This window comes from Eriocheir sinensis, chromosome 21, assembly GCF_024679095.1.
Source record: "Eriocheir sinensis breed Jianghai 21 chromosome 21, ASM2467909v1, whole genome shotgun sequence".
Classification (NCBI taxonomy): Eukaryota; Metazoa; Arthropoda; class Malacostraca; order Decapoda; family Varunidae; genus Eriocheir; species Eriocheir sinensis.
The window spans coordinates 8,548,831-8,620,919 of record NC_066529.1 but is presented as its reverse complement, the minus strand read 5'-3'; the positions used below and the strand labels follow the sequence as shown (position 1 = coordinate 8,620,919).

The window sequence follows — 72,089 nt, the reverse complement described above, 5'->3', positions numbered from 1 at the left end:
TTTTGGGTATTGCTCTCCAGGCTTCACCTTTCCTGTAGACACTTTTCAAACTCTTGGAGTGAACATTTAATCAGGTCAATTTTTTACTTTCTAATTTAGACATCAACCTTGAGAAGCATTGCCTTGTTGGTTCTCTTAAATTATTGTATAAAATATTTAATGATCATTGACACTAGAGAGTCCACCTCATCTTGAGGGCCCAGGTTAGAATCCCAAACAGGTTGTTGGGAAAAAGATTTGTTTCGAAGGAAATCAATTTCTCATGTCTTTGAGAAGTGGCAATCTCTTCAGCTGAATGGTCAAACTGGTGCCTAGAAAACAATTTCACTCTCAGGCTCTTCTCACACAAATGTACTTAAACAGTAAATACCATGTGACTTCATATGTGGGTTAGAATACTTTGATTTCAATGGACCATTCACAAGAAGCATGAGTGTAAAATTCATGTGATAGTAGCCATCACTGCATGTTTGGCCCTCCAGTCTGCACATATGAAAAAATACACACCAGGCATGCTTGCAGTTATGTTGCAACACTCAGATGTGTTTTCATGCGTGTCAGTTGTGGTTTCACTCACAGAGAACAACAAACAGGTGCATTTCATAATTATTAATTAGTCTATTGCAACATTTGTTGACATTTTGCATGTATAGTATTCTTATTAATGCAGCAGTGATTACCTAAAATCATGTGTTGTACCTGCGTTTTAAGAAAAAAATATTACAACAGTCAGTTACTGGGTTTTGAAAGTTTATTGTTGTTTTAAGAAAATTCTCTCAGTACTGTACAGGCTAGCTTCCTGCAATTAACATCCAGTATTTCCAGGAGCAGTTGGAGGTCACTATGACGTACCTTCAACGCTACAGCGGCAAGCCCGTGTGAAAGCCCGAGAAGCAGATGCTACAAACCCAAACCTTAATATTTACCACTCCATTGAAAGCTTAAAAGACAATCGCCTAGTGGAACATGTATACGACGAGATAAAACAGCGGCCACCTCCACCAAAAGATCCAGGTTTGTTAAATTTTGTTGCATTTTATTGTGTTGGTTTTGATCATTAGAAAGCTGATCTTAATGTTATGGCTATCATGCTTTGTTCCCTTCAAAAGTCCCATGTAGGATGGCAAAATAGGACATACTAAAATTATTATCTAACGTTCAATTGAATGTTTATTCACTAGATCTTGGAGACCTTTCAAAGACCCACAAAACTTTATATTTAATATTGGAGCATATATATCAGGAAGATTTGTATTTCTCTTAAATTAAAGAACATTTGATAAGTATAATTAGCTTTAGCAATGGTGACTTCTGTGCATAAGAATATTCATAGTGCCATCACTGATTTATGTGATACAAAACTATATCATTAGACAGCAGAATATATTGCTGAAACAGAAAATTAAAAGTAAAATTAATAGGAGTTTATTACTCATATTTAGCCAGGATAAGCTGGAATCACCCCTACAGCTGTCACTGTAGTAGCAGCAGGTATAGGTAAACAAATGCAGAGGCAAATGAACTCTTTCATAGCACAACTTATGTTCCAGGGCAATTTTGACCCTCTACATATTTTCACACTGGAACATATATACCAACATAATCAGAAAAGCATTTCGATTCAGGAACCATGCTTTAAAAAATTACTTTATGTGATGAAAAAATAGCTGAGCACTAAGGAGTTAAAAGGAAATAAGTGTGATATAATATTAATGCCCTATTTTATTTAGCCTTCAGCTATGTATATTTTTTTATACACCTTTGTTGCAGATTTAGCCTAATGTCATGCAGAATTTCATAGAAAGATGATGGCGACCAGTTTTAATTTAAATCAAATGATGGTGTCAGGAAACCAGGTAGCAGTGATGTGTGTGAAGTTGCCGGCTTTGGATGAACTGGGCACAGTATCATGACTGCCACGCTAGGCTGTGGTACCACTCATCTCAATACAACAGGGTATTGGACACCCTCTCTAGGTAGATAACTCTGCATCCTAGATACTGGATTCTGTTGTATGTGAATTTTGCATTCATCATTGCTGAAAATTTTCTAGTCAGTTCAAAAAGAATGCTGGCACACACAGAATGAATAAATAGTAAAGTAAGAAGAAGCAACTTCACATAAAGCTCAGTGACAACAAAGATCTTGCTTGACAATCTGAAGAATCATCACAATGATATCCAATCTAAAGTCACCTTGAAAGTGACATTGTGCCACAATTATATAAGAAACTTCCCTTATTATGAACATGAAGTTACTACAAACTCATAACTAAAGCTGTGCAAACTTTACTACAAACTACATTAAAAATTCAAATTCATGAAAATAACTAAATTGAAGATTAGGAAGTTGTTCATTGATGAAAATATATTTGTGGGTCTTCTGACTAGACTCCACTGATCTGCTCTTTGCATGCTAAATACTAAACTGCATTTAGGCAAATTAATTATGTTGAAACCACTAATAAATTTTCTTTCAGCCCGAGATTATTTCTCAGATAATTACATTCCGCACCATATACATAGGGGTTAAAATATCTTTATCCCTACAGGATCTCTAATGTTCATACTTTTATGCATGTTTCAGTTTATTTAATTACCCACAGATTTCAACAAAACTGCTGTAACTGGAAATCTCTACTACTTATAGGTATCTTGATTAATATGCATATATATATAAATATATATTGATAGACTGTTAGTGAAATGTTGCTGTGGTGTACTTGCAGTTTTATTTGAACCATTAGACATGCCTTATCTAACATTTTTCAGTGAAAACTCATTAGAACACAATCACATTTGTGGAAAAAAGTAGTTCTTAAATAAACAATTAAAAAGTTTTGCAGGTGCATGATTTAGTAAAGGCAAGTAGTGTCCAGTGAAATATGTTTCACCTCAGTTTTATTTCTTTGAAAGGCTTTTCTTTTCTTCATTATTATTTTTGCAAGTGTATGTGTGTGTGTGTGTGTGTGTGTGTGTGTGTGCATTCATGCGGGGATGGGTGGGTGGGCGTATGTATGCTGGCTTAGTATCTGCATCTATAAGCTTGGGATAAAAGTATTTACATCCAAACGCTCGGGATGATAATAGTTTCTGAAAAATAAACATTTCTCTGTGCTACTATCCACATCCAACATTGGATGGCAAAACAGCTCATAAATTGTCAGTAATTATGGCAATGCCAAACACTCATTACTTATCCATATGGGTGGTTCAGGTAGTGATAACTTAATTTTTCTACAGTTCATTGTATGCAGACTTGGTTCCATGCACAAAAGTATTAATCCCATCGCAAAGCTACCTCTATGATCCATGAAAAATTTGAAATGTATAACACTTTGACACCCAGGGATTTTGAGTACAGGATACTCTACCTGTGTGTGTGTGTGTGTGTGTGTGTGCACATGCACGTGTGTGAGTGTGTGTGAGAGTGTGTGTGTGTGTGTGTGTGTGTGTGTGTGTGGAGAGAGAGAGAGAGAGAGAGAGAGAATTAGTTTGATTAAAAACAAATTAGAACCACCTAATCTGAGATGGTCAAATTTTCACAATAGGAAAATTACAATAAATATCCTATTAACCTGTATGACTACAAGAATTAAAGGAGTTCTGTCAGCTGTATTGTGAATGCAGATTTAAAGACAAACCGTTCTTAATGCAGTAGCACACTGATGTAATATAAAGAGGATTAACATTATTGATTCAGTGTAGTAGCTACCTATGATTGTGGCAATCACAAATTTATTGTCTTTTCCTATTTTATATGAACTGAATTGGGAACCAATACAGTTTCTGTAGCTCTTGGTACCACTGCAGTATTCTAGTGTAAGGCCTTCTCTTGTTAAGCAAAAAAAAGTTCCACTGGCGGCTGGCCATTTTTCAAGCTGCCGTCAAGTGGCGGAATATCCACATGCTGCTATGAATTCTGTCTCTGATAGCGAGTGCATCAGAGAGCACCAGAAGGTGGCATGAATGTCACTCATAAAATCCTGCCTGCCTCACCAACAGGCTAAGGGACATTCCCCAACAGCCCCCTAAAACTGATCTAAAGAGGCAACAATAATCTCAGCCCAAAAGAAATATAATGATAAATAATTAAAAAACTAAAGGCATCATAAGCAAATGTAATTTTTTTATAATTTTTCAAAGTTCCCGAAAATTTCCCAAATTCACATGGAAGTTTCCCAGTTCAAAATATCCGGGAATTTTGCAACACTACACAGCACCCAAAGCATAACCATATATATTTTTAGTAACTATCATTAAAGACTGTGTTCCATTGATTCTTATAAGTACAGGTTGAGAATCCCTTATCCGAAATTCCTGGGACCGAAAGTGTTGCGGATTTCAGATTTTTTCAGATTTCAGAATATTTTATCTACCTGTAAGCCCTTTTGACTTCTTCAACAATATCTTTACACCACAGAGCACACAACACGTGGTAATCACAATGAGTAATGAGTGAAAGTGTTGCTGTGATGACTGCTGACAACAAACTAACGCATAGCAGCACACCAGGGGCGAGATTCTCGAAGGTTACGTTGTCATAAACCTACATGGTCTTAACTTAAGTGGTCCTTACGATAACATACAGAGGCTAATTCTCAAAGGAGATCACAGCCCTGCAAGCCCCAGCTGATTGGTGGAAGACTTGGGGAGCTGCAACGTGACGTCATTAGAGCAGCCAGTGAATCACAGTCGCTTCTTGAGGTGAGCCAGCCAGTCATGAGCCACGCCTCACACCCCGCCGCAGCAATGAGTCATCCTCTCCCTCTCGCCACTGACTGCCTCGATGAGACATTTGCCAAGTACTCATTAAATAACATTCACATGTGACAATAATCTATGTAATGCAAATAAAAAGCCTTTTTGAAGAAATAGAGAGGCAACGGGACATAAGTATATACGCAATAAATCACTTAGGGTGACACATGTGCAGCCGCCTCCTCTGTAATACTCTGATAGCTTGTTGCTTCACATGTCACTGAATGACCGTTTTTCATCTGTCACCATTCTCTCACCCTTTACTTAGGCTTCTCGGAGCACAATCATTTAGCCTCAGAAAGCAGTGTCAGCAATCTGGCCAGCTCTGTGACTACAGTATATTGAGGGAAGTTTTGCCTTTGTAATGGCACCACACACAAAAGTTGTTAAACAAATACCTCTGCTGTTGATTGCTAACTCTAATAGATAGATTTACTTATTAAACACATTTTCTTCCTATTTTCATGTTGGCAAACACTAATTATAATGCATTTCGTGTAAATCAGGGAGGCCTCGTAAGGCTTACGACTACACCCAATCCACCATTAACTTACTTTCACAGTTACGATCACGTAGCTCTCTGAGATTGGCAGTGAAGGCACTGCGAGGTCATAGGTGTGGCTTACGAGGTTGTAAGAGTTTCGAGAATATCGCCCCAGAGTTGTTAAGTTGTGGACTGTGTTCCCGCCCAATCCCATCCCCAAAACTGCCCAAAACCCGCAACCTTGATCTCAAAAAACTTTCGGATTTTGGAACTTCAGATAAAGGATTCTCAACCTGTATAATAGACACATATAATTGTCACCAAAATGAACAACACCTTCATTCAACTTAAAAAAGACTTTGCTGTACAATATATGATCTGTTAGTGCAGAATATCAGAGGGTATTTCAGTAAATATTAAAACTTAAAAAAAAAAACATACAACACTACAGTCTACAGGAAAATTATTTAGTCACTCCATGCCTTTTCTTTTGTCTCAATGATTTTTACATTACTAAATATTGCATATTTTAGTTTTACTGCTGAGTCATACATACAGTCTAATAGGGATATCAAATACTTCACACTACCCGGGTAATGTTTACGAGCAAGTAGCCACCATGTTTGATTTGAATGCTTCAGCACTTGTAGATGAGGTAATTATGCAGTCACTTTTGGAACTACTTAACCCTGCCTACTTAACCTTTCTAAGGATAGTAACCTATCACTACTAAATTAATAGCCCAGCACCACCAACTGTGATTTAACCAGCCAGTACAGAGGCAATCAATTCAAACAAAGCACTCCCTTGCCTGTAAACTAAGTCAGTTTCTGCTTATCCAAATGGATGAATGACACTTTGTTTTTAATACCATAATCTTCATATAATCTGGCCACTGACACTCCAGATACCACCTTCATCATTAATTTTATATCAACAGTTTCATTCACATGCTTTCTTTTTGCACTTTAACTTCCTTTGGATGCCATAATTTATCACTTAATGCACTTGACATTCAAGAATAAATAGATCCTCCCAGTAAATCTAGCAAAATGCAAGGAAGCACACCTCATTACACCTAGGATGCATGCCAAAACAATAGCTGCAGTAGCACTTACAAGTTAACAGCCAATTAACAGCCCATTGGAAAAAACATATTCTAGACCAGACCAACATCGGAGTCCATGGATTTATTAGATTTGGTTCTGGTATCCATTGGTACTGAGTCTATCAAGTCATTTGTAAACACAAGTGCACTAACAACCTCACACACAGCGCTTTGGTTATGATAATCTTTTTAAATGATGCCTGAACAATACTGACGGGAGGGTTTAAACTCTAGGCACCTGACCAGATACTCATCACTAGCTGCTAACATTGCTATTTTTACACAGCATGGAGCAATTTTGCAACCAGTCCAGTTGATCTATTTTACTCCAAACAATACCCATTGAGGCAAAACTTTCAATAAATAGGTGCCACATGCTAAAAAAAAAAATCCTTACATCATAGTCCTATGAACTGGCTATGAACAATGAACTTCATCAGCTACTTTCTTAGTTCAAAGACATTTGTTAATTCCATAAGGATTTTATAAACAAATTACAATTTGTTGCTCCGACTGATATTTCTGAATGGGATAATTTTGCTACCCAAACTTTCAAAATTCAACTGTTTCATTATGCAAGGCCTTATTGTACTTAATTTGTTTTAAAAAAAAAAGAACATCCCATTGTTTTGTATCCTGTTAATGGTTCTATTTCAATCATTACATAGTCACTTTCCCATAGGACACTTGAATTTCATATTCGTACATTACTGTATAATACTTAACTGTTACATTTGTCATTAAGTTACCCATTTCAACATCAAAATAATTACTACTTTTGACTGCACTGCTGCCTGTGTGTGTGTGTGTGTGTGTGTGTGTGTGTGTGTGTGTGTGTGTGTGTGTGTGTGTGTGTGTGTTATACATGTTTATGATTGACAATGTTCAATATGTTATTTGGTAGCAGTATCCACATACTAAAGCATGATATGTAATGTTCACATTTTCCAAAAGGCTTGGGAGCTCAGAGGATCAGACCAAAGGTATGAGAATACTTGACCTCATGCCAAAACCCATCTCTTTTTACTTTCTTTGTATTGTGGCACAAAGTTACTCGTGTGTACACAGGCATGTAATTTCACATTATCATACAACTCATTCTTGGGCTAACAGCATAAGAATTGTTTGGTAATTGCTACATAATTGCATTAACAACTGCATGCTTTTTTATCATTTGCTTCCTGGAATTTTTAAAAGATGCCTTTTCTTTCAACTGTGTAAACTTCATTATCACATTCAATTAATTTTATCATAGAAGTGTACAGACATGATTATTGGAGAGCAGAAACTACACATGCCATGTCATATACAACAATGAGCATATCATACATTTACCAGTGTATGTAATCTACTGTCCCATAGGCTGTTTAAGCCTGGGAAAATAATTGAGATCATAACAAATTAAATCCTATACTGTACTGGCAATTTGTTTACTTGTCTCAATATGTATCATAGAGTAGATGATGGCCTACAATGTCTACATTACATAAACCTATAGCACACAATTCATTATTATAACTCTCTGAAGGTTTTTTTTTTTTTTTTTTTTTTTCACAACTGATAGAACTTAATGTAGTATGTACATGTATTTGTGGATATTAATTTAGTTTCTCTTATCCAACCATATAGGTATAGGAAAAGACTAATATAAAAAGAGTAGTGTTCTGGTCTTCTCTGATTACTTGGTAGAAAACCTACTGTTGGTAAATTAAATAAAAAATACTGCATATGCAATAAAGCTGGGTTGGTCTTAAAGAAATGCTGTATAGACCATAAAAATCTGTACACTTTTATCTATGCCTTTCAGTATGAAATGGTTCTTTTGAATACAGTTTGATGTCAATGTATGTAAGAACCCAATGTGTGTGATGTCAGTGTAAATGAAAATTTAACATTTAAAAAAAAAGAAAAATGAGATTTGCCACTGCTGCCTTGTAATTTAGTGACTTACTGCTACCCCTTGTTAGCCCTTGTATATTCATGGGATTTTCCATACATCATTTAATTGTGAAACTATTACTGGCCAAATCAAATAACAGTTGACCCTCAAATTACCAAAGTAATTTTTCTGGATTACTTGTCTCTATTTGTTGAAAATCCAATTTCTAACAGGTGTGTAATAATAGCCAAAATGTGAAAAGAAATCAATGAAAATAAAACTAAGTGCAAATAATACAATGACAAATTAAAATATTAAATGGAAGTAAGAGTAGATTTGTAGCACTGTACCTTAGTGGTCGATAGTAATAGGGTAGTACTGCACTGAGGCTGGTAAAGGTGGAAGCAATCACATAGGTAGGGTACATAGCTTTCACAGCAGGCAGAGCATGATGTAAAAAGCACCAAGGGTTTCAAGCATTTGTTCAACAGTAGACAGGCAATTCACTTTCCCCACCAATCTTACTTGCCCTTGAAGTCACTAGAAATTCAATTTCAGCCAAGATTAAAGACCATCACCACATTTTTCAGTTGAATAAATTAATCAGCAGATAGTTCACTGATAGTTTCATAATTCAATTTTAAAATTTTAAGTTAGGGTTTGTACAAGAATTTGGATATGGGTATAACAACAACAACAGTAGGGATTGGATTGTGGAGTGGATGAATAGGTGAAACATGGTCCTCTGAGAGGGTGGACATGTGACAAGAATGATTTTGTGAGGAGAGTATAAGGGTAGGATGGAGGGATAGGGTATCAGGGGGAGACCAACAATGAAATGTATGGAGTATTGGAGACAGGGTTGGCATGTGAATGTGCAGAGAGGGAATGCTGAAAAGAGGAAAATAGATACTTCATGCTGTGGCCACCCCCAGAGGAAGTTTCTGTAAGAGGACTGGATGTCAGAAATATAGAAAGATAGAATCTAAAACCTAAAGAGCCAGGTTTTGCAAATGCAAGGGTCAACTGTATTTGGAGCTTTCTTGCTAATTTTTTAAGTCTTAATTGATAATTAAAACAAAGTGAAGCCCAAAAATATTACCCCAAAACATATTCAAGTTTTGACATCCTATTGTAATATGTTCAGAATTTGTCAACATTATGCCATTTAATATACATTTGCTAAAAGTTACTTGATTATTTACTGATGTTAATTTTCTCGATTATAGCTGAACAATATGTGACACTGAACAGCATATGACATAGTACTGTCGTATTTAGACATGCATTAGCCATGAAAACTTAAACAAATTATCTTTGCCATCTGAAAGAAGTCACAATAATCAATTTCAATTCAATATACTTGCTATTCCTGACAAGAATATTTACTATAATTATTTCTACAACTGTTACTTTCTTTTGCCCTCTCTTTCCTGCTGCCACTCAGTGTTCACAGTATTCAGAAGGAGCGGCTCATGTAAGTTTGGCGCATATTAGTTGACGCCAAAGAGCATCCAAGAGTTGTGCAATACTTCGTTCCTGTTAAAGGGTAACTTTTATTCCATATTATGAATGGATGTATTCATACATTTTTACCCCCTTTTCAACTCATAAGGTGTTATGAGCATGTGTATTTAAACATATTGGTTGAGAACTAGTTGTTTACATGTATGTATGTATACAGAAAAAATATATGCCTAAGCCTGAGAGATTTATCTTTCAGACTGTTAATATGTGTGCTACTCAATTGAAGTGTTGTATTAGACATTTGATGCTTGCCATTTACACTTCATAATTAGAATATTGAAACTTAGCATAAGCATGACATTTTTATACTTTTTATATCCTATTAGTGTAGTATTTATGGAAGAACTTTGTTTTATTATTATATGTGTCAATGTGTCGCTTACATCACTGAGTTGGAAGAAGTTTGTTGAAGGTATTTACTAATGAGCTGCTGGAAATGCATACGTGGGAGGAGAAGTTGTGGTGATAATATAGCCAGTACATAACAGTGGGCCACTTATTCGACGAGGTGACAGGCCTATGACAGGAATGTACTTTTATCTGTTCTTTTAAATCATAAACCAGATACACACCACAAAGTTCAACTCACAAATGCTAACTATAATGTGAGGCCTCCCCCCCCCCCCCCTTACAATTATTAAAGTTTATAATAATTGCCTGACATTGGATCTAAAAGGGTATTATATTCAACTTAACCCTTTTGTTTAACTTGATCCAATGTGATTCCATTTTCTTTTATCAACAGGGCTATGAAAAATTGTGCTATGTAAATGCATTGTAAAACAAGGTTGACGATGACTCTTTGGAACCTTAAGTGGATTAGGTTGTTGATGATGCTTAGGAACCTGAGGATCCAGAGAGACAATGCTGTAAACTAATTATCTTTCATTATTTTTGAGCCTCCCATTGAGGGGATCACAATCAAGGTGTAACTACCAAGGAACTGTGATACGCTCAACAGATGAACCATGCCTTTTCGGTGGAATGGGTAAACATTTAATTTTCCATCTAAAGAGCATTCTCGACATGTACATCACAACCATGTTCGTTCGTTCTAGCCCGAGTGCACCGGTAGGCATTATCTGCCTTTTGATGTTGTTCAGTCCGACCCCCCGCTCACCACCTTATCCACTCGGCCACCGCCAACACCCACTTTTTCACTCAGTACGTATGGGGAAAATACAATTTGGTACTGGCTAGCCGCCATTTTATCCCACCTGGGCTCACATACGTGGGCGAATCTTGCCCGTGGGTTTCCCAGCAGGCTTGCAAGCCATTATGCAGCACGTGCGTGGTAAGCGAGCCGACTCCTTGCCGTGACGTGTACTCGTCAGGTCGGGACTGGGAACCCGCCGCGCCGCAGCCACATTCCACCCAAGAACCGCCCAATCCCGCCCAATGATTTACTTTCCCCGCCAACCCAAAATCGACAAAAATATTATTTGGCACGCATATCAGTGCAATAATTAGTGGTGACCAACCACTTTCAAAGATCTCTCTCTCTCTCTCTCTCTCTCTCTCTCTCGTTAGTTTCTTTATACACCGTGTCTCTGATTTCTTCCCTTTTGGACTGGGCAGCAAGAAAGACAAAAGAAGGGAAAGGCTCTGGGAACACCAATTTAGATTTATAAAAGCCAGTTTGCCAGCAGGCTGATGTGCAGAAGCAGCCTCCTGTAGATTTTAGTAGGCTACTAGTGGTTAGCCAGATCGCTTTCTTTTTTGCCTGCCAGAATACAGTTGAGCCAGGTCCACTTTACATGAAAAAAGGAGCAAATGAGGGGGAAAAGATTGACGGGAAGAGATGCGGAGCGGTCGGGGCGTGCATGACTGTGACTTGGAATTCGAGTGAGGGCCGCGGCAGCCAACTGCGAACGTTCTTTTTGTCTACATTTATAAATTTTGCCTATATGATCATTCTCATAGTGAGGATAATTTGTAACTTATTGAATACAAAAATGCGCAGAGAGAGAGAGAGAGAGAGAGAGAGAGAGAGGGGGGATAGAAATCCTCCCAAAAACCAACCCAACCGCCACCATGAGATTTTTCCCCCTCGGAAAAGAAATCCAACCTGGCAATTCTGCGCTCATTTGGCCAGGGAGACCACGAACCGCGTCATAGATGGTTTTACCTGCACGATCTGAACATACGGTTCTGAAACCACACCGCGTCATAGGAAACCACACCTTACGAATCCACGTCATATGCGACCTGACTGTAATTACATGACTGTATGGAATCCAACAAAAAGTTTCAAATCAGGCTCCTTTTATGTATAAGGCAATTTTTATATTTATCCTGAAGGTATGTATATACAGCAAACCCTCACTTTAACAAACCAATTGGGAGGGAGGGGGTGAAGTTATATCCAATATCCGACAATCTGTTATACAGTACTGTCTCCAGGATTGCGAGTTTCAAGATTGCAATTCACCGAGTTTGCAATAGGGACCCCAAAAATTTGATTTTTATTGAAAACTGAAATTGCGATATGACCCGAAAGGAAAAGGAAAAGGCTGCTAAAACCGGTTTTTTTCACACCTTGTTGTGGTCCTTGACTCCCATTCTCGCTCTAACCCACCTCCTGGGCCTTTCCATTGGCCGCGGGAAGCATGGTGAGTGGGATCCGGGCAGCCAGGCGCATGTGTGCGAGCAGCCCCGACCACGCGCTGGGCTTGAACAGCTGACGGGCGGCTGGTGATGGTGATGGTGATGGTGTCGGCGGCATGGCCTTTGCATCGGTGCCACCCAAACTGTATTTTCATTGGGGCCTGTGTGTGTGTGGCTGTGTTTATTGTGGGCCCAGGCTCCTCAATTTGCTCATTCTTATTTTCCACATGTTGCGCAGGACTTCTTTCTTTTCTTCCATCTCTTCTTTTTGAAAAAGAAGAGATGGAAGAAAAGAAAGGGGTCCCATGCAACATGTGGAAAATATGAATTGGCAGATTGAGAAGTCCAAACCCATAATAAACACGGCCACACACACACGGGCCCCGATAAAAATACCGTTCAGGTGGCGCCGATGCAAAGGCCACACCGCCGACACTCATCATGACCATCACCATCATCAGTCGCCCATCAGCTGTTCGGGCCTAGCGCGCGGCCTGGGCTGTCTGCACACATGCGCTTGGCCACCCAAATGGGTGGCCAAGCACAAGATGTTGACGGTTTTCAATTTTCCCCATAAGAATAATGGTTCAAAATTTGCAATTTCAACGTTTGCGACCCGCAATGTTGACCTATTTATCACAAACTTGGAGACAGTACTGTATCTGAAGGATTTGAACGTTTTGTATATAACTAATTTGTTCATTTCTCACCATCTCCGTCTATAACAAAGTTTGTTACTTATATTAGATGAAAGAAAAGGCACGCAAGGACAAGAGCAGAGGTGTTTACAGTCTAGCAGATAAAGCTAGTCTAACTAGATGTACACCGAACAGTTGACCACTGCCAACTGACGTGCATGTACATGTTTGGACAGCCCAGCACCAAACTGAACCCCGCACTTACCGAACTTGTTTGACAAGTCCCCACATATACCGGACTGGCCCAAATAGTCTTAGCCAAAATATGTTATATTGAGATCCATAAAAGCAAGGGTTTGCTGTGTGTGTGTAGCACTGTGTACTAGGAAGTGTACATATAAACTGTCACATTCTCAGTGGGTAACTTTTCTCTAGAATCAATGGATGACTTGGGTGTGCATGCATTTTGTAATATTAAAAATTGTGTTTGTCTGCTTGTATTCTAGGTGAATGTTTAGATGTTTCCAACTGTTTTCCACTTGAGCTGTATGTAATAAAATTTGTAACCATAATTTTACATATGTGCCTTGCTTTGTCCAGTAATTACTGCTATTTTGTTATATGCCTTGCTTTGTCCAGTAACTACTACTTTTCTCAACAGAGTGTGAATATGACCACCTGACATATTCACGTCCACTAGGTGAAGTGAAACCACACTACTACACTATGGCATCACAGCTGCATAGGTCCGCAGACCAGCTGGCTGATGAGGTGCTCCCCAATGGAAGACCAGCTGCTGGGACAAGTAAAAAGGGCCATTCTCCACACTCATCATCATCTTCATCCAATGAACTAAACATTTCCAGACCTGAAGTCAATATGAATGGCAATGAATGTCAGTCGCAGAGTACCAGTGATGAAGTGCCAAAAGTGAGTAATCTCAATGTTGGTGCCAGTGATGATGAATATGCAAGACTGAAAGTCAACAACCTTGATGTTTCAGTGGATGCTGGAAAGCGTGGTGCTTATGCAAAGTTTGAGGATGACTTCAATATGACCCTATCAACAGGGATTGAAGCCTCTGGTAACAATAGTGTTGAAGAAAGTGAGGCTCTTTCACCAGATGAAGACAATTAACTTTTATTGTAAATGCTTCATCTGTCAAGTGCATTATTGAAGAGGTAAAAATATAGAGAAAAAGTTATACATCTTTTGAAAGTATAGACGTTACTGATCACAAATGTTTGAAAGATATTTGTGACAATCTTGGTGTGGTAATGCTGTGTGATTGACTAATACTGCCCTTACCACTGACTATATATATATATATATATATATATATATATATATATCTATATATATATATGTATATATATATATATATATATATATATATATATATATATATATATATACCACTTTTGTGGTGTTGATCTTGTACAGATGAAGAGATTTTAGTGTACATATGAAAGTGATACCTTTACTACACTAGATAAACAGTAGTGGTCCATCCATAGTGATAACTGGTTGTGTTAAGGAACTTTTTAATGGGGTGAAAAGGGAAAGTCCCACATCATGGCCTTCATTTATGTGGGTAATGAAAAATTATCCAGTGATGGGATAACTTTTGATACATAAACAATGGGCATTGAAAACTGTCCCTGTATAGCTATCAAGTGATGAGTCAATGGGTCAATGGGATTGTCACAAACAACTTTTTTATTGTATTCAATAATTTCCATGTCTTTTTTTAATTCATCTTATTGTGTAAAGCTTAGAAAGTTTTCATTGATCTTGTCTAAAAGCTCATGAAAGGCAAACTCTAAACCTTATAAGAGAAGGGAGTGACTTTTAGTATGTGAAAACTGAAATTGATTTTCACTCATCATTTATATTTTTAGCCAGACATCTTTGAGAAACATAATGTTACAGCTGCTGTGTTGTTTTTGTTAAATAATCCATACTGACTGAGATGCCTTTGACCACTATTAAAATGGCATCCTATGTAATCTGCTGTTGATCACTTCACTAAATAAGTAACATTCACTTTATGTACTTTTAATGATTTTAATTGTTTAGATCTTCTGTCTTTTACTGTAACTTTTAACTTATTAAAATCAGTGATGCAAAAATATATGAATATATATGTTTTGTATTTTATGATATTGCACATTTTGAAAAGTAATAACTTTTTATACCCAAAACCTTATTTTATATATCTTGTATGCTGTTTTCTGTAACCGACTAAATGAGTTGAGTATGAGTACATGACCATCACATCACCTTAACCTTCAAATTGCCAAGGCAACAATTATTTCTGTTCAAAAATAAAACAGTACACATACACAATCCCTCATATTTTGAGTGATTACATCTTGAAAATTATAGAAAATGCAGCATGAGTATTTTTTGATTAATATAAATTATATAAATTTATATTTCTTTGCCTTGTATTCCTAATTTGGCATCAATAATGCTTCATTAGTTTTGTAAGTGTATAATCAGAAACGATATATTTATCTGAATAGTAAAACCCTACAACCTATGCATATAATCAGCAGCTATCAGGCCAAAGAAATCAATATAAGATTAGAAATTTCTCCGAACATTGCTGCTAGTTTGGACTGTGATCACTAACTCCTACTTTAAAATGACCAACTGCAAACCTCCAGCACAATCTCTACAACCTCTAGATCTCTACATGATGCCCAAGGTAATTGGTAAGGTAAAGGAAAAAGACATGGTGATGTATTGAAGAATATATGATATGGTACTAGGGAAAGGAGAGCTCTGAGCAATGGTAAGTCTACCACACCAAAAGGAGAGAGTGTATTCATCAAAGAAATTAAATTTTACTAAGGAGGTGTAGTGATTCTGGAGGAAGACTCAATAGGATGTGGTGATGATGGAAGAAGAGGAACCAGACAGAAGGGGTAGGAGAACCTATTAGGTAGGAGGGTAGAGGTTGTGATTTACAGGAATGGAGCTATGCTCGTGCTGTCCAGTCTTTCCAACTACCTACGTCTAATTTGGCCTTAAATGCGCTTATTGACTTAGTCTGTACCACTTCCCTCTCCAGCCCATTCCAGATCCCCACACATCTCTGCAGGAAGCTGTTCTTGATGTCTCTTCTACATATTCCTTTACTCAACAGTTTTCCATTTCCTCTTAAGTTTCTCTCTTCTCTTATCAAACGGTCATCTCTATCCAATTTCTCTAGACCATTCATCACCCTATACACCGCTATTAAATCTCCTCTTTCTCTTCTAATTTCCAATGTAGGGAGGTTCAGCCTCAGCAATCTTTCTTCATAAGGCAGGTCGCTCAGACTAGGTGCCATTTTTGTTGCCGCTCTCTGTATCCTCTCCAGTTTTCTAACGTGTTTCTTAAGTGATGGCAACCAAGCCACTGATGCATATTCTAGTCTAGGGCGTATCAAGGTCACAATTAATTTCCTTACCATGTCCTCATCAAGGTATGTGAACGCTGCTCTGATGTTCCTCAGCAGGTTGTATGTCTCAGCTGATATTTTATTCACATGTCTTTCTGGAGACAAGTTTTCTGTGATCATCACTCCAAGGTCTTTTTCTTCTTTCTTCTTGTCTAACTTATCTATCCTTACCCAACTTATAATGTCCCTCTACTCTCATTCCACTCTTTCCAAATTCAATAACACTGCACTTTTTGGTATTAAATTCCATTTCCCACTTCCTGCTCCACTGTGTGTGTGTGTGTATGTGTGTTTTCAGGTCACCCTTAGAGAAGGTGAAGAACTAATTTATATGCCCTTTGTATAATCTTAAGTGTATTACAGCAGTCCCTCCATATGTGCATTTTGTGTGGTGACCAGACAACTGCCACATACTCTAGCCTTGGTCTAATCAATGTTGTTACTATTTTCTTCATCATGTCCCCATCCAAGTAGTGAAACGCCACTGTAATATTTTGCAGCAGACTGTATGTTTCTCCAAATATCTTGCTTATGTGCTTCTCAGGTGTCAGTGTATCTTGTTTTATAATTCCTAAGTCTTTTTCTTCCTTCACTGTGTTGATGATTGTCCCTCCCATCTTATACACTCAACTTGGTCTATTTTTACTCTTGCCCATTTTCATTGTGTGATACTTCTTTTCATTGGACTCCATTTCCCATTTTTTACTCCATTTATGTATCTTCCTGCAGTTTGTTACAATCATCCTCATCTCTTATTTTTCTAAGCAGCTTGGCATCATCCGCAAATATACTCATGTAACTTTACTTTTTCTGCCATATCATTTATATATATTAAAAACATTATAGCCGCTAACACTGATCCCTGTGGAACTCCACTTGTGACCATTTTCCATTTTGATATCTCCTCTTTCAACACAGTTCTCATTTCTCTGTTTGCTAGGTAATTTTTCATCCATTCTGTCATTTTTATCCCCAATCCTCCTCATTTTCTAATTTCCACAGCAGTCTCTTATGTGGAACTTTATCAAATGCCTTTTTAGGTCCAAAAATATAGTCCACCCATCTGTCTCTCTCCTTCACTATATATATATATATATATATATATATATATATATATATATATATATATATATATATATATATATATATATATATATATATATATATATTACTCAAGTAAAAACATATTAGATTTGTGACAAGATTTACCTTGTCTGAATCCAAATTGACTTTCATGTATTTACACACTCCTTACTCTTAACCTACAATGGATGAGCAAATGAAAAGGACTTTGTACTCACTATTAAGTCTTCTTCTTTCTAATGATCATGATGCCATCCAGAAGTCTCTACATGCCGTGGTTAAGGAGAGAGAGCAAGTTGTAGAGGAGAGAATTTTGGCAGGAACGGCCATTTGCATTCCAAGAGTCCGTTTTGGCTGCTTGGCCATGGCTAGGTTGTAATGAAAACGGGTGCCCCGAGCTCTATTTACACAAGCTAGACTATAATATAAACTCCCTCAACGCAATACAACTCCTATTGTGTGTGTACTAAGTGGTCGAGTGAAGGCGGGTAATACGGTGTTCCAGGGTCCGAGGGCGGTAGGGTGTGGGTCTAGACCTGCATTCTCTCACAGTACTTCATCTAAACCACCCTTTTTAATTTCCTTTTAACTCCTTTAAAACCCTCAATTCAATCCCCTCACAGTCTATGTCTTTCCAAATAATGTAAGTTTTTTTATTTTTTTATTTTTTTCCCACATGGTAAGGTCCTAAGCCCTTAGCTCATGATGCATGCAGTCTTGACTGCTGTATGGAAATTGGGCATGTACCATCCCTTCTGACTGAAAGAAAGGGCTCATCACCCCAATCTTTATAAGGAAAAGGGAACAACAAAATTTTAATTCCCCATCCTATAGCACTAATAGGGTTTCTTGGTGGGGACTCTTTGTTGGCCCCAGCTCAGCAGCAGAGGCATGGGAAAATATTTAAAATGGTGCCATTCTTGCTTGGCTTATGCTGTTCCATGGGGCTCCACTTGATCCTCTTGAGAGTTTCACTTGAGTCCAGAGTGATAAGTGGACATCACAGCATTTTTTTTTTTTTTTTTTTTTTTTTACGTTGTTGCCTATTGCGCTGGTAGGCATCTTCCCGGTGGGGCCTGATGGTCGGCCCAAGGCTTCTTCCAGGTGGGGCCTGATGGTCAGCTTGTAGCAGTACACGTGGGTCTTTCAGGACACTATGCCCCCATGCTGACCACTCAGCCACCACTTCCCTAACTACTTTAGTATCATGTTGCTCAGTGTGTCAATAAGCTTAATTGCCCATCTGTTCATGAAGATTCACAACCAACTTTTTTTTTCTTTTTTTTTTACAGAAAGGGAGTCAGCTCAAGGGCAAAAAACAAAGTCTGCTAGAAACTGCTCTGATAAAAGTAAATAGAATAAGAGGTCAGAGGAGAGGTCAGCTTCGAGAGAAGATTTGACTTGATACTCTCTTCTTAAAAGAGTTCAAGTCATAGGCAGGGGGAAATACAGACAAAGGAAGGCTGTTCCAGAGTTTGCCAGCAGAAGGGATAAAAGAATAAAATTGCTGGTTAACAACTCTTGCATTAGGAATATGGATAGAATAGGGATAAGCAAGAGTAGAAAGTCGGTCGGGGCTGCGGGAGGGGGGGAGGCATGCATGCAGTTGGCAAGTTCAGAAGAGCAGTCAATGAAAATATCAAGAAAATAGAAAGAGCTCTATGCAACACTGCAGAAGAATTCAAGAGGTATAGAAGACTGATAGTGAGAGGAGGGAAGTTGATGAGACAGAGAGCTTTTGACTCCACTGTGTCTAACAGAGCTGTGTGTGTGTGTACAGCCCCCACACGAGATGCATACTCCATATGACTGCAGACAATGCCCCCAGATATGGACAGCATCTGTGAGGGGGAAAGAACTGGCGGAGATGATTCAGAATGCCCAACCTTTAGGAGGCTGATTTAGCTTTCTTATAGTAGAAGGAGACAGCTGTGTGTTGTCGAAGGATAGGGATAGGTGTTTGAAAGATTGTGTTGAGTTGACAGGTGGAGAAATTGAGTTTTTGAGGCACTGAAGGTCTGAGGTTAAGCATTCTGCAGCAACCAGTCTAGAGTCTTGTAATTCCTGAAGGGAGGGTCTTCTGTTAAAAGATTTTATGTAGGCTACAGCAGAGTATATATCGAGTCATCAGCATATGAGTGAAACTGCTGAAGTTGCAGAGACCTGAGTAGACCAGGTAATTCCTGTGAAGTCAACTACTGGTCTAGTGCTTTGTATTCTGATGGACCTGTGAGTTTGGACAGGGGATGCTTCCAGCCTCTGTTGATCTTAAGAAGGAATTGGATTTGATGCTTGCATCCTACATATCAACCTTATAGAGGGTGTTTGATTCAGTGCATCATAGAACACTCTGGGCTCTCCTGCAACTCTGAGATTTTTGCAAAGATTGTTGCTGACTGGCCTGTATTCTGGGACAGAATTTGCTATGAAGTGTGGAGGGGGAAACATCCCCATCTTCTTTTCCTGTGAACATGGTTGTGAACCACGGTTAATTTGTGTCATTGCCCCTTCCCTTTTCAACTCTTGTATTGACTAGGGCACTAGGCATTAGGCAGAGTTGTGGACCCAAGTCATTGTAGACTGTAGAGCATCTACTGGCAACACCATTGCCACTGATCTTGTTTTTGTCAATGATTCAGTAGTCCTTGCCGAGCCATTGGAGGTTATTTTAATGGCACTCGAGCCACTGTTGGAGGTGGTTTTGGAGATCGTGATGTGCAAATTGAAGTGGTTGGTGGTTGGAGAGTGGTTTGATGGTATTAATTGTGGGTGAGGTATAGTTAGTATACTGACGTCCAGAACCGGCAATTTTGGTAAGGAGGGGTCCACGTAAGGGATGGGTGGTAATGAGATGGGTGTTGGATGGTGGCCAGGATGGTGGTAGTGGGGTCAGAGAGAAGTTGGAAGACAGCTACTTGAGGTGCTGACGGTCACACACAGCAATTTTACACCGGCAATTTCTGTACAAAACGGGCCGCGGGCTAGGTGTGAGGTCCTGAATGGGTGGGTGTGAGGAGACGGTTGTTGGGGGGTGCAGGAGTGCGAGTGCGGGTAAAAGACACAAATAATGTTTGAAAATATTCACAATAACAATACGAAACAAAAACATCATACAGACAAACCTCACCATTTGCGCACATATGGGTAGTCTGAAGGTGCGCAAATGGCGAATGCGCAAATGGCGAACTTAATAACCTATGGGGAAAAAATACATATGGGCGGTCACGGCCCAAAACCCCCCTACCAGCAAAAAATAAATAAAATAGTCTGCTGGCAGGAAACACGTCATACTCACAGCCAATCCCTTGCTCTTTTCGGTTAAGATTCGTTTTAGGTCCGTGCCAGTATCTCATTACCTACCTTATGAAACATCAGTATCTCTTCATATATCTTTTCTACAAACCTTCAACAGTCATGGAAACGCTTTGAAAATCCAATTGTAATACGAATCTTTACCTTCGGTTAAGATTCGTTTTAGGTCCGTGCCAGTATCTCATTACCTACCTTATGAAACATCAGTATCTCTTCATATATCTTTTCTATAAACCTTCAACAGTCATGGAAACGCTTTGAAAATCCAATTCATGGACTTTTTTTTACTCTTGAAAATATGGGATAATGTTTACGAAAGCGCGTCGCCTCCTCTGCTGGCCGCGGCGACGCTGCAGCGGGTGTTGCGAGAAATACCTCCTCGCTGAAATAAGTCACATATACATGAGGGGGGGGTTCGAGGGGGGCGCAGCCCCCCCGTTAGTAGGTCGTAAAGTTCGGTTGGAGTAGTTTAAATATACTCCCCGACCCTAAGCCCTCTGCGAGCTATTTTGCGGCTGCGGCGGCTGCAGCGTCGCCGCGGCCAGCAAAGGAGGCGACGCGCTTTCGTAAACATTATCCCATATTTGCGAGTAAAAAAAATAAAAAAAAAGTCCTTGAATTGGATTTTCAAAGCGTTTCCATGACTGTTGAAGGTTTGTAGAAAAGATATATGAAGAGATAGTGATGTTTCATAAGGTAGATTATGAGATACTGGCACGGACCTAATACGAATCTTTACCCTCTTTTCTTCCACTGTCCACCTTCTTAATCACTTCCACCTGTGCTATGGTCATCATCGGGTTCTTCCTGGGTTTAGGCTTCGATGACGCTGCGTGCAGCATGGTGGTGGTGCACAGATGGGGCAGAAAACATCGAATAATCGCAGTCACCACGAGACGAGGAGAGGCGATCGGGTTATGGCGGGAAACGACATGTTGTGTACGTTGGCACTTGGCAGTGTTCTTTACTGGCGGCAGAGGGCGCGCGGGTGTTAGGCAGCTGTAGCTCGCCAGCGGACGCCATTTTGCTGCCAGACAGGGGCGGATCCAGAAAATCAATTTGGGGGGGGCCCGATGGTAAAACTTCATAAGTTAGCGACAGCCTCAAAACAGTGAAGACCCATGAATAGTGATGGCGGTTCTTTGCTTAAAATCCGCAGCTCCCGAGCAATCAACGCATATGTAACAAATGATTTTTTCTTGTATATATGAATATATATATATATATATATATATATATATATATATATATATATATATATATATATATATATATATATATATGAAGTGCAATTAATATTTAAGCATCCGACCAGTGAAAATTAAGGCAGATCTGAACAGGTAGAAATCATCACCATACGATCATTCGAAGAAAATTAAACGTTTATTTTGATATGTAAGCAGCAAGGGTGATCATAATACAGGTCATATATAAATTACAAACCTAACTTTTACAAAAAAAGTTAATATGTAAAATTAGACACAGCTGAAGATAAAATGGAATTCTTATAGGGCTTCTTTAACATGTGATTGAGGTAACTCATTTGCAAAGATTGGCTGATTTAAAGAAATATATTTACAAATTCCCAAGTATTCAACAAGTGCCTCACTAACCAAAGAGTAGTCGGCGTTTTTTTTCGCCGAATTTGCCGAACTCTCGACTGAAATGAGGATATCATAGTGGACACAGGGGAGGGCAAGTCCGTTCAGGCGCTCTTGGCCGACGGTATTCCTCAGATAGGTTTGCAGCCTTTTCAATGCTGAGAAAGACCTCTCGGCTTCCGCGTTGGAAAATGGAAGCGTCAACAGAGTTTTCAAGAGAATGGCGAGATTGGGGAACATGCTGGTGCTGGCGTGTGCCTGGGCTTCTTTGATAGTTTGGAAGACCGGAACAGATAGTGCCCAGCGCCTTAACACGAGTGTCAGGGATTCGATGTCGAGCTCGTAGAGCTTCGCCGCTTGAAGCACAGCCGCAACATCCGTTTCGTGGCCTTTGAGGAGTTGCTTGAGCTGAAGTGCGACAGGCACTGTGTCGCCGCCGAACCGACTCTTCAACTCAGCCAAGACGTGGTCCACGAACGGAATGTACACCGCCCGGCGGTAGTAGGTACTCCTCAGCATTCTCGCACGGAACATTTGATCGCTGGGTCTGTCGTCCACAGAGTCGTGGCACAGGGATGGTATCATGCGATGACCCCACCTCGACCAAAAGCTCTTCCGCTTTCATGAACACGTCGTGGAAATGATTCTCCGCTTGGCAAAAATGGTCTCGATGCCACGAATCGTGGCATAGGCTGACATCAGATCGACATCTTTTCTCTGAGAGTTCATCTCGGCTCGAGAGTATGCGCCAATATACACTGTGAGGTCATGGGTGTGCACAAAGGCAAGGAAGTCTTCCCTTATTTCCTCTTCGAAGTGCCGAATGATGATAGTGGCCTGCACTAAAATTCACTTTCTACTTGCATGTGAGGAATGAGGTCACAAAGATTTTTTCCTAGGCCTTTAAGTCTTGCTCTATAATATTCAATATACGATTCCGTAACTTAAATACTGAAAATAAATAAAGAAAATCCTGAGTTCTCCATAAATGCAACAGAAAGGTACCAGTTTTCGTTTGACTCTCTCAGAAAGTGGACATTTTAGCAGATGGGGGGGGGGGGTCGTCCGACACCCCCGGCCCCTTCCCCCCCTGGGTACGGCGTACTACGGCCCTGTACGAGTATATAGCTTGTTAGATGAGTGCGGGGCCCATAAGAGCGCGGGGCCCTGGGCACGTGCCCGTTGTGCCCTGGCCCTGCAGGAGTGAAAAATTACATCAGACACCGAAAAAAAAAATCTTGCCTGAGCATCCCGTCCACCATGCATAGTAAAGCCCAAAGAACCTCCAGAGGAGGGATTTTTTAAAGTTTGGAGGACAGCGTCTGGAGAGGAAACGGTGGCATACTCAAGCTAGGTTAGGTAAACCAATCTGAAATGACTTACCACAAGTGTTATACGATGCTAAAGCTATGTGTCGTGATGTATTTCATGTACAACACACCCAAGTTTGGATGGGGTGCTTGCTGCTTGTGGTTTTGTTTACAGCTGTACACTGGCAGGGCACTTGGCAAGTTGTCCCAGATCTGGCGCCTTCCAAGCCACCTGTTCCAACACGACGCTGGTTTTGTATACACACAAGTCGCCCGTTCCTCACTTGAACAGGAAGGAAGGGTACTGTGAGTACCTCTGCACCACGTGCGGCCGCTGTGGCGTATGTCTCTGTGCGCACTGCGCATGACCGTGTGCGCCGATCCCCCAGTGCGCCGAGTCGCCTACCGATTCGGACTCTCGGACTCGGGCCCATTACCCCTTGAAAGTGTTCCGATAGTGTGCAAAATCCCCCTATGATGCAAGAGACTTTTAAGTAAGTCTGAGTGCTTCTTTTTGAGGGCTGTTGCTGTAATGGATCGATTACCACTAATACAACTTGCTGTAAAACATTAATGCTGGCCCTCAACGGTGTCATTGCATGGGAGCGGAAAGGTGGGCTCTCTCCGTCACCCCAGCCCCGTTGGGCCTCCACATGTAGGATTGGGCATCTCATTACCCGCTAGGGATGGGCAGGTACCGTTAATTTGAGTACCGGTAGTACTGGCACCGAAAAAACAGGTACCGTTAGTACCGGTAGTTTAATAACAATAACAATATTTATTAGCAACCTAAAAAAAAAAGAATCGGCCATGAAGAATTATCAATAAATCCAATAAATAAATCCGAGCAATCTGTTACCGGTACCGAGCAACCTGGTACCGGTACCGTACCGTTTAGCTGGTACCGTTAGTACCGGTACTGGTACCGGTACCTGCCCACCCCTACAGTACCCGCCGTCTGGGTGGTTGCGCGGCATGCACCGCGCGCCTTTTCCTCCCTTGGGGTATATCCCCAACGAAAATGATTGATTGATTGATAGTTTATTGTTGCAGGTAAACAACAAGGGAAAAGAGAGGAACATGCCATCCCAACCCCCAGGCAGGACTGAGTGTAATTATACAACTAGTAATGTACATGTGTAGGTATAGCACCATGAAACTAAAAAGATACAATGGTAGGATGAATGCACACCAAGGGAGGGGGGGCGGTACATGCCGGCCTCCCTCAAGACAATAAGAAAATAAAATGTGGGGACGGAGAAGGATCGACAATGCCCAAGCACTAGATGGGAATGAATACAGAGATAGAGTAAATAATCCTTAAAGTAGAATACTGCATGAAATAGTATGAACAATAAAAAACAGCCTGATTCCCTGCAACAATTTTCATCAACCACTGTATAGCTACTATCTATAAAACATAAGTGAATTAAAAAAAACGAGTAGGAAATAACAAATTAGAAGATTTTATAAGTCATTATTATAAAATGGGATTGAAAATATACGACTCACGTTACCTTTTCTTGTACCCTCCGGAAATCGAAAAAATAAGTTAATTACCCGGTTACATGCATATAGGCTTTTAGTCTTTTACCCATGCATGGTTTTGATCGCGAGTGTCCCCCTTTTTATTTCTCTACTGTGTCGTTTTCTCTATATAGATCAGAGGATTCAAGCAACTCGAGTAGATTCTAATGATTCTACCGGTATAAAAATAAGATGAAAATGAATATGAAAAAAAAAGATAAATCAATTAACCGTGAACGATTGATTGATTGATTGATAGTTTATTGTTGCAAGTAAAAACAACAAAGGAGAAGGGAGGAGCATGCCATCCCAACCCCCAGGCAGTACAGAGTGTGATTATACAACTAATTAAGGATACATGTGGAAGTAGCACCAAGAAACTAAAAAGATACAATGGTAGGGGACAAGTGCTAAAAAAATAAAGGCCTTGATTAGCCTATGAAAATCCATAAAAAATAGGTCAAACAATTATAGCTATACAGTGCAAATCAACCCAGCCCATGAAAATTAATATATCAATGAATTAACCTAGCTGCCACTCTCCCTGAAGATAAAGGTGAAGAAATAATTAGAAAAAAAGCAAAGCATACAACGACGAATGAAGAGAAAAAATAATTTAAAATATATAGGACATGGAAATAATTTAAAATATATAGGACATGGAAAGGCAGGAAGCGATAGAGCATATCAAAGATTAGAGAACAGGCAAAAGGGATGCTATTTACTTTGTTTTTCTTTCCTCTCTCTCTCTCTCTCTCTCTCTCTCTCTCTCTGACTTGAAAATAGGAAATGGGCATGGGCATGGTGTTATAAATTATGAGACAGAGCAGCAGACAACAATTAGCCTAATAGGATATATATTAATTAAGGTGGAGAGATGAAATTTGAACATTTGTGAAGCAGGATGAAGCAGCCAAGTACAAAATAATGGTGATAATGATAATTAACGAATGAGATACGAATTAATTGGGAGTTCCAATACTATATCTACAGAGCCATGCTATATAGCTATTACCATTCAAGGAAGAACATGTACATTGACTTCCATATACATTTATGCTTTAATTATTCAAATCCTATATACTGAAGCGTACGTTTTTTTTTTTCTTCGGAAGGGGGGGGGGGGCAGAGATCAGCAGGGAAATATGAGTTTTAATTTGATAAGGCCTTTGGTTTGACTCAACTCCCTCTCAAACCTAGTCTAAATGGTCTACCCATATCAGCGAGTGTAATATGTCAAAATATTGAGGATATATTTTCCTACATTATTACACGTCGGAAATGAAAGTGGGAAAAAAGTTTACAGTCTTATGAATGACACGCAAGCTATAATAAAGGTATCCCTTTGTTTGGAGAAGGTTTTTGTTTCATGCCATGACCATAACCCAAAGCTGCTGGGGAATACATGTCACTCCACACCCCTAGGAAGAGAATCTCGTGAATGACCTCCTCCTCACTCCCACTCCACTCTGCCGCAGCCATCCGTGCTTCCAGCCCTCGGCGCCGCGGCGTGTTTTGAGGATCGCGTCCCCCCGCGGCGGGCCTGGATCCTCCTCGCGGCCGCCGGAGCCTGCCCGCGCCACCTATCGGGGCGCGCCGCGTCCCTCATCCCGGCGGCTATTCGCTGATATTGAGCCCTCTAACTAACATGGCCGCATGAATTAGTAATAGTGAGGAACTTGTGAGCTGAAAGACAGAAATTTGCATTGTGTGACCGTTCCAAACAAAGAATTATATGTACGCTGGACACTCTGATATGCAGCGAATGAAAGGACAAGGAACCTCAGGTTGGTTTACTTGATTCATACAGTGAAAATCCGTCAGCTTCGATAGTTACTGATCTGGTGATTGTCGAGGTTCAAGCTGCTTGTTTTGTGTTTACCAATACAAACCAGTGCATCCCGTGATGCCCTGAAGAACAAGCAGACGTGGTGAATAGTGTTGGAGGGAGTAGCGTAAAGGATAGGGAAAATGAAGTTTCCTGAGTAATGGTTTATCTGAGACCGGGAAGAATGACGGCAGGCCATTCACCCCCTGCCCCAGATCTCTCACCTCCCTGACACCTCTCTTTTATGCCCAGAGCCTTCCCAGCATGTTGTGGTATGACGACGTACGCAGTGCACTAGCAGCAGAAGGTTATGTGCTGTTTTGCTCCTCTCAATCGTAACAACTTGGCTTTTCAAGTGGGTTGACAGTAGTGGCATGTCATCATCTTAAAGTGATTTACCTACTGTCCATCCAAGTACTACATTAGGCATTGAACTAGTCATTCATCAGTTGGGTTGTTCAGTCATCTGAGGTGACCGTAATGTGCACTGACTGACACTTCATATGACACTAAACAGTATCCTGTCTTGTGATGGTTGATATCATATATTTATTCTTAGGTATATACCTTGTTGTAGAATACACAACTTAAACTTGTCTCCATATCCGTTTGTATCTTGTCTTTGTTTAAGATCATGTCTATTACATTTAATCTTCATATAAGGTGTATGTGACTTATTTTTTTGTATAACTGATTTGAGTAGATGGTGTATATCATTATGATTTGGGTGTTAGGGGTTACTTTCAAAGCTGAGTGTGTAGAAGGCAGCACTGTCATCTGTTCCTCTGCCTGGAACACCGAAACACACAGTATACGCCTCCCTTTTGCTTATCTTAAACTAGCATTAAGGCAGAGCACAATTTTATTACAAAAAAGACTCATACATACTCTTTAATAACTGGTGAGAAGTATGTGATGGTTGAAAGCTTGTTCTGCCATGTGGCATATCAGCTTTCTAAACCAATTTGTAAAAATAAATCTGTGGTAAAGATTCGTTATACTACCGTGCCAGTGTTTCATTACCTACCTTATGAAACATCACTAGCTCTTCATATATCTTTTCTACAGATGTTCAACCATCATGGAAACACTTTCAAAATCCAATTCAAGGACTATTTATTGTTGAAAATAAGGGATAATATTCACGAAAGCGTAGCCTCCTCTGGCGGCGGCCGTGGTGACGGTGCTGCCGCTGCAGCCGCAAAATAGCTTGCAAAGGGTTTAGGGTGGGGGATCATATTGAAACTACTCCAACCGAACTTTATGACCTGCTAAAGGTCATATGTATATGCAACTTATTTCTGCGAGGAGGTATTTCTTGAACCGCCGCCGTGGCCGATGCCCGAGGAGGCTACGCTTTCATGAATGTTATCCCCTATTTTCAACAACAAATAGTCCTTGAATTGGATTTTGAAAGCGTTTCCATGATTGTTGAACGTTTGTTGAAAAGATATATGAAGAGCTAGTGATGTTTCATAAGGTAGGTAATGAAATACTGGCACAGTACTAAAAAGAATCTTAACCAAATCTGTTAATAAAAATGCGTACATCAAGGGTCCACAGGAAGAATGGCTAGTTTTTGAGTAGTAGTGACACTAAAAGTGCATGACAGTAAAATAAGACATCCACCATGTCGAAACTTGCAAATTGAAGCCATCATAGAAAAGACGCAGGCAAATCCATCTTCTTGCCATCCTTTCAGCAAGCTTATGCAATGATGACCGAAATCAGGCTTCATATGATATATAAGCTATACTAATATATTAAATAAGCACATGTTTCCACTGCGTCAGCATCTTTATTGACAAAAATGAAATTATAATAAACATTGGTATTAATTTGATAAAGGTCACTCAAAGTTCCAATTTGCTAAACTTTACCTTGGTAACTTAACGGTATTTTATGTTATCTGATGTTCATGATATCCAATAGAAATTTAGGCCAAAGAAATTACTATGACAGTTCTGGGGGGAGGTGGGGGCTGAGTGGTCAGCATGCGGGTAAGGTGTCTTGCATGTGTGAATTATCTTTTCTTGTCTAATATCTGCACAAAGGAGGATGACAAAAATTATTCAGGTGGTAAGAAACTTCCCTATGAGGATGGACAAACATTTAAATCTGCATTTCCAAAAAAAATGAAGGTTGCAAGGAGACTTAATTGAAGTTTATAAAGGGATGAAGGGCTTTATTTAGGGGGATGTTCAATGGGTTTTGGTGGTAAAAGATGAAGGCAAGAATTGGTTTGCTAGTAGAGTCTTGGATGAATGAAACAGGCTTAGCAGTCATATTGTGGGTGCCAATATGAAAGATACATTCAAGAAGAGGTTAGATAAGTTCATGGATAGTGAGGTTAAGGGGGATTAGGTTTACAGGAGCTGCCCTGTATATGCCTACTGGCCTCTTGAAGACTTCTATGTTCTTAATTTCAATGTTTTATCCTTTTTGTAAAACTATTATTCCTCCTTTTTCTCAATTTATAATGTTATTTTTTCTTGGTTAGGCAGGTATGGCACTTTTTATTTTTTTCTCTCTCCCCTAAAAGATTTCCATCTCTTAACTACTTCCCATTTCATTCTTACTTATCCAGGTTTTGCAACTTTAGTCTTTACATTTTGTCAAGTCTTTGTGTGGCTACTTCAGGCTAGCTGTGTTTCCACTGACATCTCTTACATGTTTAGAAGGTGTTCCTCCTTACTGTCTTTCCTCTCGCAGTTTCCACACAGACCTTGTGCTTTCATGTTTCCGCTAAATCCACAGGTTTGGCTTTCCTTTTTCTGTGCTCCTTGTGTTCTGTATTACTTGCTCTTTGTCAGAGGGGCTACATGATGTGCTAAGTTCTTGTTTTCATCTTTCATTTCCACTATGATTTATTTGTTGGCTTCATAGACAATTGTTATATTTAATAAAATATTTCATCATACAGTACATTCATCAGTTCAGTGTTTTAACTCCTGTATAGTCATAAATGGATGGCCAGGGCATTTTTAAAGGGGGGTGACATAAATGTGCTTGTATTATATATGCGCGTGTTCCTTTTATGTATCTTGCATATATTAAAGGCCAACAGTAGCTATAATCACAGCCACCACAAAGGGTGTCCACATAAGCTTGTCATGAAGTTTTAACACCTCTTTTAGCCTGACTGAGCTTGTATCGTATCCAAATCAAACTAAGGAACAAATAATAATTTCAGGTGCACATAGAATAGATAGGCTATAAATGTAAGGGAGACTTCAGTATTATTTTTTGATGATATTAATTTCAACCTGTTTATATTAGGTGGTCATCAGGCAGCATGTGTGGATAGTCTTAGGCCACTCGGTGATGACTGATAATTGTTAGCTTGTAGCGACGGGTGGGACTTGAACTCAGGTCCTCCAGGACAAAGGGTCCACACACCGAGCGCTCAGCCACTATCTCCCAAAATTGAAGGGTGGTGACTCAAAAAATTAGTCTTTTAATTTGGGAGTTTGCTGTTAACTCTGCCCATGTATTGTCCCCAAAATATGGTTCAGTTTTGTTTATTTTAGTTAAAGTTTTTATATATTAATCTAAGAGGATAGGGTAGGCTGACAGAGGCAGTCACAGGAACGATGGTACATTGCATTTATATCAGTCAGGATATCTTGGGTAATGTGCTGGGATAAGCAATTGTTCTAGCAGCCATAGGACGTTGCAAATACATTCCAATCATTATATATATATATATATATATATATATATATATATATATATATATATATATATATATATATATATATATATATATATATATATATATATATATATATATATATATATATATATATATATATATATATATATTTATTTTTTTTTTTTTTTTTTTTTTAATACTGTTTAGTAATTTAAAGATACTACATGGATATCTATTGAATTTAATTTGAGACAACATTCTATCAAAATAGTTATCAGACAGCTTTTGTTGACCAAGGGTTCTTGTCGAATTGCAAGACTTTAAATACGCTTGTAGCTCATGTAATGCATCTTTTGGTACCATCATTGAGGTAATTTTGTCATTTTGATGGCATGGATCACTGAACAAATCAATTAATTCTAACTGTGCATATACTCCGCTGTGTATGTATCTAGTGAGTATTGTAACATAACTTTCTCTGTGTTCTGTAGTTTTTGGAGCTGTACAGTTCCAATTATACCCAGATTATATAAATATTCTAGTAAAAGGATCACCTGCTAGTTTGTTACTTTGTATGAAGGTTTACATTTCACTGGACAGATCAAAGCCACTATCAATTTCTTCATCGCTATCCATGTTTTGAAATGACACTAAGTTTGGCAACAGCTTTGACAATCTTGTTTTTTGGGGGGGTAAAAAGTCATCCTGGACCAGAACATCGTGGTCCTCTTCTTTACTATTTTAATATTTTTGTTTACCATTGAGTTATTCCATGACTGCCTTTTAGTACTCCTACACATTTCCAGTACCTTGGAAATTTTTGCATTAAATTTTCAATTCTCACTGCTGGCTCCACTCATTAATTCTGTCAAAATCTTGCAGTCTTTTACAGTCCTGTTCAGCTCTTATATCCTTCCTGATCTTTGCATCATTTGCAAACAAGCTTGCATAACTTCATTCCTTCTACCATGTTGTTGACATAAAAAGAAACATTAATGGGTGGCAGAGTTAAGTCCTGTGGAACTTAACTTGTTACTTACTTTCATCTTGATATGCTGTTCTTTATCACTGTCCTTATCTGCCTGTCTCTCAGGATGTCTTTTATACACTTAAGAAGGTTCCTCTATGGTCCTCCTATTTGCTCAACATACACATTAGTTGCTTGAGTGTGTCTTTCACCCACAATTTTAGAGCTGCTTGGTAAATAAGTACTCATCAACTTGTTCACTAAGCTGCTGAGCAAATGCAAATCAGTTTCACTCATCAAGAACTGCTTGGAAAATAGCCTCACCTTGAATGGGGTATATTCAGAGTTGCCAGCCAGCAGGTGTCACCACCGACTACGTCTTTGCACTCAAGAAGCTAGAACCATTCTTTCACTTATCATAAATTACCTGTGTTTCTCAGGGACTTGTAACAATTACACTTCAATACAATAAGTGTTACTATTGTTAATAAAAATGTTGTTGATCATTCTTGTTGTTTTATATATTGGTAAATGAGAGAAAATAAATGACTATTGGAAACTTATTAAAAAAAATTCTTGCATGAAACCCTTGCACAATCAAGCAGAATTGGAGTTTTAAAAAAATTATATTTATATTAGAATATTTACTGAGTATTAGGGTGTACCATTCTCTGATGAAATTTATCAAGAAACATTTTAGGGCATCAAGCAACTCAACAGTTAGTCATGACACAAGGACGACCGGGTGTATTTGTCGTCGTGAGGTACCTGGCTTCCACTTCCAGCATGTTATACTCCGCCCTCAACTGACTGGTGCTCGTTGTGTGGGGTGGACCAAGACCTTGGGTGGACGCCTGCTGCTATAGTCCATTTCATTCCGTCTGTCCACTCTTGAACATCGATGTGGTACCTGCGCATTGTTAGTTTGTGATTGTGTGAAGATTAGCTTTATATCTTGATATATATATTTGAATGTTTGTGTATACATAAAACCCTCAAGCCCTCTTATATGATCCGCAAACATGCCAATTTGCATTGATAATCTACCATACAAGCACACGAAAAAACAGCTTGTATATCAAACAGTATAGTCTGATCATACTCGAACAACTTATAGCCTTTCAGATACCCATATTTCATCTCATTCAGGTACATAAAGTGATATCTGGGTCTGCAAGTGTCTATACACAAGGAATTTTGATGTGTTGCATGTAAATAACATGGGTAGCCTAATATGCGAAATAGCCTAGCATGGCATTCATCAGTTATTATTTACTATTTCATGTTATTTTGATTATTAATCGTTATTTACATGCATTAAATTATTAAGACACCCATATTTACACTTGCAGAGCCAGGTGTCTTTTTATATACCTGAAATGAGCTATCAATGAATTTGAAGAAAAAAAACAGTGTTCGTGCATGTTGTGACTGTGTTGTTTAATACAAGCTTGTCTTTTCGTGTGCTTGTGTGTTAGATTATCGATGCAAATGACTGACTTGTTTTTTGTATACATAAACATTCAAATATATGATTGGAAAATAAGTTTGAATGTCTATGACAACAGTTGATTTTCATGTATTCAGGAACTAGAAATGCGCAGGTGCCACATCCATAAAAATTCCCGCTTTGTTGGTGGACAGATGGAATGAAACAGACTATATTAGGAGGGTGGGCAAGTCAAAGGTGATGACCTTTAAGGCCAAGAGTTGAGGGTGGAGAGTAACACTATCAAACAATGGTTGCTAATTTCTTTTGAGTTACTTGACGCCCTAATGTTTTTGATAAGTTTTGTTGAAGATGAGACTAATACTGTAATACAGTCATCCCTCGAATATTACGGTTTCCAATAGTACGGTTTCGGTTTTATATGGATTGTCATAGAAGAATTTTTTTAGGATTTTTAAATTTCCCGCTCGTCACCAAGTAGCCATGGCGTGAGTGGCAACACTGTTCTACCAAAACACCTGCTGAAAGTACCCCAAAGCATTTGAGAAAGGTGTTCACCTTGCAGAAGAATTCAGATTTAGGAGAAGTTACGTTTTGGGATGAGTTACGTTGCGGTAGGGAGAGCATACCATGTGAATGAGAGCAGTGTTTGCTGTATCTATCATAGTGTAAAAGAAATTCTTGCCGCAGTAACTGCCAGTGCTTCAAGCATACTGCAAGAGTGGAGATAAGGGCCCTCCTTCTCTGTTTATTCATAAATTAACCTATTATAAATAAATAAATAGGCATTTTCTTACCTTAAATAAGAAATTGGCACTCCTATGGAATCTGGGTCCCACCTGGCTTATCTTCTACTCGCCGACCAAAGTTGCCAGCTATGCATGTTCTGCTGTAGTGTTACCACGCTGGGCAAGCGAGCCATCCTGGCAGCACTCCCTTCCACATTGTCAGCAAGTGAGCCATGTCATACATTCACACTCTCTCTTACTCTCTACCAGTTTCTATTACTCTCTAAATCATACTTGAAATGAGATATGAAACGATAATTGTGGAGATTAACTCCATGCCTCCAAAATATAACATTACGCCTCCATATTATATAGTTAAGGGATGTATATTTAAACTACTCCAACTGAACTATAACCTGACCTCTAACGGGGATCTGTGCCCCCCTCGACCCCCCCAGCGTGGTAACACTGCACTGTGACTGCAGCAGAAAATGCATAACTGGCAACTTGGGCCCGAAGGTAACAGCTGAGTCAGGCGGGACTCAGATTCCGTAGGAGTGCCCATGAGTGTTTCTAAGGGGGGCACTAGTTTAATATAGATTTTCGAATAGTAAGGGGATCCTGGGTCCCTAACCCCCGTACTATTTGAGGGATGACTGTTCACCCAAAGCAGGCACCCAGCAAATATTGTAATATAGACAGATTTTTTTTTAAAAGTCCAATTCTGTTTAATTTTTTATTGTGCAGGCATTTCATGCAAGAAAGATTTTTAATGAGAAGCTTCCCAAGGTCATTTATTTTCTCTGATTTACCAATAAATAGAACAACATGAATGATCAACTACATTTTTATCAACAATAGTATCTTGTATTGGAGTGTAATTGTTGCAAGTCCCAGAGAAACACGGGTAATTTACGACAAAGAAAGAATAGTTCAAGCTTAATGGACCCAAAGACATAGCCAGTGGTAACACCTGGTAAGAATAAATATAGCCCATTGTATTCATATGGTGGCATACAGTATGCTAGAATACTGTATTAGTATGATTAACATAGGTTTTAGTAGTCAGTACTGATAGTAGTACCTAGAAATGATATTTCTAGTTATAAAGAAGTATAGAGTAAAATTATGCAGTTTTATGTGAGCTGTTTTTGCACATCTTCCGGTATCCTAGAACTAGGTACCCGCAGATAAGGCGAGCCGACTGTTTGTACAATGGTCATGTTCATCCTTGTGCGGAGTACTTGTGCTGTACACATCCGTATCCTTCTTTAACTGCTGCTTTTCTGCCATTCAGATCATTGCAGTGTTCTTTCCTTTGTTACCCTTTAGTGCTATTTTCATGCTTAATGCTCTTCTGAGCTTACTAACTGCATGCCTCCCCCCCCTTCCCGCAGCCCTGCTGCACAAGACTTTCTACTCAAGCGCATCCCTGTGCTGTTCATCTCACTATTGCAAGAATTAACCAGTATCTTCACCTCATCCCTTTCACTGGTAAGCTCTGGAACAGCTTCCATCCACTCTTTCACCCTCCTACAACTTGAACATATGCAAAAGCTGCATATCAAAACCTGGAAATAAATTGACCTTTGTCAAGTTACAAAAAAAAAAAAAAAAAAAAAAAAAAATAGAGCTGTATGATGGTCCCTAGCCACCCTCCAAATAATAGTGGTTTGTGAGTAAATGAATATGGTAGGAGGGCTTTGTAAGATTTTTCTAAATTTTGAAGTTTAGCTAAATGCATGTTAGTACAGATGCATCGTGATGAGATCACTGCCAGTGTTAATTAAAGGTCAGCAACATGGTTGAAAGTTTTAGGAATGTTGTACGCCATAGGATGTGCTAATATTGACATTGGTATCAGTATTGACAAAGTATCAGAGTGCTGGTATTGTTATCAGTTCAGTAATGAGTGTATATATCTACATTCACATAAATATTGGTATTGATATAGCCCTAATTCTGAATTGCAGCTGATATTGAATGGAACTGTCACTAGTAGCATGTCCAACTGCAGATAGCTTGTTGCTGTTGAATGGAAGGGTTGAGTTGCAAAAAGTAGTGAGCTTGGTTAAAGCTGCAAGAAAAGGAATCTCAGAGTGAATGTTGACTGGAGCAAAATAATTGTATTTTACGGAAGAAGGGCAGAAGTAGTTGATATTGAAACACCTCATACACTGTCTAGGCTGAATAGAACAAGATGAGGTTATTTGGGTTGAGGAGAAGATGGGGAAGAGAGGAATCTATGTTAGTGGAAATTTGGGAATAGAGAGCAAACAGTCCATTAGATTAACTGTGAACTTTTAGAAGTAAAACTGTAACCATAAAAGTAAGAATTGTCCAACTTTATCATATAAGTGACATGCATCAAGATGATTATGGAATAAAGAACAGCTGGAAAATGAAAAGATGCAGTCGAAATGAGCTGTTGGAGAACAGCGTCTGGATTGATGAGTGAGTCATGATATATTGAGGTGTCAATCCACAACTTACAAAGATAATTTGTTCTTGAGCTTTTTTTTTTTAATGTTTATATACTGGAGGCAACCTTTGCTGCAAGATTGATGGCTATACCATCTGTCTTGATTGGTGATGCAATTACATTATCACTGTGGTACATAGGGGTTGTGGAATTACATGGTCATTTGGTTGCGGTGGTAGTGTGACCACAAGTTCACTGTGCCACACAGAAGAGAGCATTCCTTACCCATGCTATATTTAGTCTCTGCCATAGTTGGACAGGTCCATTTTTTCTTGTAATTTGCTAGCTGCAAAGTATTTGGATTCAGTCTATCTTGTAATTCTGTCACAGCAGTAATGGCAACTAAGCATAGTGAAGGTGAGTACCAGAGCCAGGGCAAAAATCAGAGGGACTGACTTACATTGAAATTGAACCTGGACATTCTAAAGCATGATCATGAAGAACAGAGTGACTTGTAACTCTGGCTGTGATCAAGAAGAATGCCATCTTGGAAGCTGGAGAGAATGCTGCTCATATTTTATATTTTGAGGGTGGGGTGGGGGAGGTGGTGAAGAACATATCCCCACTCAACTCATACAGTCATACCTCAGTTTACGAGTTTAATTCGTTCCGGAATTTTGCTCACAAATCAAAACACTCGTAAACCAAAACAAATTTCCCCATTGAAATTAGTGGGAATCCCATTAATGAGTCCCATATCCCAAGAAATATTAACAAAAATCATTTTACATGTTATTTTGTTCAGAATGAAAGTAATTTTACAAACAACTAGCAATGATAATTAATATTTATATAATATAGTATAATAATATAGCATAATATGTAAATAATATAGTGCTGAAAACAAAAAGATGGCACACAACATCTACGCGGACGTGAGCACTCAGTGCTACCTCTGCGAGTGTGCAAAGCGGACTAAGGTGGTGTCACACTGGGCGTTTTCCTCCAACCGTTGGAGCAAGGAGCAACCACGGTTGCCTGTACGGCCAACCGGGAGCGAGTTGTTGGTTTGGGTCAACACTTCTGTCCTCGCGTCTTTGAAGCCATGATTGTACCCACAATGGCTTCTTCCCTCCAAGTAACTGTAGCAACAAATCCATAATTTGAGTGACAGCAGCACAAGCCACAACAGCCCTTACTTTTGCAAATGGCACCATGAAGAGAGGACAGAGAGGAGGAGGACCTGAGAAGTGATACCAAGCATTACAGGTCGAAAGAAGAAGAAGATGTGAATGCAGGGCGACTGGTTTGTTTACGTTATGAATATGGGCAACCGATCTTAGTCGTGTGTGACGCACATCATCTGGCAATCAAGAATTACCTACCCCCCTTTCTTGAGACTTCTTTCCATCTCCTTCCCGTGATCTGCCAGAGAGCTCTTTCTTGTCCGTATGACTAGATGAACCAACACAATTTCTCATTTTGTCACTCATCAAGGACAACACGCGTTGATTTAGTCACAATTACGAAATCTACAGTTCATTAGGAACATTCCCCTAGCTACTTACCATCACTGCATGCGACAAAATTATTCACTTCATAATATTGACCAATGGCATTGTTTCACTTTCTTGTTTCTAATGATGATGATGATGTTTTCATACCAGAAAGTTCTTACTTATCCTACAATGATGCTTTAAAATGATCTGTGGTACAGCAGAAACACAACAGTAACCTTGTGAACTCTATATCCACCCCAACCTGGCAGGGTTACCCATAGGGAGTTCAGGAAATGGTCATCGTCATAGGCCTGAGGAGGTGCGGCATGGTGTGTTTACCTGTGTCACCAGCCCCGCCTCGACTTGCGACACCCCCCCAATTCTTGTCAAGAATTGGGGGGACTTTTTGAAAATCTGACGCACCAGAACAAGAAACGCAAGGATTTCGCAAGATATGGGTAATTCTTACTTACGTTGGGGTAATTCTTGATCGCCAGATAACAGCTTAAAGTTGTAGTTGCCTGTTGCGCCTATTGCCAACACAGTTGGAGGAAAAAGGCCAAGTTTGATACCAGCTTGAGACCCTATTCCCATTGTTTTCCGCTCTGAGTGCTCTTGTCTTGCTGCGAACAACAGGAACCCATGCTCATGTCTGAGACTAGCACAAACAGGATGCTCGTAAACCAAGGCATTTTTAGTGGTTTTTTGCTCGTAAATCAAAACACTTGTAAACTAAGGCACTCGTCAACCGAGGTTTGACTATTTTAAAACTATTGGCATGCAATTCCTTTTCTGTTAATTTTTGAGGAACTTAATGTGATTGTATAGTGAGGGATGCCAGTATAAACTTCTCTTCCTTATTTTTTATCATTCATGTTATACTGCAATAGTAATTGGTACATCTTTCACTACCCTTAAATTTCTGTACAATCAATATTTTGTTAGTGAACTCACCCAGTGTAAACAAACTATAACCTGTGCATTCATCATTACTATCATAGCAGGTTGTCAAGCTTCATGTGTTAACCATTTGTTTTCAAAACATCCAGGTGGTGCACTTCTTGCCAATACTCAGCAACATTATCTATTTACCATAATTTGAAAATTTAAAACATATTCTCAAGTCTACCGAATGAGGTTGAAGGAGATATAGAGGAAACAAATGAAAAATTAACTAAAATTGTAATGGAAGTAGCACTAGAACTAGAAGGAAAGACACAAATGAACAGTGGTAGTACACTAATATGGCAAACAAAATATCTCGGAGACATGCAAATATATGAAAATTAGAACTATAAGTAATTAGACAGTTGGCAAAACTGAGAAAACTTATCAGTAACAGGAAAGTCAGTGATAGCTTTGAATTTAACATGGACAAGATCAAAGAAAGTAAAGAATAGTAAGAGCATGATAACCAAGAAAAGACTGGGCATTGGCAGATGTCAGTTATTATCTCTAATAGATGCAGATGGCAAGGCCACAAGTAATATGGAGGAGGTAGTTCAGATTGTGAATCTACACGTACTGTCCCATCTCCATATCTGCGTACTATAATCCAACTTGGCCTTAAATTCATGAAGTGTCTTTTCAAGGACCTCATATATTTCCAGGCTGTTCCAGGCCTCTACCACTCTTTGTGGAAAGCTATTCTACTTTATGTCTCTTCTACAGGCTTCTTTTTTCATTTTCTTTCTATTACCTCTTGATTCCCTTGTATCCCACATTATTAGACCTTTTTTGTCTACTTTTTCCGTCCCACTCATCACCCTATATACCACAATCAGATCTCTCTCCCTCCTCTGTTCCATTGTCGGTAGGTTCAACTACTTCTATCTCTCTTCATATGTTAAATCTCTTAGTCTTGGAACCAGCTTTGTTGCTGCCCTCCGAATCCTTTCTACTTTCCTTATATTATACTTTGTACTCGGCAACCATACTATTGCTGCGTATTCCAACCTTGGACATATCATGGTTATGATCAGTTTCTTCATCATTTCCTCATCCAGATATTGAACAGCAATGTTTATGTTTCTCACCAGGTTGCATGTCTCACCTACAATTCTGTTTATGTGTTTCTCTGGCAACAAATTATCTTATACAGTAACTCCCAGGTCCTTTTCCATTGATGTTTTCTTAATGCTCTTATTTCCCAATGTATAATTACCTAAAATTCTCTTTTTGCTTTCTCCAGATTCCATCACACCGCACTTTCTAATATTAAATTCCATTTCCCATCTACGACACCATACCCATGTCTTGTCTAGGTCCTGTTGCAGTGCAGTCCTCTTCACTTCCAATCATCATCAGCAAACAAGCTCATATAGGTAGCCTAGCTGTTCACTCCCTCTGCCATTTCGTTGATGTAGATGGCAGACATGACCAGAGCCAGCACCGACCCCTGTGGGACTCCACTGATTACTTTCCTCCACGAGGACCTCACACTCCTGATCACCGTCCTCATTTCCCTATTTTCCAAAAAGTCGTTCATCTGCCTCAAAAGTCCTCCTCCCAGTCCTCCAATGTGTGTGAGTGTGCCTAAAATACAAGTAGTTAAACAGTTATTTTATAATAAATAAAAAAAAAGTAAAAGAAATTGTGATAAATAAAATACATACTAACTCATTCTTCCCTCTCATTTTCCCTCTCAACTCCTTACACCCTCTCCTCATTCCTCCCATACCCCCCTCACTTTACATCTTGTCTCCTCTCTCATCACCTTTTTTACCAATTCTTGTTTAGCTTTGTCCCACTTCCCCTTTTTTATTTTTTTTTTTTTTTTTTTTTTTTTTGCCTTAGTCATTAAGATGCATGCAAGAAATCAGATGAAAGATATTTTTTTCTTTAAATCAGTATGGAGTTGCTTTGACAAGTTGTAATTTTCCTTTATGTCTTGATAACTGTCCCTTCAAAAATTGGAATATCTCTGTCAAATCATACTTTTCTGAGTTCTGTATGCCAAAGGCTTTCAAAAGTTGTATCATGGATAAATTAGAAAATAGGTAAGTTGAATGACCTCTAAGCCCCTGAGGCCTAAGGTGTCCGGCTTATCAAAAGTTTACTGTATGTGCTCACACATTGTCATCAGTTGAGCTTTTTAATTTTTTTGGAAGTATGTTGTTTTGCCTCATTAATGTACCTTGTTATTATATTGAATAATGGAGTAAGCTTCCACTTCATGACCACCTGTACAGTTCTCTTGTTAAATGAAGTCTTTATGACAAAAAAGATACCAGATTGCGCTAGTTTGTCTGAATTCTTATTTCCAGGGGAGAGGGAAATCTATGTTATATTACAACTCACTTTAGAGAGTATTAGACATGTTATTGTAAGAGTGCCATATGTTATTGAAGAAATACTGAAGTAACAAATTAAAAAAATCAACATCATAGTTAGGTTTGTGATATATTTGGTCATCTAAATTTACTGCAACGACTAGAAAATCATTGTACCTTAGTGATAATTGTTTAAAGAAAACATATAGGTTGTGCCAATTGTAGTTGGTATAAATAAAAGGTATCTAGTAAGTTTGGCCAATTGTAAATAATATATATACAGTAAACCAAGTAACTGGCAAGCGCTGGGATTCAGAGATGCTGCTTAAGAGGAAATTCTGAATACTTGGGGTATACTCCAAAAGCTCCCCATGAAATTTCACTGAACCAAACATGTATACTCATTATTATTATTATTATTACACTCAGACATGCATTTTTTGACTACAGGTATATATAGATATACTTATCATGGGCTGTTTGACCCATTAGCCATGCAACATTGTACAATGTAGTCTATAGTCCAACCAAATTGTCGAGTCTGTTTGGGCGGAGGCTCCCGCGGGTCCATTCCTCCCTCTGCTCTACCACACAGTCCCAACACCTATCTCTTCCTCTCATATATAAGGTAAAGGTAACATATGAGAGGAAGAAATAGATGTTGGGACTGTGTGGCAGAGTAAAGGGGAGAAATGGACCCGCGGAAGCCTACGCCGAAACGGACGCGACAATTTGGTTGAACTATAGTAGCGGGTGTAGGATTGCCTTTGTAATGGTAATGGCAATGAAGATATAGCATTTTTCTCAAGATGGCAGCATTAGCCAAATGCCTGGACCTAGACCAAGACTAAGCCCTGCCGAGTCATTGCTTGGGGCAGTGTTGATAAACAAAGGAGAAGGCGCAGTTAATGAGTGTAGTCAGTTTTACTTCTGTTGCAACTGGACACAGGGCCACCCTGTGTACAGTTGACTCGTTAGCCACGCAACTCCCTGCAGGTGGGTTAGTGAGTCCAACGGGACATTGGATCAGCTGAGCGCATGCTGTTTCATAAACAACTCCCTTATAATATTCCCTCAGCTGCTCTTACAGGTGACTTTCACTGGAAATAGCAATCATAGTTGAATGAATATTCGTTGAAAGTAAGAAAATGCAGCAGAGCTTGATCTTGGTCTTGGTTCAGGTGCTTGGTTAATGCTGCCATCTTGCCAAAACTTGTAAGAGTAAAGTTGTGTAATGTTGTGTGGCCAATGGCTCAGCTGAACCTAGGGCAGGCATACTCTGGAGATAGTGGAAGTGCGACGCTGATGTTTCATATCTTACATTGGTCGGATTTATGTAATTTTTCAACGATATTTCTTGGAATTTTTAATCTTAAATTGGCCATATCTTTGCTGGAAATTTGGTGGTTCCAGATAGTCAAAGTTTTACTATTTCTTCTATATAGTATTAAGCATGCCACAAAATTGTCATGTTGATTTATCATAGAAAAGAGTTTAATATTTACTTTTTGTTTTACTTTTTCAGTGCCAAATGGGCCCAAAGATCAGGTAACTTAAATGGTTTGGTTCGAGACAACACTCCACCTCGCCTGTGGTAAAGTATAGGATGCTAATTGATATTTCTATTCTGTTAATGCAGTACAGTACTGTCTCCAAGTTTGCAATAAATAGGTCGACGTTGTGGGTCGCAAACATTGAAATCGCAAACTTTGAACCATTATTCTTATGGGGAAAATTGAACACCGTCGACATCTTGCGCTTGGCCACCCATCTGGGTGGCCAAGTGCATGTCGCACTGGGCCCGAGCAGTCGACGGGCGGCTGATGATGGTGATGGTGAGTGTCAGCGGCATGGCCTTTGCATCCGCGCCGCCTGAACAGTGTTTTTGACGGGGCCCATGTGTGTGTGGCTGTGTTTGTTGTGGGTTTGGGCTTCTCAATTTGCCGATTCTTGTTTTCCACAAGTTGCGTGGGACCCCTTTCTTTTTCTTCCATCTCTTCTTTTTGAAAAGGAAGAGATGGAAGAAAAGAAAGAGGTCCCGCACAACATGTGGAAGGTGGGAATTGGCAGACTGGGGAACCTGGGCCCACGATGGGCACAGCCACACACGCACGGGCCCCGATGAAGGTGCCGTTTGGGTGGCGCCGATGCGGGGGCCGTGCCGCCAACGCTCATCATCACCATCACCATCATCAGCTGCCCGTCAGCTGCTCGGGCCCGGCGCGGTAGGGCTGCTCGCATACATACGCCTGGCTGCCCGGATCCCACTCACCATGCTTCCCACGGCCAATCGAAAGGTCCAGGGGGTGGGTAAGACCGAGAATGGGAATCAAGGACCACAACAAGGTGTGAAAAAACCCGGTTTTAGCAGCCTTTTCCTTTTCTTTTCGGGTCATATCACAATTTCAGTTTTCAATAAAATTGAATTTTTGGGGGTCCCTATCACAAACTTGGTGAATCGCAAACTTGAAACTCGCAATTCTGGAGACAGTACTGTATTCAAAAGTAGCAGTGTAAAATATAAAGAAATAATTGTAATAATAAGGTTAAACATCATGCTCATCATTATCATATTAATACTCCATTTCCTGTAGTCAGGTTGGGGACAAAAAAGTTTATGACTACTACTACTACTAGTCTGTTTCATTTCATCTGTCCACCAACAAAGCGGGAATTTTGATGGATGTAGCACCTGCACATTTCTAGTTCGTGAATATGTGAAAATCAACTGTTCTGGTAGACATGCAAGCTTATTTTTCAATAATATATTTGAATATTTATGTTTGCAAAAAACAATTCAGTCATTTGCATCGATAATCTAACATACAAGCACACGAAAAGACAAGCTTGTATCAAATAACATAGTCACATCATGCTCGAACAATCTATGGTTTTCAAATTCATTAATTGATTGCTCATTTCAGGTAAAAGACATCTGGCTCTGATAGTGCATATAAAGGATATCTTAATAATTTACTGCATGTAAATAATGATTAATAATCAAAATAACATGAAATAGGAAATAATAACTATTGAATGCGATGCTAAGCTATTTAGAATATTATGCTACCCATGCTGTTTACATGCAACATATCAAAATTCCTTGTGTATAGACACTTGCAAAGTCGGATGTCACTTTATGCACCTGAATGAGATGAAATATGAGTATCTGAAAGGCTATAAATTGTTCGAGTATGATTAGGCTATACTGTTTGATATACAAATTGTTCTTTTGTGTTCTTATATGGTAGATTATCAATGCAAATTGGCACGTTTGCAGTTCATATAAAAAGACTTGAGGGTTTTATGTATACACAAACATTCAAATATATCACTGAAAATATAAAGTTGATCTTCACGCAGTCACGAACTAACAATGTGCTTGTGCCACATCTACGTTTGCAAGTGGACAGACAGAACAAAACGGACTATGTATATTACTACTAATACCACCACTACCATTACTACTAATAATAATAATGATAATGATAGTAATAATTATAATTACCAATACTGCTGATACTAATAGCAATAATTATAAGTATAATAATGCAGTAGTGCCCCAAGTTTCTTGCTTATTTAGTATTTAGTTTCACAGAATGGTGCTCAAAAGTTAAATTAATTTTCATAAATCGCTTAGCTTATCTATAGTTGGGAAGTGTATATAAACATTTTTGTGATGCTTAACAGACTTTTTGTAGTTATAATAGATTTCCTGATATTTTGATGCAGTTTAATTTTGGCGCAGAATTACTCGTCATTCCAGAGTTACACAAGTCCCATGACATCATCGATGGCCGCGGCAGCTGCTGCTTCTGACCCGTATATGTCCTCTTATTACATGCCCTCCACCCCTTATCAGGTAAATTATCCAATGTGTTGTCAGAAAACCTTTTTCTTTTAAGATCACTGTGTGGTGTTGCATTTTGCTTGAAACTCAAGATGGGTATAATCATAAGAAAAGACATCTTGATTTTGTTTTACAAAATATCAGTGTTAACAACTTGAAAAGTTGATTGATGAGTTTGAAGCCTATATTCTCAGTTAAAATTCACAACGAAAATAAGACTTGCACACATGTATTTCTCTAGTAATCTAATTGCGGGTGGTTTGAAAGATGAATCTGTCATTCATAGTCTCCAGCACCCCAGTGAAATGCAGAATTCTGAAACTAATTTCAGCAAGTTGCTCGGCACATTTTAGACTTATAATATGAGAGAGAGAGCCAGTTCATGTAAAGGAAACGATGGAAGCTCTGTTTACTACTCATTTATCTAGTTATGTGATTCAGGTCCTCTGCTCTGTCTGGTATCAAACAAACAAATAGATTACTGGAGAGTTTGCAACCGGACCACAACTTGAGGTGCATTTTCAGTGTCATTGTCATATTGAGAAATTTGCCAGCCAGATTTAGGTCAGTACCAAGGCTCTTACTAGATTGGAGAAGGTATTACCCTTACTTGCAGACTGTGGAAGTTTTTTTTATATATTTTTTTGTTACAAATAATCACATCGGCGAATAAAAAAATCCACGAATCAAAAGCTAACACTATATTTTATTTTTAGGCATTTAATAAAAGGTAAATGATGTGTAGCTGATCTCATCGGTGAGGTTGCAGCCTTTAGCAAGGATGGAGTGAATACATGAGTTAGTATTCAATTACGAATATGAATACTTAAAATTTCCTAAGATTATGAATGCAAATACAAATACAATGAAATAATAGGAATTGGAATACAAATTCAAATGCTTAGTGAAGGAATTCATGAATACTTTCATTAAGTATTTGAATTTGTATTCCAATTACTTACAAATTCAATTGCTTTATGAAAGTTTTAAGAATGCATTCATGAATACTTTTCTTTGAAGAATCCCTCCTAGCTACTAACTCAGCATAGCACTGCACACTGAAGGAATGATGACTAAGTAGACATTATTAAAAATAATGTAATCTTGATAGAGAATGTACGTTAAATATCTGTGCACAAGTCAGGTAAAAACAACACACTTTGAATAGTAGCTCTTCAATTTCATCAACTCACTCTCACAAGTTCAGGCAAAGCTGACACAATATATTTTTTGTCCACACTAGGGGCGGTAACAGACTAATTACTGATGGCTATGAGACAGTTTGAGTGAACAGAGGCATAGTGATATACTTCTCTTTGCATGCTAGCTGAAGATAACAACAATCTAATGAATGGTTATTCCTGGTAATAAGTTTTGGATAATTCTTCAGATTATTCAAAGAATACAAATACTTTGCCCAGGTGTTCAAATACAAATGAGAATACATTTACTTATAATCAAAAGAATTTGAGTATGAATACATCCATATACTGTATTCAGTTGTACTTGAATGCAAATACTAAACACAATTTCTCCATCTTTGGTCATAAGGTATGCAGTTGGGGTCACCAGAAAAAAAAAGTTAGGAAAGATGTCCTTTGTGTACTTCAACACATAGTTTTTTACTTCTATTTGTGTCTCCTTTCTTATCTGCCCCTTTTGTGTCTGAGGTCTTTCACCCATATTATCATAACTTGCATAAAGTAATCAAATCCAATTGCTCTTCTTTCAAAGAAAAAAATTACTTATCAGCTTTTTCATGTCAGGTATCTTTGTGATTCAAGTAGTTTTCTTATAAGTTTTGGTGTAGGAACCAAACCACCTATGCATATTCCAGTTTTGATCTATAAGTTAATAACTACCATATTTTTTTAAAAATCACGTTTAATGCTTAATTTATACTCTGTAGTTACAGGCAATCCTTTATGATCACTACAAGATCCTTAACATATGTAGGCTACTTTGTCCATTCCCAATGCATTTAACTTTTTTCTAAATTTTGTTTCAAATTCTAGCTCTATGGTATTTTTTTTTTTCAAATTCACATCTTTCTTGCAGGCATTTGGAGTTGGTGATGGCACTTGGAGCAATGGAGGTGACCATATGCAAACTTTCCTCGGAGGTTATGGTGGACAAATGGGATATGATTCACACAGTGCTATTGATGGCATGTTTGGTAGTGGCAGTTTTGGTGGATTCAACCCTCCCGGCTTTAACTACGGCTTTCATGGGAATGGTGACTACAGCGCATGGGGAGGATCTGATGTACGAGGGGGAAACAAACCTTACGACGATTACTACCAGCGGGATAACCTTTACACTGATGAGCGAGTAAAGGCTCTTGACCAAGGTGTCCAAGGACTCACCACAAATGATCCTAAGACAGGTCAAGACCTCCCCAGAGAGGCTGGGTCGGGAATTGGAAAAAATGGAGCGGCAAATGGTAACACAGGGGTTGAGGTTAAGTCAAATGGGGGAAGCCCGGGGGGAGAGTCATCAGTTGGCCTGGGCCAGACTAAAAAGGGTATGTCCTGGGCCAGTATTGCATCTCAGCCAGCCAAGCCTCAGCCAAAGGGGCGCCGTGATAAAACATCCATGTCTTCAATTGTGCCTGGCCGCCATATGGACATTGGGACGTGGGAGGGTAAGAATGGAAGTGGACCAAAGCCTGTTGCTCCCCCTCCAGTGCCACGCCCAGCCTGGGAAGCTCCAAGAGGGGGGTCGCGTTCCACCACCTCAACATCATACTCCACACCACCACCTCGAACTCCACCCCAGGTGCCTCCTCCCCAGCAGGTGCAGCAGCCAGGGCCACAGCAGCAAGGTGCACAGCAACCAGAGCAGCCCCCCTTGCAAACTTTGCAGGCATCTCCCCAGCAGCACCAACAGCACATCCATCAGCAGCATGTACATCAGCAGCACCTGCACCAGCAACAGCAGCAGCACTCTCAGTTGCAGCAGCAACTACCGTCACCACCACAACAACAACAGCAACATCAGCAGCAGCAACAACAGCAGCAGCAGCAGCAACAGCAGCAGCAGCAGCAGCAACAGCAGCAGCAGCAGCAGCAACAACAACAACAGCATCAGCATCAGCAGAACCCTCCACCCCCACTACTCCAGAGTGGGGTTATACATGCACCCATTGAACTCCCCTCCTCCCCTCAGAGTGGTCCCCCAGTGCCAGTGTCACAGCGACCCCCATTGCCCCATGTCCCAGGCCAGATTCCCTCAGAGCTTCAGCCAGATGACCCAATCCTTGAAGGTCTTCGTATGCGTAATGATTACAACCCAAAGGACTTTGATCTTAATCCTAAAAATTCCCGTTTCTTTGTGATTAAGTCATACTCTGAGGATGACATTCATCGTTCTATTAAATATGAAATTTGGTGCTCAACAGAACATGGTAATAAGCGATTAGATGCTGCATTCCGTGAGCGAGAAGGCAAGGGTCCTGTGTACCTTTTCTTCTCTGTGAATGGATCAGGGCATTTTTGTGGTGTGGCTCAAATGACTTCAATAGTGGACTATAATTCATCATCATCAGTGTGGGCTCAAGATAAGTGGAAAGGACAGTTTCATGTCAAGTGGATTTATGTAAAGGATGTTCCTAATAACCAACTACGCCACATACGACTGGAAAACAATGAAAACAAACCTGTAACAAACTCACGTGACACACAGGAGGTACCTTATGAAAAAGGCAAACAGGTCAGTGCTTTATACCTTGATTTATTTTTCCCTTTAGGGTATTTGTGACAAAAACAAATTAATTTCTACATTCAATACCTACATTAATTTCAGTATAGTTCCCAGTTCGAGTTTTTTTGTTGATTACCAATAGGATTTTGCTCTTGACTTAATGTATAATGAATATTTGCAAAATGGATCATTGCATTGGGAAATGTTATTTACACAAAAATCTCATTAAAGCAGTTACAAGAAATTTATAAATAGCAGGCATTGTTTTGCAACTTTTCCTTTTAATCAGTAGTTTGACACCCTTTTTCTACTAGGAACTTTCCGTGAGGAGTTGACCACAGTTCTTGTTCATTCACTCCCTTTCTTCAATAAAAACACACTCCTCCCAACCAGTGGCATAGCTTGGTATCTATCAAGCGGGGGGGGACAGCTGAGTTCGGGAGGCACTAGGCAAATGGAGCTTAGGGGCATTCTGATGCCACATAGACGGTCACTACGGCATACTCTAAGATCAGGTCAGTGGCGGGTATTAGGTGGGTATTGCCCCCCTCCCCCCCCCCATAGCTACACCACTACTCTTGACTATGTCTTCCCCAGTCCTATCGATTCAGTCACATAATCATCCACAGGGCTGCCAACCCCTTTGCTTTTCTTGTACTAATACACTGTCGTCACATTACAAATTATCTTAGTGAATTTTATTTCTCCTATTTCATATGGCACAGTCAACCTTTTCTCTCACATCCATACTTCATAAATACTTATCTTCATGGTTTACTGCAACCCATTAAGTTAGCCCACCTGATTTCAGGTAAGCTTTACTTTGCTATTCATGCCTGCTGTGACACATTTACATGCCCAGGTTTTTGAGGCATAGTGAAGTTTGTGTACAAACAGATTGTCCTAGGTATCTTAACTGACATGACTGCTAGTTCAGGGTCTCCTATCTAAGGTTGTGAGCCAGTCAAGTAAGAAGTAGTCTGTACATGAGATACAGCCCCGTAGAAGAATGGACTGTATTGGCTATCCGGCAGCGACTCTGAGAAAGTACTGTTTTGACTTAACTCGGTTCCTCTTTTCTATTTCGGGAAAAGTTAATACTGGCTGTCGTTTTGAGCCAAATGTCCAAACGTGGTACATGCTGGTAGAAAAAAATTGTATTTACCCTTTGCTGGTTAAGTTTTAAGGTTTGTGTCTGTGTGTGGTGTGTGTGATCACTGAGGGGCGAATGTGCCGTGGGCCGCAGTCTCCTGAGCGGCCCAAACAGGAAAAACACAACTTGGAGGTTTCATATTTTTTCGCCCAGGGCTTTATTTTGCTTTTCAGCAGCTTAAGAATGATTTAACTTGCTGTTAAATAATTGTTAGTTTAAGTACCTGTAGCTATTTTGATTTCTGGTTTTAAGATAAGTGATTTACAGATGCCAGCGTCTGTAAATCACTAATCTTAAGACCAGATGTCAAAATAGCTACTAACAGTTATTTAACAGCAAGTTAAATCATTCTGAAGCTGCTGGAGAGCAAAATAAATCCCTGGGCAAAAAAAATACGAAACCTCAAAGCTGTGTTTTTCCTATTTGGGCTGCTCAGGAGACTTATGTGCCCGCAGCACATTCACCCCTCAGTGGTCACACACCACACACAGACGCAAACCTTAAAACCTTACCAGCAAAGGTTAAATACATTTTTTTCTACCAGGAGGTACCACGTTTAGACATTTGGCTCAAAACGACAGCCAGTATAATTTTTTTCCGAAATAGAAAAGAGGAACTGAGTGAAGTCAAAACAGTTCTTGTCTCCAAGTTGCTGCCGGATAGCCAATACGGTCCATTGGTAGCATATATATATATATATATATATATAAATATATATATATATATATATATATATATATATATATATATATATATATATATATATATATATATATATATATATATATATATATATATATATATATATATATATATATATATATATATATATATATATATATATATATATATATATATATATATATATATATATATATATATATATATAAATAGAATCCACAACTGGAGAATGTTTTCATCGCAAGGGTTCACTGTATTAACATTAAGCTTTATAAGGGTCCAGGTTTGAATCCCAGCCTAGGCAGTCAGCATGCAGCTCACCCAGTTGTTTATCCTCCCTTTCAGGCAGGTTGATAAATGGTTGCCTGGGGAAGCCTGAGGAAAGGTAAACTGTTGCAGTCACAGATTTCACATTGGCCCGTGTCCCGGGGTAATTGGGTCTTACCCACAACAGGCTCAAAGGCCCAATGGTTTGGAGATGAGCACCACAGCCACAAGCAGCTATAATGTTTGCACCCACCTTTACCTTACCTTTATAGAAGGGGGATGCATTTATTCATATATTAATTTTCAAACTGTTGCAGGTATATTACTCAGTGTTATTAGATTATTTTTAATATTTCAGGTGCTGAAGATTATCAATCAGTATCGTCACACTACTTCTATATTTGATGACTTTTCTCACTACGAGAAGCGCCAGGAAGAGACAGAGACTCGTAGGCACCCAGGAAATTCATACAAGGTGAGAGAGGTATCAGTATTTTAAAAAATAACATTGACCTTTAAGACTTGCTAAAGGGGAGCGTCCAACATGTCTTAAATTATTAGCTTATGATCCTGATTACATTCATGTAAAATGTATATTATGGTGAAGAAATATGCGCTTACTTTCAGATCTAGAAGTCGATACATAATAGCAGGAAAAAATAAATTGTAATTTTTAACAAAACTCAACTTTCAATTTCTCTCTCATCTAACGACCTACGCTGCTGAAAAAAAATACCAAAGAAACTTAAAGCAGAATTCAAAAGATTCATCATGGAAAAATTTTCAATTTTGCTTTTGTTAAATGATGAGAATTTTCTTAATTTTGTTGGTGTATCTAACGATATTTATTTTTTTCCGACAATTGTCCCTTAATTGAAAAGAAAACTCATGATGAAATGCGTGCACTTCAGCTCCTCTTTCCAATGATGTATTTTTATTAAAATCGGTCAAATAGCGGCAAAGTTATTGCTGGAAAAACTGAAACTAATCCCGTTTTCTAAAAAGGAGAGTTAAAGTCTTCGGGGACTTAAAGAGTTCACCCTTTAAACCATGATGCCTTCCCGGTTGGAATTCTTTACTGAAATCCTTTTTTTTTTCTTTGTTTTGACGAATGTCGTGTGTCTGATGGTGTCCTTTTCTTGGAAATCCTGGTCACGAGCCGATGTGCAAAACTTATCTCTGGCTCCTCCGTGGTGACTGATGTATGTGTCAGCTCTGCTGCCTCCAAGGCCATCGCAGATGCTAGTTTGCCTCAAGATGCCATACGAATATTCTCTTAGGCTATTTTCTACGCTGAGACATGACGATGTATGCACCTGTGTATGAATACAGTTATAGCTTTTTTTTTCTTTTTTTTTTTTTTGTGTGTGTGTGTGTGTGTGTGTGTGTGTGTGTGTGTGTGTGTGTGCTAGCCTATAGTGCCGGTAGGCTTTCTTGAGGGACCTGGATGGTAGTCAGCCCCAGCCCATCACGTCGCAGGCAAGTGTTATATAGTGACGTAAGTGACGAGCGTAAGAGGGGGGGGGGGGGGGGATTCAGCCATAACTCTTTTTTGCTTCTCTCTTCATAATATTTTGCAACAAGCTAGCCGAGGCGTGTACGAAGACGTGTTTTTTTTTTTTTTTTTTTTTTTTTTTTTTTTCCCCCCCCACGGGGGACGCTCTCCTTAATGTAAATCCTATGCCTAGAAATCTTCATTAATGCTTATATTTTTTATGAGAATGTTAGGATATTATGATGTTTATTAAGGTGGCAGGGTTTCTATTAAAATTCTCTCTCTCTCTCTCTCTCTCTCTCTCTCCCTCACACACACACACACACACACACACACACACACACACACACACAAAATACTGCTTTGATATACATGAATGTCTATCAGAATCAGTGCAGTAGGGGGCATTTAGAAAACTATTAACCCACTCACGCAACAAAAGTTTAATAAGTTTCCGTTTCCACTGCAACATGGCTTTACAGCATGCAGCAAATTTTTTTTTTTCTATTATCAACCCGTCAGCTGCAATTGGCATGGATTTGGCTTTTACCGGTATCCTGGTAACATATACTCCCAGGTCTTTCTCTGCCTCTGTGGTGGATAGTGGAGTGTTTCCCATGTGGTATTGGTATGCTGAATATCCCCTCTCAAGGTGCATGACTTAACATTTTTCTTCATTGAATTGTAGCAGGTATTTTTGTTCCATTCCTGTAACTTGGTGATGTCTTCTTGTAGGAAATCCACCGTCAAGGGGTTAATTTCACCCACAAGTTTTTTTTTCCCTGCCATTTCTATACATCATTGGCTTTGTAATAGATTATTCTGCATTAATAAAAGAAAAAGAACCAAGAAATGGAAATATAGTGAACTTTGCTGACTCCGAATAAACAATGTATAAAGAAAAATAAATTCTTATGTTCACCACCTCGGAGCTCGAAAATTTGTGAATCAATTTTTTATGTTGCATATACCAATAACAGCAGATGTTAAGAAGCTTTCCAATGCTGCCATTATAAATTTTATATGACCAATAGTTTTTGAGAAAATTGAGGAAAACTGGAACATATTGGAAAATGTATTAAAAGTATATATTTATTCCTATTATTTCAAATCTACCCATGCGAGAGAATTTACAATTAATTTATTCGGTAGGCCTAGCTTGGATTGCTCATGCACCAAATTTTGATGCGATTCTGTCAAAAACATTATTTATTCATTTCTTTATTTTAGTTATTTATTTATTTTTTATTTATTTATTTATTTTTCAGTTCAATTCACATCAAAAGTTGTGTTGTAAACAATTATGTTTTGATGTGATTGGTGTCATGGTGAATGAGAAGGTTGTGAAAAATGTCAAATTGGTTCATAACAGTAAGGAAGTTCTGACACTTGAATTTCAGATTTTTCCAGTCACAATGTTCATCATCCTATTAAAGGTGGAGAGTGAGGAAGTGAAAAAAATTAAGGAATGATAGAAAGCATCTGCCATTATGAACTAGTAAATTTTAGTTTAAATGAATGTAGTGTACTCAACATATTCTTCTTTACAGTCTTTCATAATTGTTTGATGAAAAAAAAGTTTCATTGCAACATTGGCTAAATTACATATAAGATGTTGCTTTGTATTTTCAAAACGTTAATCAATAGTATTGTGCATTAATGGGAAAGAAGACAGACCTAGGGCTAAGGCAAAAGAAAAAGGCCTATAACTAACTGTTCTTACAAAGAAAACTGAAGCTGCCAAAAAAGAAGTTTCTGCTACATAACTGTTGTGCGGAAGAAAGATACTTTTATTGCATTAATTTGGACGGTCAAAGGAAAGCAGCAAAGTTTATTTATGCTGAAAACTTTTCCAGATCAAAGTAAAAAAAATCAAATCAAATAACCAGATTGCTTTAGTTTCTTGCCTTAAATAAATTGTATTTGGAATATACACCTGTATTAGTGACAGCATTTATTTGGCCTATTGTAAGATTCACATCATATTTCATGTATGCTATAATCTGTAAGTTAGTACAGAAATTGAACCACTCTAATAGGAAATGGAGCGAGATGATCGCCGGGGAGACCGCATTGACCACCGTGACCATCCCCGAGACCATCCCCGAGACCACCGTGATCACCGGGACAGCCGAGACCACTATCATCGTGATCACAGGGATCAGCGTGACCACCGTGATCATCACCGTGGAGGAATGGGTGGTGGCAGGGGTCGAGGAGGGCACCATCACCCTCACCACCGTGGTGGAATGCGCAACTAAGCATAAAGCTGATCCACAGTGAATATAAACTTCATACATGCATACATACATTGTGTGCACACTTACACACACACACACATACACATACACACATACACAGGAAGTTAAATGTGGTGAATGAACTTAAAAATAATCCATATATATATACACACACCATTGGCTCATTTTGAAAGACCAGTAGAGCAGTCTTAACTGGCAAGTTCAGTTATTAAGAGACTCCAAGCTGACAAGTGTTCAAAGTGAATGTGCTGCTATTCTGGATTCTATGAACTAAGTGACTTCTATTGTGGATAATGGACCAAGGAGGTTTGTTTGCATCCACCTCACGCCTCTTGGAAACTAGTGATTTTTTAAGTGTCACCAGGAACAATAATGTTGCATATAACACATCACAGTATGCTCTACTATCCAGCCACCAGTACTGCTCTGCAACTGTGACAGTGTAGCAGTGCACTGAAACACTGTTTTCGTCCACGGACCAAGTTTTGACGGGCACCTTTAAGCACCAAACTTCTACACCAGCCTGTTTGTCAGCTTGAGTGATATCACAGAATAATAATACCTGATGAAAAAAATGTTTTGGGAAGAACACTTGGCATCAAGAACTACAAAGAACATGCCACCCTCATTGTTATCCTTTTGTTTATTCACTGTTGTGGTTAGGGGAATGGAACACAATCTATAAATATATAAATATAAATATATATATATATTTAATCTAATTCTCCTATAATTGTACAACTGCAACTTGATTTTGGAGGGCCTGATGACTGACAGACCCACATGGGGGACCTGAGAGCTACCAAGCAAAATGGAAAAATTGGGGCCTCCAACTGCCTCACTCAGTCAAATAACAATTGAACAACAATAATTTCTGCCTGTGATTGGATATATAAAAGTGATCTTTTTATTCACCCGTTTACAAAGTTGGAAAGTGTATAGTGAAAAGAAGTGAGTGATTTTGTTCTGCAAGACATGGACATGGAGACAGAAAACCAATTTTTGAAGAAGACAGGTGACTACATTTGAAGATTGGTATCATTGGCTTGGACCTGGGACTTTGGAGAAAAGTGATGGAAAAGTGAACAGTATATACTTTGGTGTTTATTTCATAGTGCCTGAGAGAATGGTATTGTGTAGTTTAAAAGTGATATTGTAAATGATATTGAATATAGTAAAACCTTGAACCACCTCAGACTCAACTTGGTTTGTCTCAGCAGTGCCTCAATTAAATGAAATAACTGTAGTTGTTAGTGTTCACATTTACTATCATCTAATTGATAATGTAAGCAATGTTATGGTTCAGTGGAATCATCTATTCAAATAAACTTGCTTCAAAACCCATCATATAAGTGGTGTAAATTGAGAAAAGTAACTATAGTGACCTTGTTATCATGAAGTGTTTGGTAAAATAGTGTTAATCAAGAATATTTAGTAGGACAGGCCAATGATATTCATATGGTTTTAGAACTGGGAACGAAGTCAAAAAGTTGGTAAATGCTTGGTGCTGTTGTGAAGGTCACTGCTTGGAATGCTGGCATGCATCAAGACCACCTACCATTGTGTCTCGACCTTGACCTTGCTGTGCTCAAGCCAGAGAAGCTGTAAGCACCACTCCATCTATGGTCAGGCTCTGTTTAGCTGCCTCTTGATTGTCAGGGATGTGTCAGGGATTTAGCTTTAGAGGGAACAGCTTGCAGAGCAAATACACCACTTAAACAATGTTGTACTTGCCATAGTGGCACTTACAGTTTGTATGGCTTGGGTATAAGTGGCTATTCTTGCCTTATTTTTCTAAGTTGACATGGATCATTTTAAAGTTATGGTAAATTTGGCCTTTTTCCTGTATTTTCTTTATTACAGCATGGTGTTTCACCTAATGATCACCTTTTTTTATTAATTAAAGAATGCTTGGAAGTCTAAATGATCTACCCTCTTAGCAGTATTTTTTTATGCATAAATGATTAATAGACTGCCCTAGACTTCCATAACACCATCTGGTATTTATTGGAATATAATGTATGCATTGCAGATGATAATTATATGTGATTCTTAGCTCTTTAATCAATAACTTACCTTGGAAGTCTGATGCAAGTCTTTTTTTTATTATATATATATATATATTTTTTTTTTGTGTAGCAGGTTAAAACTGTTACCATCATATGGGGAACTCCACCATGCTGCAAAATATCTTTTGACTTTTATGCATTATCAAAACAGTAGATTTATCAAAGAGCACCGGTTGTAATTATGGATATGGTGTTGAGTTGTTCTTAAGATGGTGGTAGCTGGCCCTGCTAGTGTGGTTTTCTCCTACTATTTGTCCATATAACCAGTAGCTTTACTGTGGGTGCCTGTGCGTGGGTTTCATTGGTATTTTATGTATTACCATCATGTTTGTTGTATTAAAACTGAGTATCTCAGCAGTCTCTGTATATTTTTTTTCTTGTACACAGATGTTCAGTTGACTAGATCATTATAGTTCATGTATTGGCTTACAGCTTCATTTATAACATGTCAGCATTAGTAACTGCCTATAATTTTAGAAGTGGCACTGTCTGCTCTGCCCCTCATTAACATTCAAAGGTGTGAGGAATGTTATTTGTTGTAGTCACAAGATTTTTTTTTTTTTTTTTTTTTTTTTTTTTTTTTTTAGGGTTTTGAACACCATACCCAGTCAAACTTAATTGGTTAGTAATAACTTGGATCAACTGTTGTTGGACAGGCAAGTAATTTTATGCATGATTATCTTAGTCCTTGTATAGTTATGTATGTATGAAAGATTGTTATGCTAACTAAATTTTCAATTAATATGAGTTTTATTGATGTATTTATAAATGACTCATTATGGACGTATTGATGATTCTGCTTTAGAATATACGTTATGAATATTTTAATTTTCAGAATTGAGTTTAGGAGTGAAAATTAAGATTTGAAAATTGTTGTTACCCTTTGGTCTTAGGTAAAGTTGCATATTTCAGATGAGGTATGCTTATTAAGAGAATATTTTGCCTTTGTTGCCCTTGTATAGTATTGATAGTATTAGTAATAGACATAGTAAACAATAGCGTCCAAGGTCAAGAACGAATCTGTAATGTGAATAATGAATTGGGTGAACTGTATAATATGGCATTGAACTGCTCAATTTTTAGATATTTTTGGCCTTAGGGAGGATGTTCCTATGATCCAAATAATTGTATATATATATATATATATATATATATATATATATATATATATATATATATATATATATATATATATATATATATATATATATATATATATATATATATATATATATATATAACATGATTGAAAGTATATGTCTTCAAGAATGTTCCATATTCAGTAGAATACAATGGTGGAGCCACATATAAATGTTCCCCATCTGAAGTAAAGTGGCTGTCATAATTTGACAATTAATATGACCAATCATTGGAGACTGCATGGAGGTGCTTTATATATATATATATATATATATATATATATATATATATATATATATATATATATATATATATATATATATATATATATATATATATATATATATTATGGTGACAGTGAAATCAATGTGGAACATATGAAAGTTACCTAATTGACAGCAGATTGATTGTCCGATAATTACAGAGACCAGGAAATTGCATGCCTATTTACATGTGTGCTTTTGTGTATGTGTTTCTGAGAAAGAGAGGGATGTCACTGATGATTACATATATATATATATATATATATATATATATATATATATATATATATATATATATATATATATATATATATATATATATATATATATATATATATATATATATATTGAAGGGGCACTGATGAGTTTAAGAAAAGGAAATTTGTGTTAGGAAAATGAGGAGGGGCAGAGCGGTGTGGTTATGTGGTCTTGGCAGGTCCCACCTGTGGGAAAATGTTCATCAATAAAACAAGCTGTACACAGGAATTTAAGAGTCTTCTTGGTGCCTTTCCATACCAAATTTTGAAGATACTTTTTAAATATATTCCATAAGGTTTACCATTTACCATAAATAAAATTGGTAGCACTCCTGTATGTCCTATCATGTACAAATTTTAGAAAATACAAATCAAGTAAGGGTGTAAGCACTTGTACTGTATGTGACTAAAGTGCCACTTTTATAGAGGTTATAGGTGCAGTACATTATTTATGGTTGGTGGTTCCTGGAGCATTAGTGTTCAATATATCTAAATTTACTTTCAACTAAATTCATATTAACAATCTTATGATCATTTTGTGAACACTTTGGTTAACCAGTTTGTGTTGCTGCATAGGCAGCAGGCTTATCTTATCTGTGATTTTTTGACAAGTGAAAGTAAGATTTCTGGCCAGATTTTTACTGAGTTTAACTTGAGATAGCTGCTACATGTGTTTTGTTTGGCTATTATGTAAATATTAAAATTATTTAGGGGTATTTCCATACCAAACCATTCTCATCTCCACACAATCACCGTCCAGACTAAAAGACACCTCTGATGGGCCATTCGTTAAAGAATCATGAAAATTTAAACATTTTTATGTAATCCTATTTATTGTCTTCCCTTAATTTTCAAAAGAGTAATTTTATCTGGGACAGAAGCAGGTGGGTGAGAGCACTTCAATAAAAATCATAAGAATATATTGACGCAAGAAATATTTTTGTAAGGACAGTGTAAATGTCATAAAAATAATTGTCTTATTAATAATCAATAGCAAAGTTGCCAATTTTGCATAATAGTCAATATAACTGTAAAAAATAAGTTTGTTCTGTAGCTAGAAAGGGCATAAATATCATATTAGTTGTAATGGTATCAGTTGTGTGCTTATATAGTATGATTGTATTGGAAATTAACACTATAAATATTTGGCTCCTGCAGCTAATGTTAAAGGGTAGGTTTGTATGCTGGGCTGTTTAGGAATGTTATATTGCAGCAAGTTTTATAAAAATTTAATGGTGAGGATGGAGATAAGAGTATAAGCAGTGTAGAACTAACTACATATATATAATTTTGTGTTAGCATGAATAACTGCAATACGCAGTCATAAAGAAGGGAGAGATGATCCCTCAGAACATCTAGTACAATTGTACAGGAAAGGCATGAGTACTTGAAGAGTGAAAGACTAAGAAACAAGAAAGTGATCCGTGCCTCAGGAACATAAAACCTGAAATGGGATGCAACAGAAATTAGCCAATGGAGAAAAGAGGCATGCCTTGCTTCTTAACACTAACGTGCATATATGATGACAAATATGTGAATTCGGGGGTTGGATATATAGATTATAGGAACAATTGATTAACAGTACAACTAATAGAGAATATCTAATGGGATCACCTGCTGTCCCAATAGACAGGATGACATAAGGGAAATTTGTTAGAGAGCATAGAGCAAGGGGCATGCTACAATCCCTCAGAGATGACTTGTGAGGGTAAGGCATCAAAGATAAACATAATAAATAATTTACCTTTATGAGAGACATTAACAAAAACAAAATCAAGGCTTTAAAGATAGAAAGAATACTGTGCAATATTGCAGCTAATGTTGCTGTTTACTGTATAGTATTTTGCTTACTACAGAAAATTTCAGGAAATAAATTTTTATCATCAAATAGTCACCAGAGAAGATGTTTTGTATATCAAATACGAAATTACTTAATAGTAACATGAAAAAGTTCTTAGTTGTCTAATAATAGTATTATGAATCAGGAAATGGTAATTATATACATAATTATAACGCATGGAAAAATTGTTAATCGTGTGTGTGTGCGTGTGTGTCTCAAAGAGAGAGAGAGAGAGAGAGAGAGAGAGAATATGTGTTGTTAGCGATAGGGTCCTCCTAGATATGATAAAATTGTGTCAGTACATAATTGTTGTTGGCTTCATTCTAAATAAAATGGAAGGTAATAGCCTACCTTGTCTTTGAATGCTAATTAAGTCCCACTTGCTAGTGGCAGAAGCATTTAGAACTCTGTATTTAGTTACAAAATTATAAGAATAATAGAAAATGCTTGCATCCTGGTAGTTCATTGTTCATGCCGAGCTATAAAGAGGACGACACATGTTTCTCACGTCACTAGATTTCACTTGGTAGTTTCCATGCTTCATCCATCTCCAGCATCATTTTCCATTCAAACGTACGCCGTGGATCAATTATATGGTGTTCAACTTCCAAGGTTTTCTGTAAGGTAAATATATATTTGAAGGCATATGCTATAGTCGAGGAATATGCGTCGGCCCTCATTTCCGCCTTCCTTGCCATATTAAACTCGAAGTAGTAAGACCCCATCACCCCGGGAGACAGGGCAGGTGTGACATCCGGGTTACCACGATTTACCTTCCCTTGATATCCCCAGGGTCGGCATTCTCAGACGCTTCCATCTCTCACATCGACTCTTTCCAAAGGCCAAAAAGGAGTTTAATCGGGTCTTCATGAGTGTTTCTTTAAGTTCATCGTACAGAAGAAGGGTCAGAGTACCGCCAGGGTCATAAAAGTACCTCTGGAAATGCCCCAAACTACTACTACTTCTTGTGGATTCTCCCCCTAAAGAGGGGGAAAGGGCCTTTGTCTTGCGACGGCCCGTCGCAGGGTGGAACCCGCCGCTGGCGTGCGGCGGGTGTAGGGAAGCCTCCGCCGCCGCCACAGCCACGGGTAACAGCCGGCGAGCAGCGACGGAGGCACGGGCTCTCTGGGCAGGCGCCCAGCAGACACCCGTAGCGGTACTCGTGCGAGCAGCCGACTGGTCGACTCAAGGAGACTATAGTCTCTTTGGGTCGACTTGACCACGGAGGGGTGGCCCAAAGCGAGGATGACCCCACGGGTCCACCTCGCCTCCGTAGAAGGGCCACCCGGCTGCTCGCCCGAGGAGTGCTGGCGTTCCACTGCCCCGAACTTCTTTCTTCTTTCTTTTAGGATTCTCCCCCTAAAAAGGGGGAACTCCTACGAAAGCCTTGTTATATATGTGAGCTTCGGCCCTGGAAGGTTGAAAAATACGGCTCCAGTCCCTATCAACCAGTTCGAACGGGGGAGATCATCTTTGTGGAGCTGCGCGGCAACACCTCTGCTGGCCGGCGTCGAAGCAGTAGCGGATCAGTTCTCGACCGGTTTAGAAGAGAACTTGATTGATTGATTGATAGTTTATTGTTGCAAGTAAAACAACAAAGGAGAAGGGAGGAGCATGCCATCCCAACCCCCAGGCAGTACAGAGTGTGATATAAAGGCACCTAACATGACCATATTTTTGGAAAAGGCCTTTTTCTTTACATAATAGGTTCAAGATTTTTTTTGTCTGCATGAGAGTCGAACAAAAGGTGATCTGAAACCTCATAAGTATTGCAATCGACTTGATTTGTGAACACTGGCATATATATCGTGGATTTGTTGCACCCTACATCATGATTAACCGAACCTTCTTGTTGCATGCTGCACAGTTTCGTTCCTTATCCACTTCAGATAACATTTTGCGATATTTGTTGAGCACACGTTTACATTTTACGAAAATTTTGGAGCTTGCAGCTTTTCTTTTTTTTCTAATCAGTGCATGGAATCTCCCCTATTTTCAACAAAGTTATATGGAATTTATCTACCAATATTATATAGTTTTAGCTCCTAACAAACTTATTTTTTGCATTTTTAGAGATAAGTTTTAGATTTTTATTTCGCTAATATCTTTTTCTGCGACCCGTTCATGTTTTGAAGCAATGTTAACAAACGTAGATAATTCTTTACAACAGTTAGTGTTTAGGCGCGTAGCCAGTTGTAATGTTTACAATCGTCAAACATGGCGGCGCCTCCCCGAACAGATGATTCTTTACATGTCAACGGCGAGGCGCCAGGACAAACCAGGCCGCGGGAATGGATAAGATTAAACGTGGGAGGCACACACTTTCTCACCACGAGAACAACACTCTGCAGGGACCCAGCGTCCTTCCTGTGCCGCCTGGTGCAGGAAGACCCGGAGCTCAGCACGGACAAGGTAGGTGGCGCGCCTCGCACACTCCCGCAGCTGGGGGCCTGGTGCACCAGTACAGGCTGGCGACGGAGAGGGAAAGTGTAAGAATTAGATAGTATAAATCCAAGAAACCTTGCAGCACAGGGGCCAGTTGGAGCCTAACTCCTGAAAAGTCAACATCTTTTTATTAATACAAGGCTAGACAAATCCCAGCAGCAAATTAATCTGATCCTTCAGCAACTTGGACAAGTATGGCAGCCACTCCCACCACCACAGCAGCAAATGGTTGTACCACTGCTAGCAGCCACCCCTCTGGATGTAAATCAACAAGGGTGGAATCAGTCTCACTGGCCAAACCAGTATGTAAACAGACCTGTAGCACGAAAGCTTTCTGCTCTGCAGTGTACAAGGACTGCTCCCTATGTCCAACAAAACTAGCAGACATGGCCAAGAAAAAGGATTATATGTACATTGCACTTGTGGAAACAGCTAAATAGCAACAAGATGCAAAAATAAATATTATCAACTCTGTTGTGTTCTTGACTGACAGGTAGGATAGAACCCGTGGAGGAGTAGCAATGTGTGTACAGAAAGACGTGGCGTCAGCTGCAGAAGTGATGATATCACATTGATGGAACAAATGAAATACTAATGATCCATATCAAAACAAAGAAAACAGTTATTGCAGTGATATACCATCCTCCCAACTCAAATGGTGATGATTTCTCAAAAATATACCAAAAAAACATGACTATTTGGAAGAATTAGAAAACACCACCAGCCAGTACCTCATCATATTGGGAGATTTTCATTTTCCCTCCATCAGGTGGTGTTCGGGGAGGCAGTGTGGTCTCCCCATAAGAAGAAACACATAAAGAAGCTAGAAAGAATACAAAGGATGGCAACAAAAATGGTTCTAGAGCTGGAGGGATTGACATATGAGGAAAAACTAAAGGAAATGGACTTACCAACACTAGAACAAAAAAGAGAAAGGGGAGACCTAATACAAATCTATAAATTATTGAGCAAAATGGAAGAAGTAGATAACGAGGAGTTACTACTAAAAGAAGGAATTACCACCAGGAACACAAGAGGACATAGTAAAAAATTGAGGAAGGGAAGATGCTTGAGAGACATAAAGAAATATAGCTTCCCGCAAAGAAATATAGAGGTTTGGAACAAACTAAGTGAGGATGTAGTATCGGCGAGGAGTGTGCAAAGCTTTAAGGAAAAGTTGGATAAATCCAGATACAGAGATGGGACCACATGAGCGTAAAGCCCAGGCCCTGTAAAACTACAACTAGGTAAATACTACTCTATGATGTACAGATAATATAAACAATAATGTCAGATCACAATCTCATTGAGGAAGAATGGAAAAATGTCCCAAAAAATAGAATAATCACAGACCAGTGATCTCAGTGGCCAGTCTGACTTCTTCAGCAATGTCATAGACTGGGACAAAATTCGCAGTGAATTGACATGAATCAGCTGGAATGACCATGTTATGGTGCATAAGTATGTATGTATGTATGGACACAAAGGCCCATATGTATGCATGTGTGTGCTTGTCTGTGTACGTACATATGCACCATGACCCCAGATGAAATACTAACTAAACTATACTGTGTGTGAGAGTATCTGTAAGGCCAACATCCCAGTAAAAAAAGCTCACTGAATGAAACATTCCTAGAGACAGAAGGATTCTCATGTGAATGAGGACCAAGACCATAAAGAAAAAAATAATGTCTGCGGAAAATAATTGCCACAAAAAACATCTTAATGAACAGTTGAAAATTATTGAAACTAAGATAAAAGAGTCCCACAGAGAGCAACAGGAATATGAAGAAACCATGGCTGTGCAATCTATTGAGAAAAAATATAAATATTTCTATACCTATGGAAAGAAGAAAATGAAAAGCAGAATGCAAATTGATCCCCTTGAGAGGGATGGTCAACTCCTAGAATCAAGAATAGAAATGGCAGAGGTCCTCAGGGGACAATATGAAAGTGTATTTAGTCAGCCAACATAAAATATAATTTCAAATTAACATTCTGACTTCTTTGCCAGTAAAAATGCAGAGGACATGCAGCTACAGGACATTGAATTTGGTGATGAATCACTGATGATGACATAGTAAAAGCCATTGAGGAAATCTCCCTCAACTCACCTGGCCCAGATGGCTTCCTGGCAGCATTTCTTAAAAACTGCAAGGAAGTGCTGGCAAAACCAATTTACCTATTACCTATGAAGATCCCTGGACCACGAAATTATTCCCCAGCAATTAGAGGAAGGAACTGTCACACGAATATACAAGGGCGGGTCAAGAGGTCAGGCAATAAACTACAGGCTTGCCACCCTAACACTACATATGATTAAGATATTTGAAAGTGTCCTCAGGAATCATAGTCCACAACCTTGAAACAAACAATATGCTCAACCCTGACCAGCATGGCTTCCAGAAAGATAGATCTTGCCTGTCCCAACTTCTTGAACATAATGGAAACATCCTGGAGGACACAAAAGATAGAGGAAATGTAGATGTGGTCTACCTAGATTTTGTGAAGGCCTTTGATAAGATTGATCATGACATACTCCTCCACATGATGAGAGCCCTAGAAATATGTGGCAAAATGGAGTATGGCTATACACCTTCTTGGTGGGACAGACAAACAGTCTCGGTCAATGGAGCACAATAAAAAATAACACAGGTGCTCAGTGGCATCCTCCAAGGTTCAGTTCTAGGTCCACTACTATTCCTAAATTGGCAAACAAATGATTTCTACAGGGAATAGTTAGCAGGTTAATTAAATACTGTACATCTAAACTTAGCATCCAGAATCCTATCATTGAGATTTAAATGAGTTTATGTTAACTTATGAATAATCATTATCAAGTGACAATGGGTTACTATTTCTACTGGTTTTACCTCGCTGCTCAGTAGATAATTACACATCAACATTTTTGCCAAGCAAAGCTGCACCCTTGCCCTTATCTCCTGTCTTGTACTACTTATCCTTCAGATAGCACTTGACTCGCAAATCTGTAGCATAAGACAAAATTTTTACTTTAGCTACAGAACAGCAGCATACCATGCAGAGCTATTCTCATGATGACCAACACTGCAGTTTTTATGAAGATCCCTTTACTTATTGATCCAAGTCCAGTTGTGTGCAGTGCAAGTGAATCCCAAATATCAATCATTAGAAGAATGAATGATATTGTGTTCACATATTTTGTGCTATGAAGTTAAAATTCACATGATTTGCAAATGACAGTGATGAAATAATAGCAGTTAACAGTTCAGGTGGTAAGAATAAAACGGGAAAATTTTAAATTCTTAGCAATAACTTATGGCCTTTATTTTCTCTTTGATTATTTCTTCCTCTTTGATCTTCCAGGATGAAAGTGGTGCCTACTTAATCGACAGAGATCCTACGTACTTTGGTCCTGTGTTGAATTATTTAAGACATGGGAAATTAGTAATAAACAAGGACTTAGCAGAAGAAGGTAATATTGCATACACATTGCTTCTGAAATGCATACTTATGTCATAGTACAAAGAGCAAGAGTTTAAGGCTGGTATAATGAGTAAGGCAGAGGTGTATGATGTCTTTCTTAATATGCATGGATATGAGGAAAGATGAAACCAAGAAAAGAGGGTAGCCCTAATGGTGCACAATTGCTATGAATGGTCCTAAGTTTAAAGTTTGTTTGCAGAGATACATCAACCTCTAGGCAAAAAAAGTAAAGCAAGTTTCAGAAGTTGTGAATGGGTTAATTAGGTAGGAACTGCTAGAAAGTGAAGCTTTAAATGTTGTAAATGGGAAATTAATATTTTTTGAAAAAAAAAAAAAAGCAGGCTGAAGTAATTATTAATGGTATGGTTGCATCCTACTGAGTAGGTAGGCTGAGTAAAACAAGTTCTAAGAAGTAGAACGTGAAGGTAAAGAGAAAAATGAAGAATGGTATAGCCATGCCAGTCTTCTTCAAAGTCATAAGTAAAATGTGAAGAAAAACTGATGCCAGGTTGAGTAGAGATGAGGCAGTGATGAGGTGCTGGAGAAGAGCAGGTGTATTACAAGATGAGTTAGTAATGAAGATGTGTAAGGGAGGTGTGATAAGACTAAAAAAAATGTGTTAAGCTCACAATGGTGGAATAGCTGAAATGCATCAAGGAGATGGTGTTGTCATGGGATAGGAATGCAGAATGATGGCTTTATTAAGAGAGTGAATAAAGCAAAGAATAGTTGGGTGTGGCAAAGTAACGAATAGCAAGTTGAATTGATAGGATTGGAGAGTACATTAGAAAGAAGGGTGAGGGGGTTATTGTTCATTGGTATTGCAGAACCATGTGTAAGAATAGGAAGAACTGGAGACGTGTTATGGCCACCCCCTCATGGAGAGTTCATGGATGGAAGAGGGTAACAGTGTTATAGACAAATAGATAGATACATATGGAGTTAAAATATAACTCCATTTATAAAAGTAAATGGCAGAGGGCAAGATAGGGAAGGTATGAAAATATCTGGAATTTGCAGAAACTCAAATTTGTCATAGTGCTAACTTTGCGACTTAATAGTTATCTGTATAATTTAATAATTTCTTCATGCTGCTGTGCTTTTATAATTATTACATTTCTTTTTCATTTGCCAGGTATTTTAGAAGAAGCAGAATTCTACAACATCACAGAATTAATTAGGTTAGTTAAAGAGAGAATCATCCAAAGAGATAACCGACCACCCAAAGCCAGCAAGAAACACATGTACAGGGTCCTACAGTGCCATGAAAATGAGGTGGCACAGCTCGTCTCAACCATGTCTGATGGATGGAAATTTGAACAGGTTGGTTGTTATATGTTTCTGTTCTGTTTATTTTAATTATAGTCCATCGACTCTAACTTGAGCCCTGTGTCTTGGCCCGGGGAACGCCCCATTGTTTACACATCTAGCGATGACCTGCACATGGCGATCTGTCTCACTGTTAGTCTGTACGTTATCTATTTATGGAATATATATATATTCATAATACGACTGAATGGTGTTATGAATGACTTGGGATTTGAGGGAAAGACAACGACTCTGTAAACATTCCATTTCACTTGGCAACGTGGCTCATGCGACGTTGCCGCCTGAGGGACCTTGGCAACAGGCACCAGGCCGCACCATTCACCCTTCCGCCACCATGGAAGACTCACGTAGGTCTCACTCTTGCGTCCTATACAGCCAAGCAAAAGATAGTATACATAACATAAATGAGAGAGAGAGAGAGAGAGAGAGAGAGAGAGAGAGAGAGAGAGAGAGAGAGATATATATATATATATATATATATATATATATATATATATATATATATATATATATATATATCCTCTGAGGAGGGTGATGTAGCAGTAGCATGGCTCATAGGGAAAATTTCTTTTTTTAATACAGTGGAACCTTGGTTTTCATACTTAATTTGTACCTAAAGGCTGTTCAGAAGCTGCTTTGTTTGAAAACTGAAACCATTTTCCCATAAAAATCAATATGAAATGGATTAGTCCATTCCTGAATTCAATATGATTGCTTATTTAAGCCTTTATACATACATTTCTTCAGTGTTTCGTGCATGGATTTGTATGCAGAAACAATGAAAGTCATACACAAAAAGAATAAACAATAAATTGATAAAATATAGATGAAAATATAACTTTACCTGTATGGAGGAGAGTTGATGGCACAAGTTTTTGAAGGTGGTGAGGAAGGGGAAGAGGAAAGATGTTGTTATTTGGAAGGGAAGGTCCCTTCCAGAAAATGTCAGCCCTTTGTTCAGTTAACTCTTTAATCACACAAAGCTGTTCAAAATTGCGCAACAGATCTATGACAAGTTTCACCAAGATGGCAGCATTAGCCAACCCCCTCGCTGTATCATGGCACAGGAATGTTGTAAAACAACCTTACGTAACCGTACGTTTAGGGGAGGAAGATTGAAGCAAAGCTGGATGGTCTGCCTAAGGAAAGATTTGATAGAAAAACATTTGTCAGAGGACAATGCATATGACTGGGCTGGGAAGAGGAGAGCTATCAGAAACATTCACCCCACATAGAAGTGGGAGAGGATGTTCGGAGAAAAAGATGCAGGTTGAGGTTAAAAACTAGGCCTCCCAGACTTTTTTTCTCAGAACATGTGTCGAAAGGATCACTTGGCCTTGTGTTCTCCCCACTTACCTTATTGGTGAGTGGGGCCCCCAGTGGTGAAGATGAATGTATGTAATATATAAACCTCTATTGGAACAAATAAGTGTACCTACTGACAGATAATAGCACCATGTAGTTGACATTATATAAGATTTAGGAACATAAGGACAATAGCAATAGTACCTCCAAAACAGTAGTGGTACTAAAAATCTTACTGATACTGCACATGATAACAGAATTGTGAATTTCTGTGGACAGCTGAATGTTTCTTTTCAGATATCTGTTTAGATATAATCAAGTCACTTCTTAAACACTTCTGTCTGCTGACATTCCAACCATGAATATTACTCATAAGTATATTTTCCACAGTTGATCAACATTGGATCTCAGTACAGCTATGGAAGTGAAGACCACACTGAATTTTTGTGTGTAGTCTCAAGAGAATATTCAACGTCAGGATCCAATCAGTGTGCTACTGATCGACCAGACCATATTGACATCCACAACTCCAAGGATTGTAGGAAACTCAACTTTATGTATAATTTATCTGGATCACCATAGAGGCCTTCTCTTTGCTTCGTACCAACTGCCGATGTTGTCAAAGCTATGGGTTGATGTGTTTGTACCATGGATAGTGGTAAAAAGCTGTTGAGCATAATCTTGAACTGATATTTCAAATCCACAGCATGTATAGTAAGTTAACAGAAATTTGATATCATTTGGATATATGCCTTTTCTGCATTTCAAGATCTCGTGCATGCCTCAAGAATATACCATTTATTTTGTTATTTCCACATAAAAAAAAATTAAGTTTATCCCTATCCTACCTCATCCTTCATCTATCATATGAGGTGGTGTACTCAATTTTCTGCAAGTAACCATATATTATTCAAATTATGCTCAATCATTAGTTCTGTGTAGCTACCTAACATTACCACTTCCATCGAGTCAACACTCACCATATGCTGCTTCAGGGTTACTCTATGCCCAATTCTCTGATGTGCCTGAGACAGCTTGCCAGGTATTGTCTCTAATGAGTCAACACGCACAAAGTGTCGCTTTAGGATTGCAATATGCACAGGTGTCTTATGTGACCAAGTCAGGGTAACTTTTGAGCCTATTTCTATTTCTCACTGGGTTCAACTCTGTCTTGATATCATAACAGGACAAACAGCAAATGCTTCCAAAGTGGCAGTAGTTTTCATACTCTTGCTTGCCTTACCTGTTAATATAGGAGGAAAAGTTTTGACTACATTTTGTACATTTAACAAACATTTTGAACACTTTAATCAGCCTCCTTCAACCATGAAGCTAATGTTATTATATAAGTGGAATATTGTTAAGTGATCTTTATGAGCATTTAACAGTATTGTGTGTTTTCTATGGATAGAATGTTGTTGATAAATTATTATGGTCCTATTTTCTGTACTCATCATGTCACAATTTTAAGCTGTCACCTGAGACACATTAGTGCTTACACATGATCTGAAGAAATTGTGGTTGCTCAAAATCAAAGACTACAATGACATTTGACAATTTTTTAATAATTTCAACAACAATAAAACTATATTAAAAATTGATGTACATAATTTTTTAACATACGTATTGAGCCCTTGATGAAAATGATGTGTATAAATTTAATTGTTACCAGACCGACACTTTTTAGTAGTACACATATTTCATTCAATGTGTTCTATATTAGTGTTTTCTTACACCATCAGCAGCTTTTAACTGTATTACACAGAACATATTTGAATTGCTAAATTTCACTCCTGAGTATCTATAACTTTATACACGTTTTTAATGCCCTTCAGAAATACTTTTGAGGTTTTGATTAGTGTGTGTATGTTACTTGAAAAAATTATTTTTAAGACAGTTTTCCATTTTGAAAGTCTTATACTACATGCAGAGTTAGGACTTATGTAGACACCTGTAATTATAATTCATCATTCATGTATAGAAGTTCATTGATACATTTAAATATGTATGATTGTTTAGAATTAATGAGAAATTAAATATACATGACCTTATAAGCATATAGACTTCCTTCATCTATTCATAATTATTGACTTTGATACTGTTCTATTTTTTTAAAACAAGCACTACTTCCCAAATACTGGCCAAAGATTTTGGTGGTAGTATGCTCTTTGCAGAAAAGATGTTTTCTTAGTGTTTTCTTGAATCTAGTTGAAACAATCCTCAGTGGAGGCAAATATTTACTTTTTTTTATTTATTTATTTTTTTATAGTTCCTGATTACAACAAAAAATAACTATAAATAATCTATAAAGAAATTACTGAATTCATACAAACACGTTTATTACTTTAAGATTAAATTGTCATCAGTGAGGGAAACACAAAACTAGTTAGAGTACTGGTGGCTGTAGGTTTGATAATATCTTCTGAGTGAGAAGTAAGTGCTGAAGCCTGGGAATGCTATCAACAGAGGTGGTTGTGAATAAGGGCATTTAATCCTTTGGTATTTGACAAGGAAATATTTTCCTTGAACTAAAATAACTTTTCTATTGACTGGAGAACTTGTTTCAAGGAGTTTCTCTTGAGATTGCTCCCAGAGTGCTGCATATTCCACTGCAGAAGATAACCTGTCCTATTTTGGGGCCTAAAAGTCTGGAAAATTCCATGTGTATAAACGTCAATCCTGTTTCTTTTTTTTCTTTTTAGGAATAACATATGAACATCAGTTAAGGTATTATTATCCTATGTATATAACAAGTAAGTCCGAAGAGATACTAGTTGTACAGTAAGCCCTCTTATTTTAGCAGATTCAAAATTGGGGAAAGTTTTAAAATGCCCTTCTGAAATTTCATAGTCAAACCTTCACTCCAACTGGGTTGAAATTCAACCTCAACCTTTAAAACAGTGAAGGTAATAGCAACAGCAACACCATCAACAAGTGTTAATGATAACTAACTAACTTAATCAATATCTGACTCCATTCCCTCACAAGAACTTTCCTCAGGGGGTCGCCACTGCTGAAGCATTGCACTCAGCACTCCACTCCCCTGCCTACAAACTCTTTCCAATACAGTAAAACCCTTACAACTCAGCATGATAGGGACTCTGGCCTTGCCGAGTTATTCAATTTTCCGACTTATGCAAATCTCCCATTCCCCTTCCCCCCATTTGCATATAGTCAAAATTTTGAAAACACTGCACTACACAGCAGCAGTAAAAGCTTAAATTAACACTTACAAATAAAGGGGCTGTATGTAGTCATGTTGAATGCATGTTGTCATGTAGTCCAAGCAGACTACACATGGGTGTTTGAGGGAGAGCAAGGGTAAATGTTTAACCCTTTCATTGTGCGTGGGACGGGACGTGACTATCCCCTCAGGCGCAGTCAGGCAGCCCAATGGGGGTCTCTTTTCACCTCTGTATCTCAAAAACTATTCATCACAACTAAAAACCAAAAACACCA

General features: G+C 38.6%; 3 protein-coding genes across 18 annotated transcripts in view; all 3 read left to right on the top strand.

Moving 5' to 3' along the window:
- The window catches only part of LOC127001621 (protein draper-like), a 145,404-nt gene extending 129,965 nt beyond the window's left edge, over positions 1 to 15,439 (top strand). For 8 of the 11 annotated variants that reach the window (XM_050866461.1, XM_050866462.1, XM_050866464.1 and 5 more), the window contains 2 exons: positions 817 to 1,014; positions 13,665 to 15,439. In XM_050866461.1, coding sequence (XP_050722418.1) covers positions 817 to 1,014; positions 13,665 to 14,140 — 674 coding nt within the window. In that variant the 3' untranslated portion in view covers positions 14,141 to 15,439. The remainder of the gene's footprint in view (positions 1 to 816; positions 1,015 to 13,664) is intronic. The other 3 variants (XM_050866469.1, XM_050866467.1, XM_050866463.1) reach the window with 1 other exon arrangement.
- Positions 15,440 to 26,600: 11,161 nt separating this feature from the next.
- On the top strand, positions 26,601 to 60,432 carry LOC127001619 (YTH domain-containing family protein 3-like). 6 transcript variants are annotated; one of them, XM_050866453.1, is made up of 7 exons: positions 26,605 to 27,074; positions 40,203 to 40,361; positions 42,634 to 42,656; positions 44,875 to 44,970; positions 47,017 to 48,669; positions 51,120 to 51,236; positions 54,296 to 60,432. In XM_050866453.1, exons 1-7 carry the CDS (start codon positions 27,023 to 27,025, stop codon positions 54,515 to 54,517), a joined length of 2,322 nt encoding a protein of 773 aa, XP_050722410.1. In that variant the 5' UTR covers positions 26,605 to 27,022; the 3' UTR covers positions 54,518 to 60,432. The 6 variants fall into 6 exon arrangements, with proteins under 6 accessions (XP_050722414.1, XP_050722410.1, XP_050722408.1 ...); XM_050866451.1 differs by having other exon boundaries at positions 26,606 to 27,074; positions 44,857 to 44,970; XM_050866454.1 differs by lacking the exon at positions 26,605 to 27,074 and adding an exon at positions 27,119 to 27,387 and having other exon boundaries at positions 44,857 to 44,970.
- A 1,835-nt stretch (positions 60,433 to 62,267) lies between these two features.
- LOC127001620 (BTB/POZ domain-containing protein KCTD5-like) lies at positions 62,268 to 71,351 on the top strand. The gene is made up of 4 exons (XM_050866458.1): positions 62,268 to 62,498; positions 65,877 to 65,985; positions 67,132 to 67,319; positions 69,021 to 71,351. Exons 1-4 carry the CDS (start codon positions 62,304 to 62,306, stop codon positions 69,210 to 69,212), a joined length of 684 nt encoding a protein of 227 aa, XP_050722415.1. The 5' UTR covers positions 62,268 to 62,303; the 3' UTR covers positions 69,213 to 71,351.
- The last annotated feature ends 738 nt before the right edge of the window (positions 71,352 to 72,089 follow it).

Coding starts and splice junctions, on each gene's coding strand:
- LOC127001619 (XM_050866451.1), top strand. CDS start 27,023: ATGTACGCTGGACACTCTGATATGCAGCGAATGAAAGGACAAGGAACC. Junction 44,971..47,016: donor TGCCCTCCACCCCTTATCAG/GTAAATTATCCA, acceptor TCTTTCTTGCAG/GCATTTGGAGTTGGTGATGG. Junction 48,670..51,119: donor CTTATGAAAAAGGCAAACAG/GTCAGTGCTTTA, acceptor TTAATATTTCAG/GTGCTGAAGATTATCAATCA.
- LOC127001620 (XM_050866458.1), top strand. CDS start 62,304: ATGGCGGCGCCTCCCCGAACAGATGATTCTTTACATGTCAACGGCGAG. Junction 62,499..65,876: donor CGGAGCTCAGCACGGACAAG/GTAGGTGGCGCG, acceptor TTGATCTTCCAG/GATGAAAGTGGTGCCTACTT. Junction 67,320..69,020: donor ATGGATGGAAATTTGAACAG/GTTGGTTGTTAT, acceptor TATTTTCCACAG/TTGATCAACATTGGATCTCA.